This window comes from Pongo abelii, chromosome 13, assembly GCF_028885655.2.
Source record: "Pongo abelii isolate AG06213 chromosome 13, NHGRI_mPonAbe1-v2.0_pri, whole genome shotgun sequence".
Classification (NCBI taxonomy): domain Eukaryota; kingdom Metazoa; phylum Chordata; class Mammalia; order Primates; family Hominidae; genus Pongo; species Pongo abelii.
The window spans coordinates 24,950,030-25,022,118 of record NC_071998.2 but is presented as its reverse complement, the minus strand read 5'-3'; the positions used below and the strand labels follow the sequence as shown (position 1 = coordinate 25,022,118).

Here is a 72,089-nt window from a genome sequence, read left to right as displayed (position 1 = left end):
AAATGCATTTGTCTTAGACACTTTTTTTGAACCTTCAAAATCTAGCTAACAAGCACTTTACTGATAAGTTGTCTTCTGTTTTTAAAGGGGAAAGTTGTATTTTGCTTTTCCAATTTTCTTTCTTCTTAAAGAATTTATGTGATTTTCTTCCACACCCCAGTTTTCATAATTTGAAAATAATACAACTCCAGGGTACAGGTAATTTCCATGCTCTGTAATCCATTCCAGAGCATTAAACTAGGGAACAATTTCCTTCGTTTAATAAAATTCACATATCCCTGAATAGAAAAAAACAAAAAATAAGAAATCAAGCCTGTTACAAATATAGAATAAGTTTTATAATCAAGACAGGAATAACCAATATTACAGCTATTATTTAACATTGCTCTGAATATTTTAACAAATAGGGGTGGGGAGAAGGCAATAAAAATAAATAAGTAAAACTATCAGAAAGGGGTAAGAATTATCGAATGACAATCCAAGTACAAACTTCAGTAAATCAACTGCCAAACTATCAGAACTAATCAAAACATTCGCTAAGGAGCTGGTTATACAATAAATTACCCAAATCACTAACTTTGCTATATATGAACAATAAATCAAATATGATGAATATTATGAAAAATATATATCCCACCAGTTTAATAGCAACATGATCTGTTTATATATAAATAATAACCATTAACAAGAAATGTGGAGGGTATAGATTGAAAGAAAACTACAAAACTGTGCTGTAAGACATAAAGATTTGAACCAAATAGTTTCCAGGGAAGTGCAAGGGTTGTACAACTGAAGTTCCCCAGGCCCACTGAGACCCCATTCAAGGCCAAAGGCAGTGACGATGTAATGCCAAACGTAGAGAGCTGGGCTTTCTGTAGGATCCCAGTGATCAGCCACTGGACGATGGGAGGACACGATGCTGAAAAGCTCACCAGGTCCATTTGTTGCCATGTTTCCATGGTAATGAGACTTCACATAAAAGAATATAAATGAGTGGAGCTGTGCTATCTTCATAGATTGCAGGTTGCCTGGGGTAAGAGTATTTGCCTCTGTGTAATACTGTAACTGAAGGTAATGTTTGCAGCTATAAAGATGAACCCCATATTCTCAATAGTAGAACAAAATGAAAATTACTTTCTCACTTACCTAAAAGTCTAATCATTTCCTCTTTGTGCACATTAAAATTAAAAAAAAAAAAAAGTCTGATCAGCCTTGGATAGACAGGAAGGTCAGGAACCAGGCTGATGGAGCCCTGCTGTCTTCAATACAGGCTTTTCAGGGTGCCCTGAACTTTGACATTCCACCAACAGATGGGGAAAGAGGAAGAAGGATGTTGTTCATGGACCAGATCTGAATGAGATGCCTTCCCTTCTGCTCACATTCCTCTGAATGCACTCAGTCTCAAGGCAAAACTATCTGCAAGTGGGGAGCCTGGGAAGTGGATCCATGCTGCTTCCACATCCCTCAAGGAAAGAATGGTCAACCGAGTCTACTCAATAGGTGAAGAAGGAACTACCCAATTATCTTTTTCATGTAACTGGAGCTTGCCCTTTACACATTTGATTTTACATATTTTGATGAAACTTTTCCTAAGATGCATAACAATTTCCCTGTTTCAACACAGTGGGCAATTGTAAGTCTTCTCCTAGGGCTGGCGACTGTCGTGAACACCAGCGCTCTCACTGGGACTACTTTCAGGAACTCTTGAGGATTTGCTGATCCTCCGCCTCTATACTAAAAGGTCCTTGGTTACTGTCTTTTTAAAACTCTTTTGAAATGTTTTTTTCTGAATCCTTCCTCGGAGTCAGATGGCGTCTGTCACTTCTTCCTGCTTCCACAGGCATACTTCTAACAGTTCCTTTCGCTTTAATGTCTTGCTTCTACTAAGGGTTTATGCTAAGGTGTACAAATTGCATCTAAAGTTAAAAAAAAAAAAAAAAAACAGGGGGGCCAGTCATGGTGGCTCACACCTGTAATCCCAGCACTTTGGGAGGCTGAGGCAGGAGGATCACTTGAGCCCAGGAGTTCAAGACCAGCCTGGGCAACATGGCAAAACGCTGTCTCTACCAAAAATACAAAGATTAGCCAGGCATGGCAGCATGCTCCTGTGGTCTCAGCTACTCGGGAGGCTGAGGCAGGAGGATTACTTGAGCCCAGGAGGTCGAGGCTGCAGTGAGCCGTAATCTCACCAGTGCACTCCAGCCTGGGAGACAGAATGAGACCTCGTCTCTAAAAAAAAATAAAATAAATTTAAATTTTGAAACAAAATTGCCTCAGACTGAAATCCATTCCTGAGTAAAGAGTATGAGCTTTTATCACCTGGACTTTCTAGCATTGATTTTGGTTATCTAATATCCTTTTTAAAATTTTTTCTTCCAAGTTTTTGTTGTTTCAGCAGTTGCAAATAAACAATTATATTGGCTGGGTGCAGTGGCTCTCACCTGTAATCCTAGCACTTTGGGAGGCCAAGGCAGGCAGATTGCTTGAGCTCAGGAGTTCAAGACCAACCTGGGCAACATGGTGAAACAAAAAAATACAAAAATTAGCCAGGCATGGTGATGTGTGCCTGTAGTCCCAGCTACTCTGCACTCCAGCCTGGGCGACACAGTGAGACCTTGTCTCAAAAAAATAAAATAAAAAAATTACGTTGGCTTATGATATAATCCTAGAAAGCAGAACAAAATTATACCTAAAAGAGAATGGCCTTTCCAATACAGTATTGACTAACAAGGAAAGAGGGCTACAATATATTGTTACGTAGGAAAGAGCCAGCTGCAAAATGACATTATAGTGTAATTCCATTTGTTAAATTTTTTTAAATAGCATACATTTGCAATACATAGAAAAAATCTGAAGGAATCAGGAGTAGTTATCTCTAAGATGTAGGATTACTGAGAACTTTCACATACTATGCCATTTATTTATGTATTGTTTGGCTATTTTATAAAAAGCAAGTATTTTATGTAAGCATAAAAAAAAACAAGAAGAAGCTGGGTGTGGTGGTGTGTGTCTCTCTAGTCCCAGGTACCTGGGAGGCTGAGGTAGAAGGATCACTTGAGCCCAGAAGTTCAAGGTCAGCCTGGACAATACGTGGGACTCTGTCTCCATAAATCAATAAATTAAAATATTTTAAAACACAGTTCACAGTGTCTTCTCAGAGCATGAGCTCCTGGAAGACATGGATGACAGATGAGCACTCCTTTATACACTGCCTGCTGCCACAAATAAGAAGCCTCTCAAAATTAAAACACTGATTTTTATAGACCAAAAAATAAAAGAAAAGAAAAAACTAGAGGATAAACTCAAAGTTGATCTCATAGACAGAGCAAGTTCCAGGAAAGTGTTGCTGGCTTCCACCTTGGAGGACTTCTACCTGGAAATCTGCTCGGTACCATATTAAGCAGTTTCAAGAGCCCATCAAAGCCCTGGCAAGTTCATAGTAACCAGAGGCACATTCTAACCTATACCAGAACTATGGTGAAAATGTACTTCGCTGGGAAAGATTCTGAGTTACTAAGGCTTCTCAGGAACTACTCCATTCTCTAATGAAAACACTGATCATCTAATGTGGGCAACCAACATGTATTTAGTATGTTTTTGCCTCCTGGTGCATACTGAGGAGATCCCACAAGACACCTTCTGCCCAGCATTTTCTTGCTACCATGAATGAATCTATAAAATATTCACATGAATACAAATATGAACTCCAGAATACCCCAGTTTAAATGAAAATGCATTCACTGGTAAAAGTAACGTATTCATTAAATAGTGCCACAAAAGTGCTGCTTAACAGATTATTCCGAAACTGAAGGTCATGCAAAAAGCAGCATTTATTCTCGTGTTCATAAGTCTGCAGGTCTGCTGGGACAGCTCAGCCTCAGGCTGTGGGTGTGCGAGTCAGTTGGGGCAGCTCTGCTCCATATGTCACACTTTCTATTGGGAACAGCAGAAAACCAAGAAACGTTCATGGCAATGCAGAAGCACAAGAGGGCAAGCCCAAACCCACAAGCATATTTTAAGCCTTTGCCAACATCATGTTCGCTGACATCCCATTGGCCAAAGCAAATCACATGGCCAATCCCAACATCAGTAGGACAGGGAAATATAGTCCCTCTCTAGTGAGAGGAACCAAAAAGTCCCATAGCAAAAGGCAGGGACATAGGAGGGTCGAAGAATTGTGAACAAAAATACAATCTGTCAAAGGTAACATTAACTCACTGTTAACCAGTTATACGGTGACATTTCTGTTTTAATATTTAACTGGTCTTAAAAGTAAGACACTAAAGGAAGAGGACAGAAGGAAGGGGGAAAAGTGAGATCTAGAAATGTGTAGCATTTTGGACATTGCCTAGGACAGAGGAAGGGCTAGGGAAGGAGCCACAGTGGCAGTCCCTGGAAAAGAACATCATAAAGCACATCATCTTCACAATTGAAATTTACTGATGAAAATCAGAAATGAAGAAAAAGAAGATAAGACAGCAGGAACACATAGATACATGAAAGATACAAGAAGTGCAAGAGAAAGACAAGTTTTAAGAAAAATCACACACAGAAATGAAGCTGTTCCAGCATAATGTGTTTCTCCATTTGAAATTGGCATTTTTTACAGCAAAAGAAACTACCATCAGAGTGAACAGGCAACCTACAAAATGGGAGAAAATTTTCGCAACCTACTCATCTGACAAAGGGCTAATATCCAGAATCTACAATGAACTCAAATAAATTTACAAGAAAAAAACAAACCCATCAAAAAGTGGGCGAAGGACATGAACAGACACTTCTCAAAAGAAGACATTTATGCAGCCAAAAGACACATGAAAAAATGCTCACCATCACTGGCCATCAGAGAAATGCAAATCAAAACCACAAGGAGATACCATCTCACACCAGTTAGAATGGCAATCATTAAAAAGTCAGGAAACAACAAGTGCTGGAGAGGATGTGGAGAAATAGGAACACTTTTACACTGCTGGTGGGACTGTAAACTAGTTCAACCATTGTGGAAGTCAGTGTGGCGATTCCTCAGGGATCTAGAACTAGAAATACCATTTGACCCAGCCATCCCATTACTGGGTATATACCCAAAGGACTATAAATCATGCTTCTATAAAGACACATGCACATGTATGTTTATTGTGGCACTATTCACAATAGCAAAGACTTGGAACCAACCCAAATGTCCAAAAATGATAGACTGGATTAAGAAAATGTGGCACATATACACCATGGGATACTACGCAGCCATAAAAAATGACGAGTTCATGTCCTTTGTAGGGACATGGATGAAATTGGAAATCATCATTCTCAGTAAACTGTCGCAAGAACAAAAAACCAAACACCACATATGCTCACTCATAGGTGGGAATTGAACAATGAGAACACATGGACACAGGAAGGGGAACATTACACTCTAGGGACTGTTGTGGGGTCGGGGGACGGGGCAGGGATAGCTTTAGGAGATATACCTAATGCTAAATGACGAGTTAATGGGTGCAGCACACCAGCATGGCACATGTATACATATGTAACTAACCTGCACATTTTGCACATGTACCCTAAAACTTAAAGTATAATAATAATAAAAAAAAAAGAGACTGGCATTTTTTGTATGATCATCCCTAGTCTATTACCTGTGGTTTACTGTTTATAATCTGAAAGAGCTGTGAGCCACTAGAACAATTTCTCTGCAAGAATCCTCTCTACAAGAAAAAAGAAAAGTGTGTGTGTATGGGTGGGTGTGTGTGTACACACACAGAATTTTTTTTCAAACCAGGCAGATCAGAACCTCCCTGGAATTTGAACTCCAAATATAGGGAAACAAAATTGAAAATAGTAAGAGCTCACTCATCCTTATGTTTGCCCTAAAGAGGCTGTATTAGTCCATTTTCACACTGCTGTAAAGAACTGCCCAAGATTGGATAATTTAAAAAGGAAAGAGGTTTAATTGATTCATAGTTCAGCATGGTTGTGGAGGCCTCAGGAAACTTACAATCATGGTATGGTGGAAGGCAAAGGGAAAGCAAGGCACCTTCTTCACAAGCCGGCAGGAAGGAGAAGTGCCAAGTGAAGGGGGAAGAGTCCCTTATAAAACCATCAGATCTCATGAGAACTCACTATCATGAGAACAGCATGGGGGAAACTGGCCCTATGATTCAATTACCTCCACCTGGTCTCTCCCTTGACATGTGGGGATTGTGGGGATTATAATTCAAGATGAGATTTGGGTGGGGACACAAAGCCTAACCATATCAGAAGCTGTCCCATGATTACTGATCCCCAGGTCCTCAGAGTTGCTCCAAATTTCTGATCCCTCGAAAGCCCCTCTCTGAATTCCCTCTCTTCCACATTTCCTTTAACTCTATGAACCATCCCTTCATCCTACCAATACATTTTCAACTTAAATAAGCCAAAATTGACTTCTGTGGCTTTCAACCACAGAACTGCATCAGGTACAAGTCCCTTTCCCATTTTGTATTCCCCAAGGAGACAAGAAAGAGAGTACTAAAGATGCCTTAAAGCAAATAACAAGGCATGCCATCACTCAAGAATTTAGTATCTAAATCCACTTCATGAAAATGACTGTTACTATGGCAACTTTTCCATGTGTATTCTTCAGTGACTTTATAATGTATTAACATTTTAATGTAAACTAAACTATATTGGCTTATTTGGCCTTGAATCCTTTTTAAATATAGATTGTTTTATCTCATAAAAGTTATCAGAGCCTCTAGTCCATGATGGCAGAGTGAGCCAGCAAATTTACTTTTCCCTCTAAAATTGCTATGAAAATGACACTATAAAGGAAAGCCCTCCATGCTTACCTCCCACCACCACCATTCTAGACACACACACACACACACACACACACACACACACACACACATATATATACACAAAACCCACTAGAGTCCCAGCTCTTGGCATCAAAATCTGTTCTGATAATCCAACACGGTTAATATGGGCAATATCCCTCCCATTAATTGATAAATTAAAAATAATCAAAGGAAAATCCTAATTTTTTAAAATAGAATCTGACAAGTTGCATAGAACATTCATCTGGAAGAGTAATGTTTTTTGAGTTTTATTTATAATAAAACTAATGTTTTATTAGCTCAAGAGTATTTGAGCTAATAAAATGTTTTTTGTTTGTTTGTTTTGAGATAGAGTCTTGCTGTGTTGCAGGCTGGAGTGCAGTGGTGCAATCTCAGCTCACTGCAACCTCCGACTCCCGGGTTCAAGCAATTCTCCTGCCTCTGCCTCCCAAGTAGCTGGGACTACAGGCCACGTCCAGCTAATTTTTGTATTTTTAGTAGAAGCGGTGTTTCACTATGTTGGCCAGGCTGGTCTTGAACTCCTGACCTTGTGATCTGCCCGCCTCAGCCTCCCAAAGTGCTGGGATTACAGATGTAAGCCACCGCACCCGGCTGAGCTAATAAAATGTTTAAGAAAAAGAACACTGTTCAGATAGGCTGTGACCATAGAGAAAGTCAAGGTAGGTCACAGTAGAACAGTCCAAAGAGCGCTGGGAGGTGGAGCATAGGGAGGGATGCTCCTATTTCTCGTCATTATGAGTCACATCAACTTCCTCATTATCTGCATCCAGGACAAATTCAGCCAGAATTTGGGGCCGCAAATTGTTCACAAGACCATATGGGACTACTAAGCACCATGTAACTCATTCATGTGCCACATAATTCTGAGATTCACCCACTCACTATGTCAAAGAGCGTCATCCTTCCTGAAGAAACCAATCAGGCAGTCAAAGAAGATGAATAAAGGAGGAAATAAAGAAAGAGGTGAATCCATATATCCTGGTGTCAGTGATGTTTTTACATCTTCAGAGAACCTAAAGAGAATTTTTAATTCCAGCAATAGAGAAAAACAGAAGATTTTGCACAATGCAGGTCCAAAAAGAAGTGTAAAAAAAAAAAAAGTTTCAACTACAAGTAGCAATCCTATTAATTCTAGAATTTCCACACAATGCAAGACCTAGAAGGCATGATACTGGGCACCAAAGAAATGGAAAGGTGATGAGTAGGAAAGGTACAGAAGAAGCTATAGTTGAGAAGATAGAGAATGAAGCATGCACCTGCTTGCCTCATCTTCATGGGGGTACTGTATTAGCTTGGCTAGGTTAAATGGAAGTAGGAAAGACAAAAGTAGGGAGGAAGAGGAGAAGAAAAAGAAGGGAGAATAAAGAATTTCTACAAGGTAGGCGTGTTGGCTCATGCCTGTACTCCCAGCTACTCAGAGGCTGAGGCAGGAAGATTGAGCCTAGGAGTTCAAGACAAGTCTGGGCAACATAGTGAGATCCCATACCTAAAGTTAAAAAAAAAATTTCTAGAAAATTATAGTAATAAAAATTGTGATATGAGTTGAGTAATTGCTCAATGGAACCAGAACAGGGAGTTCATAACAGACTCATATGTATTGGAATTTAACTTACCATAAACGTGGCATTTCAAATGAATGAGAAATGAAGCCTAGTTTAATAAATAAGTTGTAGCAATTAGGTAGAAATTGAAAAAAATAAAGATGCATCCCTACCTCACACTATACCATCCCAAAAAAAAAATGCCAGATATGATAAAGACTTAAAGTCAAAAAACAAAAGTATAAAATTACCAGAAAAAAATGTAAGAACATATGGACAGGAAAGGCCTATTTAAGCAAAACATAAACATCCAGAAACAATGAAGAAAAAAAGAAAAGAATGCCTAATTTCGCTACATCGGGGTCCCCAACCCCCAGACTGTGGGTCTGTGGCCTATCAGGAACTGGGTCTCACAGCAAGAGGTGAGGCAATGGAGCATTACTGCCTGATGTCAGATCAGCAGCCACATTAGATTCTCATGAGAGTGTGAACCCTATTGTGAACTGTGCATGCGAGGGATCTAGGTTGTGTGCTCCTCATGAGAACCTAATATCTGATGATCTGAGGTGGAACAGTTTTATCCTGAAACCATCCATACCCCACCAACCACCACCACTAGTCCATGGAAAAATTGTCTTCCACAAAACTGGTTCCTGGTACCAAAAAGGTTGGGGACTACAGAGTTGTATAATTGTTAAACTTTGTATAATGAGAGAAATCTTTAAACGAAGTTAAAAGATTGAAACATCTAAATCTGTAACATATTTGCAACATAAGTAATAAGTCAAAAAGAAAAAGAGAGGCAACTCAATTTTTTTCTTGTGCAAAGGAACATTGGCAGAGACTTTTCAACATCTCCAATTTTCATTTTGTCCTCCTTCCATAATAATAAAAATTTTAATTGGACATGTAGTTGCCCAAAATAAAGTGCATATTTCACAGCCTCCCATAAAGCTTAGTCACATGAGGCCATGTGGAGTCACATGGGCTTTCTGCCCACAGAAATGTAAGGAGAGAGTCATGCGGGAATTTCCAAGAACCTTCTTAACAGATAATCTGTGTGAGCCCTTGACACCCTTCATCTGTTCGTTCATCCTGCCACCCAGAGGGCAGATGCTTCTGTCTTGGACCTTGAGGGCTAGAAGAAGAATGCAGTAGGATACAAGGCTGCAGAGGGGGCAACAGTAGACCAGGGAGACCAGGTATGTCAAACTGAGCGATTTGGACCAGACCCTGTAATCAGAAGTCTCACTCAATCCTATCACACCCAATGTCTCCTTTTTTTTTTTTGAGACCGAGTTTCGTTCTTGTCACCCAGGCTGGAGTGCAGTGGCACAATCTCAGCTCACTGCAACCTCTGCCTCCCAGGTTGGAGAGATTCTCCTGCCTCAGCCTCCCAAGTAGCTGGGATTACAGATGCCTACGACCACACCCAGCTAATTTTTGTATTTTTAGTAGAGACAGGGCTGGACATGGTGGTTGTGGTTCATGCCTGTAATCCCAGCACTTTGGGAGGCCAAGGCGGGTGAATCACCTGAGATCAGGAGTTACAGACCAGCCTGGCCAACATGGTGAAACCCTTTGTCTACCAATGTCCTCTTTCTGTTGAAAGATTCTGTAGCTTGCCCTTTACTACACTGAAGTGAAAATCATGGATCACATAACCTACCTGCACTCCTAATTTTTAATAATACAATATCTTAACTATAATATAAAGGAAAAAAAGCAAAGTAATTAAATAAAATACTACGCTCAGACACATCCATACCTACTAGAAAAGAAACCCTACTAATCTCCAAACTGCTGTCCCCATCCCCATAAACACTTCTGGAAGCAATAAAGAGCCAAGGAAAGCTTTTCAAGCTGAAAATAACTTCATATCTTAGCCCAAGTTCCCTAGAAAACAGAGCTTAAGGGTAGGATTAAGGTGCTAAAATTTTATTGGGAAGTAAAGCCTCAGAGCAATGAAGTAAAGGAAGAATTGAAAACAAATGCAACTGCTTACTGCTTTATGACAAGCCATAAAGAGGCAAAGCCAATTTTAGCTTTACTCAAAAGCTAAAAAGTACACTGCTTGGCCACACAAGATGTCCCTGGACAGGGTATGTGGGAAAACCATGCCCCGGACAAGTCCATGGAAGGGACTCCTTTCTCCTGCTCATCAAAGTTGCCCCAGAGGATTTAACCCTGGCTTCTTTACCCAGAAGTAGGGGAGAAGCCAAGAGTATGGTTGGTCTGCCTCAAGTGTAATTGCAGGGACCTGCATAGAACAATAATCCAAGGGTCTGTGAAATTGATCAAGCTGAGAAAATCTACAGAGGTAGGGAAGATGTGTCTGATATACATGGTTAGATTTGCGTTTTCAAAAAAATAATCCCTAGAAGCTGTAGAGTGTGGATTTGAAGGAGGTAGAAGGTGGCGAGAGCAGGGAGACAAAAAGACCAGATAAGAAGCTGGGCCAGGCATGGTGGCTCATGCCTGTACTCCCAGCACTTTGGGAGGCTACAGTGGGTGGATCACCTGAGGTCAGAAGTTCGAGACCAGCCTGGCCAACATGGTGAAACCCCCGTCTCTACTAAAAATACAAAAATTAGCTGGGCATGGTGACACACGTCTGTAATCCCAGCTACTCGGGAGGCTGAGGCAGGAGAATCACTTGAACTGGGGAGGCAGAGGTTGCAGTGAGCTGAGATCACATCACTGCACTCCAGCCTGGGTGACAGAGTGACTCTGTCTCAAATAATAATGTTAATTAATTAATAATTAATTCAGCAATCACTGCAGAAACTCAACCCTGTCAACTGAGCCAAATTTCTGAAAAGAAAATAAATTGTTATTTATTTTTAAATAAAAAAGAACCTTATTTACTGTTGGGAGAAAAAGCTGACTGTCCGGAGAGAAGCTGAGGCAGGGCTTGCATATCTGCTAGACTTGCTGGCTCCTTGCTTCTAGCACTCCCATTATCTCAAGCTGCCATATGTTTTTCATTCACTTGATACACTGTTTCCTTTCAACCCCCACATCCTCACCACCTGTTTCTTTGTTTGAGCACCATTAAACAGCGTGGGCTCCCAGAGCTCCAGGCCTTCACAGGCTCCACACTCACGATGGCCCCCTGGTCCCACTTTCTCTCTCAAACTGTCTTTTTCTCATTCCTTTGACTCAGCAGGACTTCATCACCCCCACAATCTGGTGTTGGGTCTGATCACCCCAACATTCACAGATAACAAGTAAAAAATAATCATAAGTAAACAGACAACATGCTGCTTAGAAATGGAAGAATCATGCTTAGAAATGGAAGAATTGTTCTTAGAAACTCTGGAAAGGATATCATCAGAGTTTTCTAGCCCAGTCAGTAAAGTCCGGATCAGAAAACTTCTCCTACTCCACAAGCCCTTATCACACTCCCACTCAGTGTGTAAATGATTGCCTGAAGTGTGGACGGTGTGTGCCTGTATATCAAAGATATGAAATAAACATCAGTAGGATCCTTACCATGCACTCAGAGAGCAGGGGTAGTGTCTTTGGCTAGAGGAGTAGCTGTAACTTTGTCTCCGTTTGTTATGTTTGAAGGCATGTAGTTTGCTCTCTGATATACCAGAATCCAATTAACTCAAATGCCTTATAGACCACACAAATACGAGGCAGTACCTGCTGTCCAATGCCTACCACACTGCAGGTACTCAACAAATGTTAACAAAATCCATTTGTTTATTTATGCAACCAACATTTACTGAATGCCAAATATGTACCAAACACTGTTCTAGACATTGGCGATAGAGCAAACACATTTTTAAAATTTCTCTTTTTTGTATTATAAAAGTATTAAAGATTGTGCACAAAATGAAGCAATACAGGGATATATTTAAAAAAAAAAAAAAAAGCTAATCAGCCCCGTCCATACCCCACACCTTCCTAACCTACCTCTCTGAGGTAAACAATTACTTTTGTTTTTGCTTTTTGAGACAGGCTCTGGCTCTATTGCCCAGGCTAAAGTGGAGTGGCATGAACATGGCTCACTGCAGCCTTGATCTCCTAGGTTCAAGTGATCCTCCCACTTCAACCTCCTGAGTAAGCTGGGACTATAGTCACGTGCCATCACACTCACCTAGTTTTTTAATTTTTGTAGAGACTGGGTCTATGTTGCCCAGGCTGGTCTTGAACTCCTGGCCTCAAGAGATCCTCTTGCCTCTGCCTCTCAAAGTGCTGGGATTACAAGCATAAACCACCATGCCTGGCCCAATGTATTTTTTTCTAATATTTATAATTGACAAAAATTGTACATGTTTACTGTGTACAATATATTGTTTTGAAATATGAATACACTGTGGGGTAGCTAAATTGAGCTTATTAACGTATTATTTCACATACCTATCTTTTTTTGAGGTAAGAACACTTAAAATCTAATCTTTTAGCAATTTTCAAGAACGCAATGCATTGTTATTAACTGTATTCACCATACCGTACAATAGATCTCCTGAATTTATTCCTAACTGAAATTTTGTATCCTTTGACCAACATCTCCCCAACGCCCAATTCTCAGCCCGATAACCACTATTCCACTCTCTGCTTCTATGAGTTCAGCTTCTTTAGAATTCACGTACAAACGAGATTATGCAGTATTTGTCTCTCTGTATCTGACTTATTTCACTTAATATAATGTCCTCTGGGTTCATCCAGGGTGTCACAAATGGCAGGATTTCCTTCTTTCTTGAAGCTGGATAGTATTCATATATAGCATTTACATTTTATTAGGTATTATAAGTAATCTAGAGATGATATAAAGTATATGGGAGGGGGCTGGGCATGATGTCTCACACCTGTAATCACTGCATTTTGGGAGGCCAAAACGGGAGGATCACTTGGGACTAGGAGTTCAAGACCAGCCTGGCCAACATGGTGAAGCCCCGTCTTTGTATAACAAATAAAAGTATATGGGAGGATGTGTGTAGGTTATATGCAAATACTGTATCATTTTATATCAGGGACTTGAGCATCAGCAGATTTGGGTATCCGCAGGGTGTTCTGGAACTAATCCCCCACAGATCCCAAAAGATAACTATGCTTGGTCACTTGTCTGTCTTTTTTTGATAAATGTCTATTCAAATCCTTTGACCATTTTTTAATTGCATTATTTGTTTTCTTACTATTGAGTTGTTTCAGTTCCTTATTATTTTAGATATTAATCCCTTATCAGATGTATGGTTTGCAAATATTTTCTCCCATTCTGTAGGTTGTCTCTTAACTCTGTAGGTTATTTCCTTGGCTGTGCAGAAGCTTTTTAGTTTGATACAATCCCATTTGTCTATTATTACTTTTGTTGCCTGTGCTTTTGGGTTTATATTTAAAAATTCAGGCCTGGGTACAGTGGCTCATGCCTCTAATCCTAACACTTCAGGAGGCCAAGGCAGGAGGATCTCTTGAGGCCAGGAGTTTGAGACCATCCTGGGCAATATAGCAAGGCCTCGTCTTTAAAAAAAATTAGCTGGGTATAGTGGTGCGCGCCTGTATTCCTTATTACTTGGGAAACTAAGGCAGGAGGATCCCTTGAGCCCAGAGGTATGAGGCTGCAGTACAGCGATGCTCCTGCCACTGCACTCCAGCCTGGGCAACAGAGCAAGACCCTGTCTCTGAAAACAAATAAATAAATTTTTAAAAATATTTAAATAGATTTTATGATTCCAAGTCATCAAAGAACATGAGATGTCTTTCCATTTGTTCAGATAACATTTATAATTTTAATTGAGCTTTTATACTTTAAATAGGTCTTATATCTTATTAATTTTACTGTCAAGGTGAAATTATTTTGATTTCTGAAATTTGCTTTAAAGTACTCCAGTAGGTAAGGTGGAGAGGCAGGATGAAACAAGAAGGGCAGAATATTGACAATTGTTGAAGCTGGGTTATGGATACTATTCTCTGGGTTTTTGTGGATGGTTTGGTATTTTGAAATTATACTCCTCCCTGCTCTGTCGCCTGCCACCGCTCCCCGAGCCCGAGTGGTTCACCGCACAGTGAAGACAGATTGCAGACGCCAGGAACTCGAGCCTCCAATCCCAGATGCTATGTCCAGCAAAGGCGCCGTGGTTCTGTCCTACAGTGGCAGCCTGGACACCTCCTGCATCCTCATGTGGCTGAAAGAACAAGGCTATGACATCATTGCCTACCTGGCCAACACTGGCCAGAAGGAAGACTTCGAGGACGCCAGGAAGAAGGCACTGAAGCTTGGGACCAAAAAGGTGTTCATTGAGGATGCCAGCAGGGAGTTTGTGGAGGAGTTCATCTGGCCGGCCATCCAATCCAGCGCACTGTATGAGAACCGCTACCTCCTGGGCACCTCTCTCGCCAGGCCCGGCATTGCCGGCAAACAAGTGGAAATCGCCCAGCGGGAGGAGGCCAAGTATGTGTTCCACGGCACCACGGGAAAGGGAAACGATCAGGTCCGGTTTGAGCTCACCTGCTACTTGCTGGCCCCCCAGATAAAGGTCATTGCTCCCTGGAGGATGCTCGAGTTCTACAACCGGTTCAAGGGCTGCAATGACCTGATGAAATAGGCAAAGCAACATCAGGTTCCCATTCCAGTCACTGCCCAGAGCCCGTGAAGAATGGACGAGAACCTCATGCACACCAGCTATGAGGCTGGAATCCTGGAGGCACTTGGTTCTTGGGAGAACCAAGTGCCTCCAGGTCTATACAAAGACCCAGGACCCAGCCAAAGCCCTCAACACCCAACATTCTTGAGATTGAGTTCAAAAAAGGGGTCCCCATGAAGGTGACCAACGTCAAGGATGGCACCCCCCACCAGACCTCCTTGGAGCTCTTCGTGTACCTGAATGAAGTTGCAGGCGAGCACGGCGTGGGCCGTATTGACATCGTGGAGAACTGCTTCATTGGAATGAAGTCCTGAGGTATCTGCGAGGCCCCAGCAGGCACCATCCTTTACCACACTCATTTAGACATCAAGGCCTTCCCCATATACCGAGAAGTGCGCAAAATCAAACAAGGCCTGGGCTTGAAATTTGCTGAGCTGGTGTATACCGGTTTCTGGCATAGCCCTGAGTGTGAATTTGTCTGCCACTGTAACGCCAAGTCCCAGGAATGAGTGGAAGGGAAAGTGCAGGTGTCCATCCTCAAGGGCCAGGTGTACATCCTCGGCAGGAGTCCCCACTGTCTCTCTACAACGAGGAGCTGGTGAGCATGAATGTGCAGGGGGATTATGAGCCAATTGATGCCACGGGTTCATCAACATCAATTCCCTCAGGCTGAAGGAATGTCATCTCCAGAGCAAGGTCACTGCCAAACAGACCCCTGTACAATGAGGAGCTGGGGCCTCCCCAATTTGCAAATCCCCCAAGTACAGGTGCTAATTGTGATAATTTGTCATTGTGACTTGTTCTCTCCAGCTGGCAGCGTAGTGGGGCTGCCAGACCTCAGCTTTGTTCCCTGGTCACCCTGAAGCCTGCAAACGTCGTCATCGAAGGGAAGGGTGTGGGCAGCTGCGGTGGGGGGCTATAAAATGACAATTAAAAGATTTTTAAAAATTACACTCCTAAGTATTTTAAGCTCATATAAAACTGTAGAAAATAAAATAGTTTTCTAATTTCCTTTCAAAGTACTTACTGCTAATATAGAGAGAAGTTGGTGCTTTTTGTATATTTCTTGTATCTGCCCACTTTTCCAAAATGACCTACAATTCAAATAGTTTATTACTAAAGTCCCTCGAGTTTTCTAGGCAAATAATGAAGTCACATAGACAAACATAAATAGTTTTATTTCTTCTTTTTCAAGATTTATGGCAATTATTTTCTTACCTTACTTTGACAATGTAACATAATAATAGCGCATGGACATCCTTTTCTAATTTCTGATTTCAATGAAATGATTTCAGAGTTTTGCTATTTAGAACAATGTTTGCTATTGGGTTTAGAGATACAGTCCTTATCCTAGATAAGCAGTTTCCTTGTATTGTCACTTAGACTTGTTTTTTAATAGAAAAGTCATCACACCCTATTAGCTTAGAATTTTTATTAGGAATGGCTATTATATTAATGGCTATTAAATTTTATAAAATGTTCCTCCAGTGTATATTGTCAGGATCATATGGTTTTTCCTTTATAGTATTATCATAATTCATTACTAATGGTAATAGATATATTGATAGGGAATCAGGCTGTATACCTGAAATATATAGAATAGGGCATAATTAAAATACTCTATAGCAGTATATTATTATTCTATAACTTGATTTTTATTAATACTGTATTTAGAATTTTTGCATCTGTATTAATAAATGTCAGGATACCTAAATAACCAGTGTTTTTTCTACTCTCTACTCCCACAGAGTCACTCGACATTTCTGACACCAGATGTGTGGGTTTTTCCCCACACACCAAGACAGTTCTGCAGATGATTCTCCAGTGGACACCAGCTAGGTGGCTGCCAATTCAATTTAACTCTGACACTATCCACCTGGAGATTGCATCCCACAGGTGAGGGCTCAGTCGCACAAGGCTGCCCCCACCACTGCAGATGCTGGTTGCAAGCACAGACTGTGGCCTGTGCTTCTGACCAACCAGCTCTAAGTCAGGGTTTCCACAACTCCCTCCTGGGATTCAATTAATTTGCTAGAGCAGCTTACAGAACTCAGGGAAACACTTACTTACATTGACCCATTTATTATAACGCATACAGATGAACAGCCAGCTGGAAGAGATGCATACCACAAGGCATGTGGGAAGGGAAGCAGAGATTCCATGCCCTTCTGGGGTGCCATCCTCCAGGAAACTCCATATGTTCAGCTATCCAGAAGCTCTTCTGAACCCTGTCCTTTTCGTTTTTATGAAGGCTTCATACCTGATTACATTACTACCCATTGGTGATCAACTCAACTTTCAGCCCCTCTTCTCTCCCTAGAGGCTGGAGGATGGGGCTGGAAGTTGGAGCCCTCTAATCATGCCTTGGCCTTTCCAGTGACCAGCCCTCATCCTGAAGATCTCCAGGGGCTCCCAGCCACCAGTCACCTCATTGGCATATAAAAGATATTCTTATTACTCCAGAGATGCCAAAGGAGCTTTTTGCCAGTATCACAATAAGTAATCTCAAGAGAGCAGGGACTTAACCTGTTTTGTTCCCTGCTATATTCCCTGACCCTAGAACAGTACCTGACATTCTTAGTAGGTGCTCAATAAACATTTGCTGAATGCATGTGCAAGTACAATTAGTCTATGATGCCCTTTTCTTTGCATCCTCTGTACCTGATTGAGCTATGAAAGCTGTGCTGACTTTATTAAATGACGTAAGGAGCTTTCCATCCTCTTTTATGGGTTGTTGTTGTTGTTGTTGTTTTGTTTGTTTGTTTGTTTCAGATGGAGTCTCGCTCTGTCACCCAAGCTGGAGTGCAATGGCGTGATCTTGGCTCACTGAAACCTCCGCCTCCCAGGTTCAAGGGATTCTCTTGCCTTAGCCTCCCAAGGAGCTGGGATTACAGGTGCACAGCCACCACGCCCTGCTAATTTTTGTATTTTTAGTAGAGACAGGGTTTCACCATGTTGGCCAGGCTGGTTAGGAAGTCCTGACTGCAAGTGATCCACCCACCTCAGCCTCCCAAAGTGCTGGGATTACAGGTGTGAACCACCGTGCCCGGCCTGTTTTATGGTCTTGAGTCATTTAAATCCTTGCTGTGAAGAGAGCATGGACCAGTAACATCAGCATCACCTGACAGCTTGTGAGAAATACAGAATTTCAGGTTCCACCTCAAACCTATTGAATCATAGTCTGCAGTTTAATAAGATTTCCAGCTGATTCCTATTGATGTTTGATACGTACTGTTTTAAATAACACTGTATTACCTGCTTTTTAAAAAATAGACAGGTCACATTGAGCTGGGAAATCATGTGGCACCAGCTCTTTTTAAGGATAGAGCTATAATCATTTCTCCAACCTCTTATGGTAATGAGTCTGTTCAAGTTTTCAGCTTCTCTTTATGTCACTTTTATTCATTTATATTTTGCTAGGAAATCCTCAAGATTTCGAAATAGTTAGAGTTCAAGTTAACACTCTCTCTCTCTTTTTTTTTTTTTTTTTGAGACAGTTTTGTTGCCCAGGCTGGAGTGCAGTGGTGTGATCACAGCTCACTGCAGCCTCGACCTCCTGGGCTCAAGCAATCCTCTTACCTCAGCCTCCCAAGTAGCTGGGACTACGGGTGTGTGCCAGCTAATTTTTAAATTTTTTATAGAGATGGGGGTTCTCCCTATGTTGCCCAGGCTGGTCTCAAACTCCTGGGCTTAAGCAATCTGCCCACCTCAGCCTCACCAAGTGTTGGGATTACAGATGTGAGCCACTATGCCCAACCAACATTCTCTTTAAATCATTTTTAACCTTTTCTATTTCTGTGGTTACGTTTGGGGAAAAGAAAGAGAGATCAGATTGTTACTGTGTCTATGTAAGAAAAGGAAGACATAAGAAACTCCATTTTGATCTGTAGGAAGAAAAATTGTTTTGCTTTGAGATGCTGTTAACCTGTAACTTTAGCCCCAACCCTGTGCTCACAGAAACATGTGCTGTATTGAATCAAACTTTAACGGATTTAGGGCTGTGCAGGATGTGCCTTGTTAACAATATGTTTACAGGCAGTATGCTTGGTAAAATTCGTCACCATTCTTCATTCTCGATTAACCAGGGACACAATGCATTGCAGAAAGCCGCAGGGACCTCTGCCCAAGAAAGCCTGGGTATTGTCCAAGGTTTCCCCCAACTGAGACGGCCTGAGATATGGCCTTGTGGGAAAGACCTTACCATCCCCCAGCCCGACATCCCTGAAGGGTCTGTGCTGAGGAGGAGTAGTGAAAGAGAGAGGCCTCTTTGCAGTTGAGATAAGAGGAAGGCTTCTGTCTCCTGCTCATCCCTGGGAATGGAATGTCTCGGTTTAAAGCCGACCATTCCCATTCGTTCTATTCTGAGATAGGAGAAAACCACCCTGTGGCTGGAGTCGAGATATGCTGGCAGCAATACTGCTCTGTTACTCTTTGCTGCACTGAGATGTTTGTGTAAAGTGAAACATAAATCTGGCCTACGTGCACATCCAGGCACAGTACCTTTCCATGAACTTATTCATGATACAGATTCCTTTGCTTACATGTTTCCCTACTGACCTTCTCCCCACCTGTTGCCCTGCTACACTCGCCTTGCTAAGACAGTAAAAATAATGATCAATAAATACTGAGGGAACTCAGAGACCAGCGCCAGTCCAGGTCCTCGCATGCTGAGTGTGCCGGTCCCCTGGGCCCACTGTTCTTTCTCTATACTTTGTCTCTGTGTCCTATTTCTTTTCTCAGTCTCTCGTCCCACCCGACGAGAAATAACCACACGTGTGGAGGGGCAGGCCCCCTTCAGTTATGTCTCTTTCTTACTCAAAATATCATATAATTGTGCTTTCTTTTTTCTTTAACCTGGTTAGTGATGAGTTTATTTACTTTATTGCTCTTTTCAAAAAAACCAACTTCTGAATTTATATAACTTGTTTTTTTTTTTTTTTTTTTTTTTGAGACAGAGTCTTGCTCTGCCCAAGCTGGAGTGCAGTGGCGCGATCTCAACTCACTGCAACCTCCGCCTCCTGGGTTCAAGCGATTCTCCTGCCTCGGCCTCTCGAGTAGCTGGGATTACAGGCGCGTGCCACCACGCCCAGCTAATTTTTGTATTTTTAGTAGAGACGAGGTTTCACCATGTTAGTCAGGCTAGTCTGGAATTCCTGACCTCGTGATCCACCTGGGTGAAACCCTGTCTCTACTAAAATACAAAAAAAAAAAAAAAATTAGCCAGCCTGGTGGCATGGCCCTGTAATCCCAGCTACTCGGGAGGCTGAGGCAGGAGAATCGTTTGAACCCAGGAGGCAGAGGTTGCAGTGAGCTGAGATCGCGCCATTGCACTCCAGCCTGGGCAACAAGAACGCAAACTCCATCTCCAAAAAAAAAAGAACTACATAAGACCAGGTAATTTATAAAGAAAAGAGGCTTCACTGGCTCCCAGTTCTGCAGACTGTACAGGAAACATGATGCTGGCACCTGTTCAGCTTCTTGGGAGGCCTCAGGAAACTTTCAGTCATGTCAGAAGGCAAAGGGGACACAGGCACATCTTACATGGCTGGAGCAGGAGCAGGGTAGGAGGTGTTATACACTTTTAAACAAACAGATCTCATGAGAACTCTATCAGCAGAACAGCACTAGAGGAATGGTGCTAAACCATTCGTGAGAAACTTCCCCCATGTCCAACCACCTCCCACCAGGCCCTACCGCCAACACTGGGGATTACAATTCAACATGAGATTTGGGTGGGGACACAGATCCAAGCCATATCATGGCCTGTGGTATACCTCTTCTATTTTTTAATATATCAAGAATTGCTTAGGCCAGGTGTGGTGGCTCAAACCTGTAATCCCAACACTTTAGGAGGCTGGTGGGGTGGGGAAGGATCAGAATCACTTTAGGCTAGGAGTTTGAGACCAGCATGGGTAACATAGTGAGACCTCATCTCGACAAAAAATTTAAAAAATTGAAATTAGCTGGACATGGTGCCATGCACCTATAGTCCTAGCTACTCAGGAGGCTGAAGTGGGAGAATTGCTTGGGCCCAGGAGTTTGAAGTTACAGTGAGCTATGATCGTGACACTGCACTCCAGCTTGGGTGACAGAGGGAGACCCTATCTCCAGGGGAAGAAAAGAAAAAGAATTTCTTTGTGGCCAAATATGGGATCAACTATTTTAAATGTACTATGATCATATGGGGGGAAATATGTACCTTCTCTATTCAAAGAATATAAAGATCTTTCTAGATCCTCTACACGTAAGTGTATGTATGCACGTGGGTGCACACACACACACAAATGTTTACTGAATTGCTCAATTCCTAAATGTCCTTATTTTTTGCCTCCTGGATTCATTACCGGAAAAGGAGTCTTGATCCAGACCCCAAGAGAGGGTTCCTGGGTCTCACGCAGGAAGGAATTCAAGGTGAGTCACAGAGTGCAGTGAAAGAAGCAAGTTATTTAGAAGCTACTCCCTTCCAGAGTACAGCACCCTCAGAAGGCAAGCAGAGGAATGCACCATCTTTGCTTTAAGTTTTTCTTATGTAGGGGGTCTTATGTATATAAAGACTAAGCTAAGCTGAGTCTACATGAGGGTGAGCAGACAGCATGACAAAATGTGTAATATTGATTTAAATAAAACTATCCTTGACATTCTAGTGTGTGAGTACTTCAAACCATAACTACAATTATATTCAAAGCACATACTGTTATGATTATCAGGACATCTGGACTTTCTGTTATTGTAGGAGTGTGTCCTTGCAGGTGTTAACAAGCTGCTACTTTAGCTGTAAACATCTAAGGACCATGGGTCATGACTGGCAAGGAATGTGCCTTGCCAGTTTTAAGATGGAGCTGATTTTAAAATGGTATCATCCTGGCTCCTCTAGGCTCCTGCTTCCCTAACAGAGATGTCCAAGTTTGATATGCACATATTAAAATCTCTCACTATAATTATTTTGTTTATTTCACTAGTCAATAAAAGTTAAGATTAAAGAATCATACAATAGTCAATCAAGACACAAGAGCTAAAGTAATCCCTTTGTTAAGCACCAAATGAATCAGAAAAACATTAAAGGAATTCTGTCAATAAAACTCTCTATAGCTAAACACATTTTGGGTTAAATTAAATTTTTTCTTCAGAAAAAAATTCTTTTTCTGTTGATGTCTAATTAAATCCCTCACACACAAGAACTACATATCAGATTATTTACCTCTTCCCAGCCTGCAAGTCATATTATTTCCCCTTTGCTCATTTTTAATGTTGGCTTTTGCGTGGCTGAAAATGACTGTGCAATTAGATAATGCCATTTAAAAAAAAAAACTAATATTAGGTTTTTCTCCAGAAACAGAGCTATATATAATGAATACAGTGATGATGAACTAAAAAGCAATTCAGAGACACTTTTTATTATAATACAAAGTCCTCTTAAGCTAGCCTACAAATGTGATTGTGAGCAAGTAACTTGACTGCGTTGTTCACCTTTAAAGAGATTTCTTCTCTTTTTGATAAGTCCTCTTTGGGTTTTAAATAAAGGGGTAGATAACATGCAAGACTCAGTTGTGTTGTGTCTATGGAGTTGTCTCACACAGAAAGAAATGAGTCACTGAAAGAGGAAAGATGCCCTTATGACCACCTTTGCTATTAGTCATATTGGCTTACAGCCTTTTAGATTTGGGAGATACAGCACGTGGAAAACAGCAGTAAAGGACGCAGAGGGTGACTACTACAGTAACAACAGCTGTTTTCAATTATTCAGCATGTTTACTTTCCACACTGGCACAGCAAATGAGTGGGAAATGATTTTTACCTGGCCAAGTGTCTGGACGTTGACCTTGAAGTTAACTGCTGCTCCAGACACTTGTGAAATGAACTCCCCTAAACCTGTCACCGGTCAGAGCATTTTTTCCATTTTAAAAACATAAGTTTTTTAATGAATATAGAAACTACCACTGTAATCTCTTATCTTTGGAAGGGGGCTAAATTATTTTTTCTCAAAATTCTTTTGAATTAAAAGCGACTTGTCTTGTCAAGGATGTCTTACTTCGTCCTAAGCCGTATTTAGCATCTACCAAAGTTGATATTTTCTCAAGCCTGCTCATTGTTGTGTAGTTACTTAGGACAGAAAAGAAAGAATGCAGATGAATAAATGTATTAAACCAATTTCACAGGAAAGTTTCCCTTGAAAAACAACTCCTTGCCATAATCATCACATTCATCGACTGACCATTCACCAAATGCTTTACTCTCATGATTTCATGTAGTATTGACATTCACCCTACAAAGTAGATGGTATTACAGTGTCTGTTTTACAAGTGAGAAATCCGAGGAACAGGAAGTCAATTTGCCAAGTGTTGCACAGCTGCTAAGTGGAGATTCTAGAGAATGTGACCTCAAAGCTTCTAGTGGGGCTGTCATCTAACTTATGGTCGCTTTGGTTAACAGGAGACGCTAAGGAAAATCAGTACTGGTTACTGAGGATGGAAGAGGCGCAGATATTTCACCACAAGGCGACCAAAACCCCACTTTTAGGCTGGCCACACAGGAGCCCCGGGGAAACTATGCGTCCCCTTCCTCCCGGCCCCCACACTGCCCTGGCCTGGGCGGAGCAGCGGCCGCAGTGTAACTGCTGTTGCCCAGATCGAAACAAGCCCGGTCCCGGTGACGAGCAGCGCCTGCGGGGCCAGAGCATCTGGGAGCCTTTCATGACCCCAAAGCCCAGGGAGGTCCCCGCACCAGCGGCCCCGCGCCCTAGCTCGGTCCGCCGTCGAGGGTGCCTGGAAGTCCCCTGCGGGCGCCGGGGAGAGAGTCCGGGGCTTAGCCTCCTCTATCCCCAGCCATCTGTCACCGCCTCCTAGGCCCCGGCTGGAGCCCCACGGGCGCCTCCCGCGCCTACCAAGGAGCCAGGGAGACAAGGAGCCCGGAGACCTCTGGGGGCGCCCTCCAGCTGAGGATTCCGCCGCGGCTCCCGCAGCCGCTTCTCCCCATTCGGTGCAGCTCACCTGGCCCAGCCCTCGGCCGGTCTCCCTCGGAGGTCCGAAAAGAGAGAGGGCGGGCCAGAGCTCCCCGCTGGCCGGAGCCGCAGCCCCTTTCCCCCTCCCTCACCCAGGGACCCTCCCCGGACCCTCCCGGGCGCAGCCCTCACCTGCTGCCCGCACCGCCTCCGAGGAAGGCCCTCGGGCTCCACCTGGCCTCATCACCGCTTCCCTTATCCGGGAGGAGGAGGAAACTCAACCCTCTAGGCCAGGCTCTGTGCTCACTTTAGATACTTTATTTCGTTTAATTCTTAGGGTTTTAACCCCTGAGTTTAAGGCGAAGGATCGGAGGTTCAGAAAAGCCATGCAGAGCAGGGAGGATTCAAACAGCCAAACCTGCTGGTCTCTGTGCTCTCGGTAGCGGAAGAGATTTTGATGGCGTAAGTAGTTTTTTAGCTATATTCCCTCTGTTAACATAATTAAAACTGGACCACCACCTTCTGGAAAGAGAAGCAGCTGGACAGCACAAGGGCTTTCATGAAAGGGACTAAAGGAAGATAGCATACCCCTAAGCCCTCGTCTCAGCTTGGTAATTCTCATTTGCCTTTGAACGTTAACAGAAATTCCAGGCTCAGTAACCAGTTTCAGGAAAATGCTGTGCGTGAATACAAGAGGAGGCGCCTTGGCATATGGGAAACATTCTATCCTCTGATGGCCAGATCCTCCACTCCCGTCTTGGCCTGTGACACAAACACCTTGAGTTGTAAATTCCTTGAGCAAAGTGAGGCATTTTGGCATTTGCCAGGGGTGGTGACTGACACACAGGGAGCCTCAGTACTGTTTATTTGGTGTCTCCATACCTAGCAGACCACATTTTCCAGGCCCTAGGTAAGGGGTGGGAGGGATCTCATTTTAAAGAGATCAGTTGATATTTCTCTTGGCAAATCTAGCACAGGACTTACTTTTGTCCCCAAAGACTTCTGTTCTGACTGCTTGCCCACATGCCTGGGCAGCCTAATGCTCTCTACGCCCATCTTCCCTTCAGGAATGAGTTCCCATTTCTTTCTCAACAGTGGACACCACTCCAGTGTTCCTCCCACCACCTTTAACTGAAAAAACAAACTGCCTTTATAGAACACTGTGCAAACAGGTCAGCCTGGCTCCTGGAAATGCAAACTGGAGTTTCAAAAAGATGAAAACATTCCTGGAGAAGTTTTGGTGTTTTGGAGAGTGCCTCTGGGCAGATCAAACACTGTGACAAGTTCTTCAATTGTGAAAATTCGATCATGCTTTCCACAAAGAATTGACTTTTCACACTTAACACTAGAGGTTGCTCATTTTTCCCAAATCTTGAAGTGGATTTGGGATTAAGATACCAAAGCAAATGCACAGTTCTTTGAGCACTGCTCCTATCTCATGGTGTCTGCATACTGGCAGACAGACACAGGCAGGAAGTAGGGGGCCTCTGCTGATGGTTTCCTTGGAGTTAGAAAGGTTTGACACATCCAGCCCAGAGAAAGCAGAGGCTCCTGTAACCCCACCCTGCTGCCAGCTGTCAGTGGAAGAAAAACAGCTGGAGAAGGGGGGAGGTCTCACAGTCCAGTCTCCCTCATTTGCATGGCTTTCTGCTAGCAACTGTATTCTTTTCTCTTAAAATTATTGTAATCACAAATTCTCATTATTAGGGACATGGGACATTGGGAGAGGAGGAAACACTTTATATTAAAAAATTTCCGCTTGGTTCCAAGGTGGCCGAATAGGAACAGCTCCAGTCTGCAGCTCCCAGCGTGATCGACGCAGAAGATGGATGATTTCTGCATTTCCAACTGAGGTACCTGGTTCATCTCAATGGGACTGGTTGGACAGTGGGTGCAGCCCACGGAGGGTGAGCCAAAGCAGGGTGGGGCATCGCCTCACCCAGGAAGCCCAAGGGGTCAGGGGATTTCCCTTTCCTAGCCAAGGGAAGCCATGACAGACTGTGCCCGGAAAAATGGGACACTCCCGCCTAAATACCGCGTTTTCCAATGGTCTTAGCAAATGGCACACCAGGAGATTATATCCCGCGCCTGGCTCGGCGGGTCCCATGCCCACGGAGCCTTGCTCACTGCTAGCGCAGCAGTCTGAGATCGACCTGTGAGGCAGCAGCCTGGCAGGGGCAGGGGCATCTGCCATTGCTGAGGCTTGAGTAGGTAAAGAAAGCAGCTGGGGAAGCTTGAACTGGGTGGAGCCCACTGCAGCTCAGCAAGTCCTGCTGCCTCTGTTGACTCCACCTCTGGGGGCAGGGCATAGCTGAAAAAAAGGCAGCAGAAACTTCCGCAGACTTAAACGTCCCTGTCTGACAGCTCTGGAGAGCTGTGTTCTCCCAACACAGTGTTTGAGCTCTGAGAACAGACAGACTGCCTCCTCAAGTGGGTCCCTGACTCCCGTGTAGCCTAACTAGGAGACATCTCCCAGTAGGGGCTGACTGACACTTCATACAGGCAGGTGCCCCTCTGGGACAAAGCTTCCAGAGGAAGGATAAGGCATCAATATTTGCTGTTCTGCAGCCTCCGCTGGTGATACCCAGGCAAATAGGTTCTGGAGTGGACCTCCAGCAAATTCCAACAGACCTGCAGCTGAGGGACCTGACTGTTAGAAGGAAGACTAACAAACGAAAGGAATAGCATCAACATCAACAAAATGGACATCCACACCAAAACCCCATCTGTAGGTCACCGACATCAAAGACCAAAGGTAGATAAAACCACAAAGATGGGGAGAAACCAGAAAAGAAAAGCTGAAAATTCTAAAAACCAGAGTGCCTATACTCCCCAAAGCATCACAGCTCCTCGCCAGCAACAGAACAAAGCTGGACGGAGAATGACTTTCACGAGTTGACAGAAGTAGGCTTCAGAAGGTCGGTAATAACAAACTTCTCTGAGCTAAAAGAGGATGTTCGAACCCATAGCCAGGAAGCTAAAAACCTTGAAAAAAGATTAGACGAATGGCTAACTAGAATAAACAGTGTAGAGAAGACCTTAAATGACCTGATGGAGCTGAAAACCATGGCACGAGAACTACGTGACGCATGCACAAGCTTCAATAGCTAATTCGATCAAGTGGAAGAAAGGGTATCAGTGATTGAAGATCAAATGAATGAAATGAAGTGAGAAGAGAAGTTTAGAGAAAAAAGAGTAAAAAGAAACAAAGCCTCCAAGAAATATGGGACTATGTGAAAACACCAAATCGACATCTGATTGGTGTACCTGAAAGTGATGGGGAGAATGGAACCAAGTTGGAAAACACTCTTCAGGATATTATCCAGGAGAAATTCCCCAACCTAGCAAGGTAGGCCGACATTCAAATTCAGGAAATACAGAGAACACCACAAAGATACTTCTCCAGAAGAGCAACTCCAAGACATATAATTGTCAGATTCACCAAGGTTGAAATGAAGGAAAAAATGCTAAGGGCAGCCAGAAAGGTCAGGTTACCCACAAAGGGAAGCCTATCAGACTAACAGCAGATCTCTCGGCAGAAACTCTACAAGGCAGAAGAGAGTGGCAGCCAATATTCAACATTCTTAAAGAAAAGGATTTTCAGCCCAGAATGTCATATCCAGCCAAACTAAGCTTCATAAGTGAAAGAGAAATAATATCCTTTACAGACAAGCAAATGCTGAGAGATTTTGTCACCACTAGGCCTGCCTTGCAAGAGCCCCTGAAGGAAGCACTAAACATGGAAAGGAACAACCAGTAACAGCCACTGCAAAAACATGCCAAATTGTAAAGGCCATCGATGCTAGGAAGAAACTGCATCAACTAACGGGCAAAATAACCAGCTAACATCATAATGACAGGATCAAATTCACACATAACAACATTAACCTTAAATGTAAATGGGCTAAATGCCCCAGTTAAAAGACACAGACTGGCAAATTGGATAAAGAGTCAAGATCCATCAGTGTGCTGTATTCAGGAGACCCATCTCACATGCAGAGACACACATAGCCTCAAAATAAAGGCATGGAGGAAGATCTACCAAGCAAATGGAAAGCAAAAAAAAAAAAGCAGGGGTTGTAATCCTAGTCTCTGACAAAACAGACTTTAAACCAACAAAGATCAAGAGACAAAGAAGACCATTACATAATGGTAAAGGGATCAATTCAACAAGAAGAGCTAACTATCCTAAATATATATGCACCCAATACAGGAGCACCCAGATTCATAAAGCAAATCCTTAGAGACCTACAAAGAGACTAAGACTCCTACACAATAATAATGGGATACTTTAACACCCCACTGTCAATATTAGACAGATCAACGAGACAGAAAGTTAACAAGGATATCCAGGAATTGAACTCAGCTCTGCACCAAGCAGACGTAATAGACATCTACAGAACTCTCCACCCTAAATCAACAGAATATACATTTTTCATGGCACCACATCGCACTTATTCCAAAATTGACCACATAGTTGGAAGTAAAGCACTCCTCAGCAAAGGTAAAAGAACAGAAATCACAACAAACTGTCTCTCAGACCACAGTGCAATCAAATTAAAACTCAGGATTAAGAAACTCACTCAAAACTGCACAACTACATGGAAACTGAACAACCTGCTCCTGAATGACTACTGGGCAAATAATGAAATGAAGGCAGAAACAAAGATGTTCTTTGAAACCAATGAGGACAAAGACACAACGTACCAGAATCTCTGGGACACATTTAAAGCAGTGTGTAGAGGGAAATTTATAGCACCAAATGCCCACAAGAGAAAGCAGGAAAGATCTAAAATCAACACCCTAACATCACAATTAAAAGAACTAGAGAAGCAAGAGCAAACACATTCAAAAGCTAGCAGAAGGCAAGAAATAACTAAAATCAGAGCAGAACTGAAGGAGATAGAGACACAAAAAATCAATGAATCCACGAGCTGGTTTTTTGAAAGGATCAACAAAATTGATAGACCACTAGCAAGACTAATAAAGAAGAAAAGAAAGAAGAATCAAACAGACACAATAGAAAATGATAAAGGGGATATCACCACTGATCCCACAAAAATACAAACCACCATCAGAGAATACTATAAACACCTCTACGCAAATAAACTAGAAAATCTACAAGAAATGGATAAATTCCTGGACACGTGCACCCTCCCAAGACTAAACCAGGAAGAAGTGGAATCTCTGAATAGACCAATAACAGGCTCTGAAATTGAGGCAATAATCAATAGCCTACCAACCAAAAAAGTCCAGGATCAGACGGATTCATAACCAAATTCTACCAGAGGTACAAAGAGGAGCTGATACCATTCCTTCTGAAACTATTCCAGTCAATAGAAAAAGAGGGAATCCTCCCTAACTCATTTTATGAGGCCAGCATCATCCTGATACCAAAGCCTGGCAGAGACACAACAAAAAAAGAGAATTTTAGACCAATATCCCTGATGAACATTGATGCAAAAATCCTCAATACTGGCAAACCAAATCCAGCAGCACATCAAAAACCTTATCCACCATGATCAAGTTGGCTTCATCCCTGGGATGCAAGGCTGGTTCAACATATGAAAATCAATAAACATAATCCATCACGTAAACAGAACCAACGACAAAAACCACATGATTAACTCAATAGATGCAGAAAAGTGCTTCGGCAAAATTCAACAGCGCTTCATGCTAAAAACTCTCAATAAACTAGGTATTGATGGAATGTATCTCAAAATAATAAGAGCTATTTATGACAAACCCACAGCCAATATCATACTGAATGGGAAAAAATTGGAAGCATTCCCTTTGAAAACTGGCACAAGACAGCGATGCCCTCTCTCACCACTCCTATTAACACAGTCTGGTAAGTTCTGGCTAGGGCAATCAGGCAAGGGAAAGAAATAAAGGGTAATCAATTAGGAAAAGAGGAAGTCAAATTGTCCCTGTTTGCAGATGACATGATTGTATACTTAGAAAACCCCATCATCTCAGCCCAAAATCTCCTTAAGCTGATAAGCAACTTCAGCAAAGTCTCAGGATACAAAATCAATGTGCAAAAATCACAAGCATTCCTACACACCAATAACAGATAGAGAACCAAATCATGAGTGAACTCCCATTCACAATTGCTACAAAGAGAATAAAATACCTAGGAATCCCACTTACAAGGGATGTGAAGGACCTCTTCAAGGGGAACTACAAACCACTGCTCAATGAAATAAAGGAGGACACAAACAAATGGAAGAACATTCCATGCTCATGGATAGGAAGAATCAATATCATGAAAATGGCCATACTGCCCAAGGTAATTTATAGATTCAATGCCATCCCCATCAAGCTACCAATGACTTTCTTCACAGAATTGGGAAAAACTACTTTAAAGTTCATATGAAGCCAAAAAAGAGCCTGCATTGCCAAGACAATCCTAAACAAAGAGAACAAAGCTGGAGGCATCACGCTACCTGACTTCAAACTATACTACAAGGCTACAGTAACCAAAACAGTATGGTACTGGTACCAAAACAGAGATATAGACCAATGGAACAGAACAGAGGCTTCAGAAATAACACCACACATCTACAACCCTCTGATCTTTGACAAACCTGACAAAAACAAGAAATGGGGAAAGGATTCCCTATTTAATAAATGGTGCTGGGAAAATTGGCTAGACATATGTAGAAAGCTGAAACTGTATCCCTTCCTTACACCTTATACAAAAATTAATTCAAGATGGATTAAAGACTTAAATGTAAGACCTAAAAACCATAAAAACCCTAGAAGAAAACCTAGGCAATATCATTCAGGACATAGGCATGGGCAAGGACTTCATGACTAAAACACCAAAAGCAATGGCAACAAAAGTCAAAATAGACAAATGCGATCTAATTAAACTAAACAGCTTCTGCACAGCAAAAGAAACTACCATCAGAATGAACAGGCAACCTACAGAATGGGAGAAAATTTTTGCAATCTACTCATCTGACAAAGGGCTAATATCCAGAATCTACAAAGAACTTAAACAAATTTTGAAGAAAAAAACAACCCCATCAAAAAGTGGGCAAAGGATATGAATAGACACTTCTCAAAAGAAAACATTTATGCAGCCAACAGACATATGAAAAAATGCTCATCATCACTGGTCATCAGAGAAATGCAAATCAAAACCACAATGAGATACCATCTCACACCAGTTAGAATGGCGATCATTAAAAAGTCAGGAAACAACAGATGCTGGAGAGGATATGGAGAAATAGGAAAGCTTTTACACTGTTGGTGGGAGTGTAAACTAGTTCAACCATTGTGGAAGACAGTGTGGTGATTCCTCAGGGATCTAGAACTAGAAATACCATTTGACCCAGTGATCCTATTACTGGGTATATACCCAAAGGATTATAAATCATGCTACTATAAAGACACATGCACACATATGTTTATTGCAGGACTATTTACAATAGCAAAGACTTGGAACCAACCCAAATGTCCATCAATGATAGACTGGATTAAGAAAATGTGGCACAGATACACCATGGAGTACTATGCTGCCATAAAAAAGGATGAGTTCATGTCCTTTGCAGGGACATGGATGAAGCTGGAAACCATCATTCTCAGCAAACTATCACAAGGACAGAAAACCAAACACCACATGTTCTCACTCATGGGTGGGAACTGAACAATGAGAACACTTGGACACAGGGCAGGGAACATCACACACCGGGGCCTGTTGTGGGGTAGGGGGCTAGGGAAGGGATAGCATCAGGAGAAATACCTAATGTAAATGACGTTAATGGGTGCAGCAAACCAACTTGGCACATGTATACCTATGTAACAAACCTGCACGTTCTGCACATGTACCCCAAAACTTAAAGTATAATAAATGTATATATATATGTGTATGTATGTGTATATATATGTGTGTGTATATATATATGCATGTGTGTGTGTATATACATATATGTGTGTGTGTGTGTATATATATATATATACACACAAAAATTAGCCGGGCATGGTGGCAGGCGCCTGTAATCCCAGCTACTCGGGGGGCTGAGGCAGGAGAATCGCTTGAACCTAGGAGGCGGAGGTTGCCGTTAGCCAAGATTGTGCCATCACGCTCCAGCCTGGGGGACGAGAGCGAGACTTCATCTCAAAAAAAAAAAAAAAAGTTTTCAATTTTTAAATTTCTACTGCTATCAGCTTTTTATTCTGAATATTGTTTATTTTTGCCTTCTTTATAAATCAGCTTATGTCATTATTACTGTTACATACAATATATGCTTTACATAAGAAAATAAATGTCTTTTCTCACTAAAAAAAAAAATATTCCCCATCTGGTAATGCTTAAAAATGCTTCAACTGGACATTCACGGAAATGAATCTAAATAATGATCTTAACCCCTTTCACAAAAATTAACTCATAGACATAATGGATCACAGACATAAATATAAAACATAAAAGTATAAAACTCCTAGAAGATAATATAGGAGAAAATCTAGGTATCTAGGTGACCTTGAGTTTAGCAGTGACTTTACAACACCAAAACACAATTTATAAAAGATAAAATGTAAAAACTGGACTTCATTAAAATTAAAAATCCTTCAATTGAGGACAAAGCTTTTTGTTGTACAAAAAGAACTGAAATGCAAATTCCTGTCTGGAAAAGATAATAGTAATCTGTAAAATCATGCTGAAGTATAAAAGACTAATGGCAGATCCTGTGTTTCTGTGCTTGGGGGTAGAAGGCTTCTCATGTATAAGAAAATAGGAAGAAACAATATTTGTGGGCTAAGGTGGGAGGATCACTTGAACCCAGGAGTTCAAGGCTGCAGTGAGTTATAATCATGCCACTGCACTCCAACCTAGGTGAGGGAGTTAGAACCCATCTCAAAAAAAGAAAAAAGAAAAAAAAAATTGTGAAATATACAAGGAACAAAGCCTTATCCTACGGTCAAACACTTAAGCATCCTGACATGTGACTTCTCTGATGGAAACAAGAAAACCTGATGGTTCAGGTCTTGAAACTAGAGTAAGTATTTTCTTCTTATCAACAGCCAAGGCAGTCTCTGTAAATCTCAGGTCCAACCCAACATTCAATTTATAGCCATAAATATTTTCATTATTTTTGAAAATTTATTTCATCATAAAAACAAAATTCTTTTTTTTTTTGTTTTTGAGACCCAAAAGAGACTCCAGCTTGTCAACCAAGCTGGAGTGCAGTGGCATGACCACGGCTCACTGCAGCCTTGACCTCCCAGACTCAAGCGATCCTCACCTCAGCCTCCTGAGTAGCTGGGACTACAGGTGTGTGCCACCACACCCACCTAATTTTTTAACTTTTTTTTTTAGAGACGGAGTCTCACCATGTTGCCCAGGCTGATCTCGAACTCCTGGGCTCAAGCAATCTGCCAGCTTCAGCCTCCCAAAGTGCTGGGATTACAGGTGTAAGTCACCCTACCCAGCCAAAAGAAAATTCTTAATATTAAAGTATATGAACTTTGACTCAAAAGTTTTTTTAAAAGCAAAAGAAAAGGCAAAAATAAGAGTTATAAAGAAGAACTACTTTTCTAAAAAATAGCATTTTATAAGCAAACATCTAGCAAATGTTATCAAGAAAAAAAGAAGAAATACAAAGTGCAAGAAATGAGAAATTGGAATAGGAATAACAGAAGTCAAAATGTGGCCAAAAAGGCCTGGTGCAGTGGCTCATGCCTATAATCCCAACACTTTGGAAGGCTGATGGGAGGATCCCTTGAGGCCAGGAGTTCAAGATCAGCCTGGGCAACATGGCGAGACCCTGTTTCTACCAAAAACAGAAAAAAAAATTAATCAAGTATATAATCTTTGTTTGTATCTCTCAAAAATATATTAAAAGGGACTCATTTATACCCAGAGAGACCAACCCTTCTTCAAATCCCCTTCTTTTCCCCAAATCTCCCAGAGCACTCCAAAGCTCCCACTTCCCAGATGCCTCAAAGTCTGCCCCAAATATTCACCTATCTTTTTCAGTCCTTCTCCCCCTTCTGTCTTCACTATGTAGATTGGTTTAGCTTCACTAACTTTTTTGTTTTCTTTCCACTTCTCCCATTACTTGATTTCTCTAACACAAAGGATGTTCTGGGAACTGATCCAACAAGCCAAAATTCTAACCATTCTTCTCATTTTCCATCTTTTCTTCCCCTTTTCCTGATACTTTTGTTAAAATCTGGGGACCAGGCCAAATACATAAGTCAATCTATAAATCTTATTCCCCAAACCCATCCCATCATGAATGTTTCAGAGTCAAAGTCAATACTGAAAGAGAAGCCCTAGGGAACCAAGAGGATTCACCCCCAGAATTCAAGGTGGTTCAGTATTTGGAAACCTGATGTAACATTTCATATCAACATCATTTACAAGGGAAATCATGGGATCTCAATGGGTGGTGAAAGGCATTTGTAAGTACAAACAGAAAGTTGCTATGGACAGCAATTTTGAATAACTAAAATGTAGTTGGTGTCTCGCAGACATTGAGGTTAGGGGCAAACAGAGAAAAAGCCACTATTTTTCTAGATCTAGTGTTAGGAATATCAGATCCATCAGATCAAATGAATTACCTTCACGTGTGTCATTCTCAGACTCAAGCAAATTTGGTCTTGAAATCTGGGCTTGCAGGATGCCTGTCTCTGGAGGGCCATAGAACACTCAAATGGAACTGGCATTATTTGTAAAAAAAAAAAAAATTAGCCACTTTTTGTTTTATCAGTTATTAATATAAATAATTGAATGTTGATTACATTCCTTTGTGACCTATCACTTTTTAAAAATAAAATTTGAGGCTTTTTTCACACTCCCAAATATGTATTCACGGTAGCTAATTTAGAAGCATGCACAACAATATAACACAATTTAAATTACCCACATTCTTACCACCAAGAGAGGACCGCTAATTCGCGTTCTAGTATATTCTCTCCCAGCATGAATTTGGGAATGCAAGCACTCTTGATGTTTAATTAGGACATAAGTTGGTTACTGATATTATAACAGTCACTTCTATGTTTCAAATCCCTCAATGGAACATGAGAGGCTACTAGAATAAAGAGTTCTGATAGATTCTCCAGGCAAGAGATTAAACTTTGCCACAAAGCACCGGAGAGATTAGATGCCCAGTGGTAGCAGAGTGACTTTCTGTGTGTAGTTTGGAAAAAAGGACTGACAGTTGGTTCAAAATAATTAGAATCTAGGGGATACACACACATACACACACACACACACACACACACACACACACACCAGCTGAGAAGATCTGCCCTAGAAAATCCATGGATTATTGATTTTGGGGGTGCTTCCCTTGAAATTACATGCAAAACATATGGGAAAGGGGCTATCATCTTCACCAAATTTTGGATCTATGACTCCCTCAAAACGTCAGGACCCCAGTATATAAAGTCCTTTTCAATTTTAACATTCTGGTACTATTTGGCATTGGAGCTTTTATTCTGCCTGCTTAAAAGACAGAAGAAGGCTTGGAAGAGCTGGAAGACAGATGAAGCTAGGTTCTTCTATCAAAAGGAGGTTTGCGGGGAAGCTGGCCCATGGAAAATGCAGACACAGCCCTTTACCTTCTCTGTATATTAACCGTCCTGCTTTGACAGTGCTTCCTCTAATATCTGACCACCAGCGACTTAGCAACTGTCGACGTAAAAATGATGCCATTTTGGAAGAATATGCCCAAAAGAAGTGTCTGCTTCCAGTGCTACTCCCAGGTATTCTTGTGATGAGAACAACAGTCACTAACTTGGGGTCAAATTAAGAAAATTTGCCAGCATATTTTCAATGCCTACCGTGCATTGACATGCCCCAAGACCCATTTCATGAGTGCCAGAATCAGGCTTCAACCTTGGCTCTAGCCAACTGATTATTTTTTTAATAGTTAGAATGTTTTTTGGGGTTTGTTTGTCGAGACAGAGTTTTGATCTGTCACTCAGGCTGGAGTGCAATGGCATGATCTCAGCTCACAGCAATCTCTGCCTCCTGGGTTGAAGCGATTCTCGTGCCTCAGCCTGCCAAGTAGCTGGGATTACAGGCGCATGCCACCACACCTGGCTAATTTTTGTATTTTTGGTGGAGACAGGGTTTTGCCATGTTGGCTAGGGGCTAGGCTGTTCTCAAACTCCTGACCTCAAATGATCCGCCAGCCTCAGCCTCCCAAAGTGCTGGGATTATAGGCGTGAGCCATCGCGCCCAGCTTCCAGCCAACTTTAGAGTCTATTTCACCTGTCAGCCAAACAGCCTCCCAATCAATTGTGTATGTTTTGTATTTTGACCCACACACTGGTTTTCCCTTAAACTTCTATCTTAATTAGGAGATACGTTAAACACACATCAGTCTTATTTTAAAAGCCCCTTATATATTTTATTTTGAAGTATTGATTCTGAAACGTAAGATACTTTATAAAAGGGCTTCAAAAACAGCTTTGTCTTGTAAAAGACAATTAAAAATTTATTGTTTTCAAATGCTGCCATCTGGTGGCCAAACATGGCAAGCCCCAAAAATAGACCATTCACAGAAAAGATACGGAAAACCCCAATTTCCCTAATCACTTGCTTTGTTAGCAAAGATTTGGAAGATTCTGTGGAAAAATATTAACATGCTTATGTTCCACTAATTCCAACCTGTAAGATATACTTTTTTCCCATAAACAATGGCAGTAAGATGTTTATCAGAATGTTTCCAAAGTGATATGAAGGAAAAATGAAGAAGGCAAGAAAAAATGTCTAAATAAACAAAATTAAAGATCAACACCTGTGAAAAGAAGGGATTTTTAAAAAACTAAAAATAAAATAAAAATTGTTTCTAAGGGCAAAGATGCAGACTTACTGGACAACACGCTTGCCAATCAAATTCAGATGTAACAGAAAAAGTTCTCTTTTCTACATCCATTCCAAGTGTATTGACACAGGTGTCATTCACTCAACGAAATTTTATTGCAAGGCTGTTTTGTTCCATATTCTTTTAGTTTCGTTGGGTACGTGATGGAGAACCAAGAAAACTACCTTTCCTGGAGAACCTCATGAGAAACAGGGACCCCACACTGTAAGATTGTACAGTTGCACCCTATGTGGCCCTCAGTCTCAAGTGAGTGTGAGCTAAAAGCTTCTGCTTGCAGGGGGTGCCTTTTCTCATTCACATAAAGGGGACATAGAGGCTTTGAGCTACTGCGGGGATGTGGAGGATTCAGATACCTACTGGGGCCTCCCTCCCACATCCGGGGTCTCTTTCCTAATGCCTGGCCAGCTGGAGGGAACACATTTTAGTATTCGACCTATTGAGCCTCTTGCTTTGTCATGAACATCTTCCACTTTATGGGTTCTCGAAAGCAACAGTTTCCAGGTCCTAGTCTCTAAGCAATGTATTTGTAACCTAGAGAATGCTTGTGATTCAGCTGTTCAACTGGCTCTTCAGACATCCCCAGATGCCCCCTCCTCTACCCTGGGCCCAGCTTCCTACCTCCAGAATGCAGCTGGGGAAAGAGACACAAAGGCTGGTGGTCTGGTGACCCAGGACATGGAGGTGCCTCTGGACCCTGGCAACTCCAACTAGCATTCTAGGAGGACCTCCTACAGTTTCTGGAGAAGATTCTACAAAAGGTCTTTGGCCAGTAACTAATTCTTCAACGTGAATAAATGATAGTTTTTTTCCTCCAATAAATGTCAAACAGTACAAGTTGGGGGTGGGGGCAGTGGGTTGTGTCAGCTTTCAAGTTGTGGCTGCCAGAACTACATTGCTTCTTCTTGGTTGGTACAATATTTTTTAAAAAAAAGAAAAAGCCTGGCGCAGTGGCTCACGCCTGTAATCCCAGCACTTTGGGAGGCCGAGGTGGGAAGATCACTTGAGCTCAGGAGTTTGAGACCAGCTTGGCCAACATGGTGAAACCTCATCTGTATTAAAAATACAAAAATTAGCCAGGCATGGTGGTGGGTGCCAGTCCTCCACAGTCACCTGAGACCCCTCCTGTATATCCCAGACGCATGGTGATGACCCTTTTCTCTTGAGATTCTTAAACTGGGGTCCACAGACCCTATGGAAGCACTTCAGTGGCTCCATAAATTCCCTGATAACATATACAAAATGTGTAAATATTCATTATGCTGAAGAGGTTTCACGGCTTTCATCACATTTTTAAAAATTAGTCTATGGTAGAATCTTCAGAGCCTTGCGAAAGTCTCCCTCCAAGTTGGAGTTGTTGGAAGCAGAGGGAAGCATTTAGGCCAACACTGACAGACGAGTCCTGAATCTCGATATCCAGCCATGTCCAGTCTGTGTGACTATCAGATTCCAGGCTCTAGAAAACATCCCTGAATCTAAAGACATCCTTAACGACTATCTCAGGAACGATCTAGTCCCTACAAGGACCATTTGTACCTGGGTATCTCAGAGACAGGTCCAGAGAAGGAAAATACTTACACTCTGAGCCTAAGGCTGGCACTGTTCATTACAGGTCCCAGACCAAGCCACTGGACTGATCTCTGTGCATGAAGAGGGAATGGGAGCAACTGAGGGGAAGTCATCTCCAGACATGGCTCCTAAGAGCCTGGGGCCAAAGGAGCTCTGCCACACTCCTGAAGAAAGGAAGGGCTGATCCCTGTAACAAGGGACTCCCCTTCGGCTAATGCCAGAGGTCTCCCCAGACTCTGAAATAACCCTGAGACAGCAGAGGGAAGGCAGACCTATGACAGGCCCAGGCAGCTAACCAGAAAATGCTATTTGTGTCCTGGCAGGGCACAGCCAAATCCATAAGCTTCAGAAATGCAAGGTGCTTTGAAACCAAAGGTTCATTTATATTGTGGTTCTCAAACATCAATAAAATCAAGTTCACCCTGAATGGTTTAAAATGAAGATTCTTATGCCCTCAGGATTGTGATTCAGTAATTATTTGGTAAAGCCCAAGTGCTTACATTTTTTTAAAGGGAAACCAGTAATTCTGATCTAAGGAGTCCATGGAGTACATATTTAGAAAGTTTCCAGGGGCAGTAAGGCTTCAGATGCAGAGAGACGCATGGATCAGGTGAATTCCTCCTTCCCAGCCTCCACTGAGATAAAAGCAGAGGCTTCCAGTTACCATTTATTGAGCCCTTCTCTATGCAAGATACTATGCTAAACCCTTTACATAGATTATTTAATCCTTATAACTCAACTCTGTTATGCCCATTTACATATGTGAATTCCAAAGTTCAGAGAAAATAAGTAACTTGCCCAAGATCCCTCAGCTGTGAGTAGCAGAGCCAGGACTGGGACCCAGGTCTGAATCCAGAGCCTGTTCTTAACTAATATGCCCATGATTTTTTTTTTTTTTTTTTTTTTTTTTTTTTGAGATGGGGTCTCACTCTGTCACCCAGGCTGGAGTGCAATGGCACAATCTCGGCTCACTGCAAGCTCCGCCTCCTGGGTTCACACCATTCTCCTGCCTCAGCCTCCCAAGCAGCTGGGACTACAGGTGCCCGCCACCACGCCCGGCTAATTTTTTTTTGTATTTTTAGTAGAGACGGCGTTTTACTGTGTTAGCCAGGATGGTCTCGATCTCCTGAATTTGTGATCTGCCCGCCTCGGCCTCCCAAAGTGCTGAGATTACAGGCGTGAGCCACCGTGCCCAGACAATTTTCAAGAGTTTCTGTGCCTGATACCTGATGACAGCAAATAAAAGGCTATGAAGCCACATGCCCTCTGCAGCTGGGTTGGGGAAGAACCTCCAGGAGCCACAGTGTATGTAGACAACCACCTCAGGAGGGGAAGCAGACAATCAAGCAGGCCCAAAGGTCCAGCATCAAGCCAGACAGAAGAACTATGGATGGATGAACTAATGACATAAGGATTACAATCCTGGAGTGCAGAAGGAGCAGAGAAAAGAGATGAAAGATGTTGGGTAGTGAGAGATGGACAAAAAGGGCTAAAGGAACTGGCTGATCTCAGGGAAATCAATGAAATGCCACGGAAAGCTTTTGATCAGCACAGGTCCAAGGCCCCTGGGTTCTATGGCTGCTGCTGTTAGTCTTGCATTTATACTGTTCAACTGATGGGGAAAATAATGAGTTGATGTATCAGAATCAATACCAACTTTGGATAGTGCCCAGGACCCATTATAGAATATTAGATCCTCATCCATTAAAGGGGCATAACAATAGCACGTAACCTCATAGAGTTATGTACAGTGAGAATTCAATGAAATCATTTGAGTACAGTGTTTAGCATAATGCAGGACACACAGGAGTCAGACAAATGTGAGCTGCTATGATCATTAATTATATAATTATTACCATACCTATGTTCACTAAGTAACCACTGTGGCATCTTGTTTGTTTGTGAAAGACATTGAGGTCAAATGTCTCTATGGACTGTGGCTTCTTCTCTCCAGAAGAAGCTTTTGTTAAGGGTGTTTCCTTTTTTCTCACAACTTGAGTGAAAAGTCACATCCCCAAAGATATCCACAGTTTGATCAAAAACAACTTTTTAGTTTTCACTTCACCTTTAGTTCTAATATTATCTCAAAAAACAACTGAATACAACTGTTTTATCCTAATTTATTCTCAGGGAAAAAGAAAGCAGTGGCTCTACGCAACTTTTTCATTCACCAACCACCTTTCCATGCATCAGAACCTATGCTGTGATTGTCAGCTGAACTTCAATAGTTTCCACCTACTTAAGAGAGATGCCTCAAACAAATTAACTTTATTTTCAGACAACAGGTCCAAGAAGACTTCACAGCTCAATCATGACGAACATGTGGCTGTTTCCTCACAGCCCAGGAACCCTTGGTATTAGAAGAAAACTCCAACCCCCCACACCATCATCCAGCCTCTTTTCTCACAGTGAAGAACTGATGAGACAGAATTCCTGAGAAGGGAACATTTAGGTAATCTGGGATAGAAGGACATGGAAGGACTGGACAAACTAAGCCTCCCCATGAAGGAAGGGAAAAGAATATCACAAAACAGACTAACAGAAAACAAGACCCATCAGTATCTTCAGGATAAACAAGAGGCCACTCTAGATGCTCTGATTAAAGGATGTCCATGCCTACAGAGGCGGAGGATAAATCTAAGAAACAGAAATGTATAACCAGCCCACTGCTTCCACACTCTGCATTAGGTCAGTGTGAACATGGCTTTGCTCCCAATGGTCAGACCTGACATGGGTCCTTCTGAAGATGGTGGGTCAGGTATATCCCAGCCACCCTCACCAGAGAATACATCTATGACAAACCCAAATTCCTAATCCTGAACTACTTTGAGCCACTACATTGTGGCCACTCAATAATAGAATAAATTTGTGAAAAAGCTGCATGTTTTAATTTAGGAAATGAGTAGAAGTTCCCAAGCAACCCAGAATAGGTGCCAGCAGTTTGCTCCAGTGGGCCACACCACAGCAGCAGCTCAGGCTCTGCAGAATCACTGTGTCCAGTGCTTCCTGAGATGTTCTTTCAGCTGAGGAATGGAAGGCAGCAGCTGCTGGCACTCATGACAATGAAGGGGCAGCTTCAAGAGCTCAGGCATCCCATCTCGGACAGTCACTCTACCAGCCTCTTGTACCATCTCGATCACAGCTGCAGGCAAGGAAGAAAAGTCAAATCCCAGCTACTCTGGAAAACCAATATGAGATACCAAAAAAAAAAAAAAAAATCAAAAACATGACTCCAATCAGTATGCCAGGCCAGGTATTCTAAAGCTCCGTAAGCTTAGTTTAGACTTCCCTCAGGCAAAATGAGCTTAACCAGATTATAAATATGAGCAACCCACCTTTGAAATAATACACTCCTTCAGGACATACTCTAGGCAATTCATGTTACTCTGTCAAGAGCTCATCACAGTGCTTTACCTCTGGTTGGCCCTTGGTAAATGCCAGCTGCCATTGTGAACACACCAGCAATGCTTAAGCTCTTACACACCACGAAATGCTTTCCTGGTATGTAAGAAAGCATCACACACCAGAAAATGCTTTCTTCTACATATACACAGCCTTCCCCCTGCTAATTCACCACTCCTGACAGGAGGCAGCCCCGAAGCTCCCACCCAACTGATGGCAGAAGAGACAAAGAATTGTCCACAGCTTTCTTAACCATGAACTCCACTAATTCTCACGGCAGCCTTTAAGTCCCCTTTTGTCACACTAAAACACTGACCCTGACATAATAGCTTTCTAGGTCCCCCAAGAAGAAAACTCACAGCAAAGTGGCAATAATACTACAATCCAAATAATCCAGTTTCTTTTCACAGGGCTCGCTTTATAGGGAACACTAAGTTGTACATAGGTTTTTGAGGTCAGATTGTTATTCAGGGAAGCAACCAAATCAAATATAAGAACAGCTCAGAAAATGAAACAAATGTGAAAACCAAGGAACACTGTTTACCTTGTGATTCTAGGAAGTATTCTGTATTGAAAGAATTCCAATGTTTTTTGTTTTTAAGGCAAGGAGAATCAAAATCCTGGCTGATCACATGAAGATGTACATGGCTAGTTGAAAGAGAAAAAAAAAACTGAGCATTAAACCCTTTAACAACTATGGCTTAATCAAAATGACAAAGAGTATGAGTATATTGTATTCATACTCTTTGAATATTCATACTATTGAATTGATAGTGTGTCCATTTAATTCAATTGATTCATTCATTTACTTAAGAATATTTAATGCTCAATAAGTATGTACTATGGCCAAACACTGTTCCAGGCAATGAGACTTTAGCAAGAAACAAAATGGGAAAAGCCTCTGCCCTTATAGAAATTGTATGCTAATGAGGAAAGACAAATAATAAATAAGCAAACAAATAAACAAACAAACAAAAAACTTAAAGAATTAACATTGCCAAGAAAAAATAAACAAGGAAAATGGGATAGAGTGCCCAGGGGTAGAAGCTCCCCTCCTTAGTTAACAGTGTTCTGGGAAAGCATCTCTCAGGAAGTGATTTGAACTGAGACAGCACCCAGGCAAGCAAGGTCTGTGGGAAGAGTGTCTCAGAAAGTGAGGAGGCCAAGAGCGGGGGCCCTGAGATGAGGAAAAGCTCAGTGCTACCAAGAAACAGGAAGAAGGTAATATGGCCCAAATGTATGGCCTGAATTGTTGGAGCCAGGCAGCAGAGACGAGGCAGGAGCCAGGTCATAAAGGCTCTTAAAGGCGACAAAGGGTTTGCATTCTATTCTGAATCTACTGGGAAGCCATTGAAGGATTTTCAGCCAGAGTGCTACTATCTGATTTATACTTTTTTTTTTTGTTAACAACAAAAAACTTGAATTATAAAATGGACCACAATTTAAAAGTGGGCCTATTTTAATTTTATTATTCTTAAATTCATTCTTTTGAAAATGCGACCAGGTGCGGCGGCTCACGCCTGTAATCCCAGCACTTTGGGAGGCCGAGGCAGGTGGATCACTTGAGGTCAGGAGTTCAAGAACAGCCTGCCCAACATGGTGAAACTAACTACTAAAAATACAAAAAACTAACTGGGCGTGGTGGCAGGTGCCTGTAATCCCAGCTACTCGGGAGGCTGAGGCAGGAGAATCACTTGAACCTAGGAGATGGAGGTTGCAGTGAGCTGAGATCATGCTACTGCACTCCAACCTGGGTGACGAAGTTAGACTCCATCTCTAAAAAAAAAAGAAAAAGAAAAAGAAAATGCACTTTATTTTTGAAATGATAAAAGATTTAACTATCAACTGACAAAGTAGAGGTGGGCTGACACTAGTGGGTCAATTCTTCATGTAGATATTCAAATGCTGTTTTCTGTATTACATCAAAATGATTTGCAATAGGAAATTGGAAAAGGGAAGCAAAGCAGAGTGCAAAGCATATACTGAGGTCTTTCCATGGGTATCTGATAGAATGCAGATTCAGCACAATAAAATGTAGACTGCAGCAGTGGCCTGTAAGTGTACTCCAAGTGTACTGTAAGAACCTATGTAAAAACCATTTTTTTCTTATTCCTAACAGAAAAACAAATTTTGTTTTGTTTAAACAATAAAATGTAATGGAAAGATCTGTACTGTAAAACTACTTGCTATAAACTATCACAAGGACAGAAAACCAAACACTGCATGTTCTCACTCATAGGTGGGAACTAAACAATGAGATCACTTGGACACAGGGTGAGGAACATCACATACCGGGGCCTGTCAGGGGGGTCGGGGGCTCGGGGAGGGACAGCATTAGGAGAAATACCTAATGTAAATGATGAGTTGATGGGCACAGGAAACCAACATGGCACATGTATACCTATGTATCAAACCTGCATGTTGTGCACATGTACCCTAGAACTTGAGTATAATAAAAAATAAAAATAAAAACTACTTGCTATAGCCCATGTGTTCAGTTTGTTCAACAACCTCATTCACACATGATGAATTACATGAATAGAAAGTCACCAAATAAGACTCAAGACAAAAAAATTATCTATCAACCTCCATATTAAAAGACCACAGCTTTAATGATTTATACAATCCTTAAGCTTAATATCTGGTCAGTATAGGTTTCCAAATCAAAATCAAGTCATAAGCTGTTACAATAACTGCATTATACTAACATTTTCTTTCCAGTATTTCCTCCTATGAGGGAAAAAAATCATCAGAAGCTTTCACTCTTGAAAAGCCTCCTAAACTAAAACAGTGTTCTTCTCCAAAACGAAAATACTCTACAAACAGTAAATAAACAAAGCTAAGCTAATTTCAACAGTCATATTTCCAAAAGTAAAATCTATTAAGTACAATACACCTGCACAAGAAATTACAAGAAATGATTACAGTTATAGATGCAAAATAATATCTAATTATCCCAGGCTTGTGAACATAATAATTAAAATCAAATTCATATGCTAGTCCAAATATTATGTACAATTTAGATAAGCTGGTCAAGTATTATTTGAATACACACCATATTTGTTAAACCTAAAATTATATTACCTTTTCTTGTCCTTTAATATTTGTAGATACATGCCAATATGAAAAAAAAAATGTAATTCCCATTTATGTATTAACAGAGAATTTCTACTGCACATGTTTTAAACTGTTAAAAAATAAAAAAGTCAAGGTACATTTTCACTTAGGAAAGAGATAAAAATAAATTACCAGAATTTTAATTGATAAAAGTTTCGTATCAATTTATAAAAATGACCCAAGCACGTGGCTCATACCTGTAATCCCAGCTACTCAGGAGGCTGATGCAGGTGGATCACTTGAGGTCAGGAGTTCAACATTGGCCTGGGCAACATAGTGAGACCCTCATCTCTAAAAAATTGTTTTAATCAGCCAGGCATGGTGGCACACCCATAGCTCCAGCTACTCAGGAGGCTGAGGCAAAAGGACACCTGGAGCCTAGGAGTTCAAGGCCGCAGTGAGCTATGATCTTGACACTGTACTCCAGACTGCAAGAGAGGGTGAGACTCCCATCTCTTAAAACAAAAATGAAAACAAAAAATGAATAAAAAAACTCATTTATAAAAATGGGGGGAAAAAAAGCTAGGTGCAGTGGCTCACGCCTGTAATCCCAGTACTTTGGGGGGCCATGGCAGGTGGATTATTTGAGGCCAGGAGTTCAAGACCAGCCTGACCAATACGACAAAACCCCATCTCTACTAAAAATACAAAAATTAGCTGGGCATGGTGGCGCATGCCTGTAATCCCAGCTCCTCGGACAGCTGAGGCATGAGACTAGCTTGAACCCGGGAGGCGGGGGTTTCAGGGAGCTGAGATTGCACCACTGCACTCCAGGCTGGGCAACAGAGTGAGACTCTGTCTCAAAAAAGAAAAAGAAAAAATGGAAAAAAAAAAAACTGAAACAGATACCATATAATTATCATATGGTCTCTGATATAAGAAGGTATTTAAAGAAGGGGCATTAGGTCAAAAACAAGGACTAACCCAAGTGTGTTGCTTTAAAAATCTAATTTTTAGGAAAACTAGTTGCTTGGCCAGTTTTAAATCTAATTACAAAATCCATCTTTTTTTGTTTTTTGAAAAGCATAACAAATTTATTTATTCCAAGTTTTATGTGACACAGGAGCCTTCCAAATGAAGATGCAAAGATACAGGGAAAACTATCCATTTTTACACTTGGGTTTGTTGAAGAATGGAAAGCCATGTAGAACCATTATTGCTTCAAAAGGGTATACGACTTAATGAGAATAGACTGAGTGGGGAAACCCAGCAAGGCCTGTCTGTCCAGATTCTTCTTAACCTCTTTGTGCAGCATTCCTTCTTCCCAGGTATGGGAATGGCAGTCTTATGACCTACCATCAAACAAGGTACATCAGAGAATTTCTTTATAGCCAGGTCTACCTAGAAAAGAAGGTTAGAGTAATATTTTGGGTTTTTTGGTTGGCTTTGAGGAAGAAAGGTTCTAGTTTCTATAACCCGCCTTGAGAAAGAGGAATTATAGTTTCTACGGCTTGCTTAGGGGGAGAATGAGGGGCAAGAGACAGGGGGCAGGAGAAGGTCAAGGAGAAATTTTGCTTCTGAGGCCTTTATTTGGGGTTATCATTTTCTAAGCCCCAACAACCCTATCTGTGAAATGGAAGTGAAGATACCTACTTTACAGGGTTGCTAAGATGATGAAATGAAAGAAATAAAGCTCAAGTGCAATTTCTGATAAATAATAGACAGCAGATTTTAAATGAGGTATCACCTGTCCCATAAACATTTATGGTATGTATCCTCCCACCTTCAATATCCATGGTGGGGGACAGGAGAGCAGGACAGGAGAAGGCTACAATTCTCCCTTAACTACAAGCCAGATCAGCACTGTTTCTGCTGACTCCACTTTCGTGACCCACTTTCTTACACCAGTGGTTCGCAAAGCCTAAAGCTCTGTTGTTGACATTCACTTTTTCATCCATTTACTATGATTGGGCTTCTGTCCCATCACACTACTAAAAGCATATTTTTTTGGATATAACTTATGTTTTGCTAACTACCAAGGTGGTTCTCTTTTCTTTCTATCATTAATATATGTAATATAGGTAACTTTTTAAAACTTTTAGGTTCGGGGTCCATGTGCAGGTTTGTTATATAGGTAAATTGTATGTCACAGGAGTTTGCTATACAGATTATTTCGCCACCCAGGTAATAAGCATAGTACCCCATAGGTAGTTTTTCAATCCTCCCCCACCACCCTCCCACCACTGTCAAATAGGCCCTAGTGTCTGTCATTCCCTGCGTTGTGTCCATGTGTGCTCTGTATTTAGCTCCCATTTATAAGTGAGAACATGTGGTATTTGGTTTTCTGCTGCTGTGTTAGTTCACTTAGGATAACGGCCTACAGCTCCATCCATGTTGCTGCAAAGGACATGTTCTCGTTCTTTTCTATGGCCGTGTAGTATTGCATGGTGTATATGTACCATATTTTCTTCATCCAGTCTACTACCGACGGGCATCAATCATGGTTGATTCCATGTCTTTGCTACTGTGAATAGTGCTGCAATGAACATACAAAATCTAATTTCTTAATAGTCCAGATATTTTGGTAGTTATTCCAACTCAACAGAACTTCCACTGACGTCCACATTCATTACAGACAATGAATGTTATCAGTCCATCAGCACTACATTTGCACATGTGAACAAGCCACTCTGGGTTCCACCTGCCTTGGCCACCTAATGCTCTCTGATGGCTTCTTTGGTCAAGTTTTTCCATATCTCTCTGAGCCCATCACTAGCCATTTGCTGTGCCATCATTCTAGCAAATAAGACAGGAGGAATATTCTCACGGTACATTTTCCCTTAAATTTGGATTCTTTGCTCTTTAAGATTTGATATCCTACTTCATACTCTACTTTTGCACTTCGTATCTATATTCCTTAACTTCTTGATATACAGCCTCCTCAATTTGAGATCCTAATTCTTCCTCACCAGCTCCAACAGCAGTGTAGCCATCTCCTGTTTGGAGAGCTGCAGCAAGCACCTCGCAACACTTTAACCAAAGAGAGTCAGAAGTGCTTCGTTCCTGAATAAAAGATGAAACACGAGTATCTAGAACATTTGTCTCACCCTCTCTGCTGCTTGCATTGCCACCGGAGCTACTTTCTTCTCTCGCTTCAGGGTTATTCTGCAATGTAACTGCAGGTTCTTTTTTCTTTTCTTCAGGGTCTTTCTCGATTGATAGTAACTTTTTCCGAGATTTCATGACAGACTGTTAAAGATGTAACTTCTTCATCTTTATGCTGCTTGCCATTAGCATTAACTGATATTCTGATTCTTCTGGGGGCTGTAATAATTCCATGGTCGTGGGAATATTTTTAAGCTCCTTTGGCAAATCCAATGCTCCAGCTGTATTCTTCTGCACCATCTTGTCCATCTACTTGGCCATGGGAACCACCTTGTCCTCTGTGGCTCTGGCAGGTCTTCCCCACACCCAGCCAGCTGGAGGTGAGAAGTGTGTAAAACTGAAGTGGAAAGGATGGCAAGAAACAAGCCTCAGTGGTCCTGACAGGCTGGGCCAGGCCCTTCCTCACAAACCAAGCCCATGGGGCAACCTGATTTACACGTTTAAAAGATCACTCTGACTGTTGTGTGAAGAAAGGACGGGTAGGGAGGGACATGGAGAAACCAGTTAAGGAGGCTGCTACAGCAGTCTAGGCCAGAAAATCACAGCCTGCACTAGAGCTGAGCTGTAGCAGCTGAGATGGCAACAAGCAATCCTACTTTGAATGCATTTTGGAATAGAACAAACAGAACTTATTAATGGGCTGCATGTTGCTTTGGGAGAGTGTTACTTACTGAGATAAAGAAGGTTAGGTGAAAAAGCAGGTTTGGGGAAGAAAATCAGGAATTCTCTTTTGGACTTGTTAAACCAAGTAGAATGCCTTTTTGTATAACAGCTTTCACTCTTAAAATCAGTAATATTTCACGTTCTCCCAATAAATAATCAAAATCAATCAACATGTGTGCAGAATCCAAAATGAAATATAAGCACTAATAAATAAGCATAGCTGTATTACAAATGAATGAGGAAACCACACCAAACGGGTTGAGGAAGAGAATATAGTAACTAACCTAGCTTTGGAGAACAGTGTTTTGACTAGATATGATAAGGCTAAAAACAAAAAGAACTATAGGCAAGTACTGTACTCTAGTTAGTAAATGTCTTTCTCACGGGGTATGGGTTAGGAATCCTGTAACTATTTTATGGGTACACTAGGACTGAACAAGTAAATGAATTTATTGTAACTAATGAGAGCCAGGTTTCTCACTGTTGGAGAAAGCAGTTACAAAAAATGAAAAGGGAAACAAGAATGAAACTTACAGAGTTGGAATGGTGTCAAAGATATCAGTATGAACTCATGGTTTTCTACAGACAAATAAAGGTAGATAAACACAGAATTATAGGGGCGTGTGTGTGTGTGTGTTAGGATTCATACATGCATTTCTGGCTCTATGGCTGAGAGGACCTAGAAGCAAGGACACCCTGGAATCAACCACTTCTCTCACAGAAACCTAGTGCCCAAGAAGACCTAGGGCTCTTTGGAGAAGTGGTTCATTCCAGATAAGCCTGGAACATCTTGTGGGGCCAGAAAATAAATTGCCCAAAAGATGTTGAAGGCATATCAAAGTGACACAAGAGCTGACCTAAAGGGGCTTTCAATAACCAAAGCTGAACAATTTGAGCAACGAAATAATTATAGTATTGAATTATAACCTATAGAATAAACATCCATGAGTCCATACCATTAAATGATTGAATAAAGAACTAATGAGAAAGATGGAACAGAGCTTTCACACAGAATAATTTCAACTAATAAGTTAGGTGAAGGAAGTCTAAAGTCACCATAGAGTAAATCCCAATACAATAACTATTACAGGCAAGATGCACCAATAGATGCTAAAATCATTGGGTGCAAGTTTGAGGAGAAATAGTAGCATAGTCTCAAAATATCTAACCCAAAATATTCATGAATTAAAAAAAAACAAACAAACAGTAATTTTGAAGGTGGAAACCTGGCAGACACCACCTTAACAAAATGATCAAGGTCAACATCACCAGTAATAAACCATCTCAACATCATGCCCCCCTGTATGACATATTGAGAAGGACACAATCAGAAATATCACTTCAGTGATTAAAAAAATGCGAAACATCAACCTAATCATGAAAAACAAAATTAGACAAACCCAAATTAAAAGACATCCTAAAGACAATTAGCCAGTATTCATCAAAAGTGTCAAGGTCATGAAAGCCAGGAAAGCAGGAATTGTCACAGATTGAGGGAGACTAAGAAGAGAGAACAAATAAATGAAATGTGAGATTGGATTCTGGAGTAGAAAAAGAATAATACAGGAAAAATGGGTGAAATTCAAATAAGGTCTACAGTTTAGTAAGTTATCTAAAATAAGGTCTATAGTTATCTACAGTTAGTATTATGAAAGGTCTTTGTTCTTTTTCATACTGAATTTTTGATATTTTCTTAATTGAAAACATTACTTTTACAATAGGAAAAATAATTTTACTTGTTTATCACCTTTTCCTTTCTAACATGTTCATTTATTCAAAATTACGTCATACAGAGTAATATAAAAGGGTATATAATAGCAACTTTGCTTATTGGCTCATTTTGCCTCCCATATATACGTACCACAGCTCTTGCTGTGAGTATTCTCCTTAACACGACGACATCCACTGTATGAAAAAGGTATGGGCATCATGATCACTATGTGAAAAGGGCTCAGTGGCCAAGGGCTCTGTTAGTCAGGGGCTCTGCATTAGGGAAACAGGATTATGGGTGACTTTCCCTCCTAAATTTTCAAATCAGCCTTTAACAATAAAAATATATTTATATTTTTAAAGTGAGGTACAACGTACATCCACCCTATGACCTAACAATTCCATCTCCAAATATTTATTCTTTTTTTTTTCTTCTTCTTTTTTGAGACAGAGTCTCACTCTGTTGCCCAGGCTGGAGTACGATGACGTGATCATAGCTTACTGTAGCCTCAACCTCCTGGGCTCAAGTGATCCTTCCAACTCAACCTCCCAAGTAGCAGGTGTGCACCACCACCCTCGGCTAATTTTTTGTATTTTTTGTAGAGACAGGTTTTGCCATGTTGCCCAGACTGGGATCCCTAAATATTTACTCAAGGGGAAAAAAATAAATAAAGTACATATGTCTATGATATACACAATAACACACATGAATCTCAAAATTATGCTGACCCAAAAAAGCCAGACCAAAAAAGAGTATGCAATGTATGATTCCATTTATACATGGTAGCTCTAGAAGAGACAAAAACTATCTATGCTGAAGGAAATAAAAGCAATGCTTGAGGGAGGATTAACTGGAAAGGGGCACAAGGGAACTTTCTGGGATGAAAGGATAGACATCTTCTGTATCTTAATCAGAATGACAGTGGCAAGATTATACACGCTTATGAAAACTGATCAAACTATGCATCTTATTATGCACTTTATTGTATGTAAGTTATGCTTCAACTTAAAAGAATCAGTACTGACTAGGGAAAAATCTGGCACAAAGATTTCATTTGGTTCAAGTGGCCAATAACCTAAGTCATAATTATTCTCCTAAATAAAATGTAAGTGTTGGTAGTTAAAAAAAAATAAGCAGAGAAAATCCTGTCACATGCTACAACATGGATAAGCCTTGAAGACATTATGTAAAGTAAAATAAGTAAGTAAATAAGTAAAATAAGCCAGTCACAAAAGGACAAATATGTCCTTGTATGATTCCTCTAATATGAGGTACCTAGAGTAGTCAAATTCACAGGGAAGGAAAGTACAATGGTGGTTGCCAGGAGTGGGAGGGGGAAATGGAGAGTTATTATTTAAGATACAGAGTTTCAGTTTGGGAAGAAAAAACAGTTCTGGAGATGGATGGTAGTAATGGTTGCATAGTAATATGAATATAGTAATGCCAATGAATTGTACACTTAAAGATGACTAAACTGTAAATTTTGTTATGTATATTCTATCACAGTTTTTTAAAAACAAAATAAAAACTCTAAAATCTAGACTTATCATCTTATTGCTTAAATCAAAGGAATCATGGAGATCCACCTTGCTTGTATTCTTTGAAATAAATCAGTCATTCCTTTCTGAATCCTTCTGGGCATAAGCCACAGGAAAACAAATTCTATACTTTTCTCTCATTTTATTTTCAAATCCTGGATCTACTAAGCTGTCATTACAGAAGTCTATGATGTTTGTTTCCTTCAGAGTAATGGTCCTTAATCATTCTGGGGTTACAGATGCTTTTGAAGAATCTGATAAAAGCCACTGACCACAATTCTTTATCTGAGAATAATGAAGCTGCTTCATCTAGTTCATATATTAGGATCTAAAAGGTTTATATTTTCAGAGGAACAAAGAACCAAATGTGACTGAATTATAGGCAGAAGTGGGAACTCAAAGCCTGCATGCAAATCAGGCAGAGAGGTGGAAGCTTCAGCCCACCTGCTTTGGAAAAACTCCATCCCACTTCCCTGGGTCTCAGTGCAATATGAGCCCTCAGCAAGCCCAGGCTGAATCTATCTGCCCACCTGGACGGAACCAGGAGCCAGCAGCACTACCCTCCTGGCTTACCTCATACTCGGAATGGCGTGGTAGCCCAATCGGAAGCGGAGTTTGCTGGACCCAGCAAAATCTACAATCACCTTTTCCCCCACAGTGTGCATATGCTTGAGGAGTTCAAGGTGTTCCCTGGTCACAGCCTTCAGACTGGAAATGGAGGTCCACGGTAAGACCAGCCAATGGTAACGGGCCTTTGGGTATTTATCCTTTATCACCACCACCTGCTCATCTTTGTAAACCTAGCAGAGGGACACAAGAGAAGGAAACAGACATCTACTAAGAATCTTCTGTGTGCCTGGTTGTTATATTCACTAAGTCACTTAATTCCCACAGTCTTGTGCAAACGGTTTTAATAGCCCGGTTTTGAGAGAGGAGAGCACTGAGATTCAGATAGGTTGAGTGTCTTGCACAAGTCATAGTTCCTAAGAGGGAAATCTAGGATTCCAACTCAGATCTGGTTGACTCCAGAGTCTGTTTTCAACCACCACACTACACAGAATACACAGAAGATGCACAGTACAAAACAGTTCCCAAGAATGTAATGTAAAATCTCTGTAGACATAAATTCAAAAGCATCCTTCTCCACTCCAACATGGCAGACTGTGTGACACGTACACGTGGGTTCCAGTGAGTCCTATTAGACCTGCCCCTTGTCAACAAGGAATGTAATTGAAGTGGGACTCAAAGGCTCCTCAAGGATGATGCCGGTTTTTTTTTTTTTTTTTTTTTTTGAGATGGAGTTTCGCTCTTGTTGCCCAGGCTGGAGTGCAATGGTGTGATCTCAGCTCACCGCAACCTCCACCTCCCGGATGCAAGTGATTCTCCTGCCTCAGCCTCTTGAGTAGCAGGGATTACAGGCATGCACCACCACACCCAGCTAATTTTTTGTATTTTTAGTAGAGACGGGGTTTCTCCATGTTGGTCAGGCTGATCTCGAACTCCTGACCTCAGGTGATCCTCCCGTCTCGGCCTCCCAAAGTGCTGGGATTACAGGGATGTCTGACTGTTAATGCCGGGGCAGCACAGTACTACTGTCACAGTGTATTATCTCTGATGCTCCCCTGAAAGGAACCATACTAAGGTTAATGCAACTTCCCTTAAAGTACCCAGAAGTTTAAAAGGCACAAGGCAGAGGGGATATTCATTTGAAGAACTTAGCTTTCTCTCCAAACAATTCCAGCTGCTACTTTATTGCCAATGTGAAAAGCCTCTTATTCTCACAGAACAGCCCAATAAAATGAATCTCATTCAGAAAGACTGATATCCTTTGATTTCATTTGTAATTAAGACCTCTGTGGAGTGGTCATTTACAACATGAAATGTACTGAAATTCCAAAATTGTATTCTGACCTGCATTTTGGGGTCCTGCATAGAAATCTTCAAGCCTTGACTCCAGTGGCCCAGGGATTCCTAAAAAAAAAAAAAAGGAGCAATGTAAATTACAAATGCCAATAATTAAATTTGGCAACAGTTAATACTGTGTGATAGCACAACTAAACTTGGAAATAAGCTTAATTTTTGAGAATTAAACAAGATTCACTTGACTCTACTTCACTCCATTGCCTTCCTATATTCTCTTTTTTTTTTTTTGAGACAAAGTCTCACTCTGTCTCACCCAAGCTGGAGTGCAGTGGCGTGATCACTGCAACCTCCGAAGTGATTCTCCTGCCTCAGCCTCCCAAGTAGCTGGGACTACAGGTGCCCACGACCACGCCCAGCTAACTTTTGTATTTTTTAGTAGAGATGGAGTTTCACCAGGTTGGCCAGGCTGGTCTTGAACTCCTCACCTCAGGTGATCCACTGGCCTCCACCTCCCCAAGTGCTGGGATTACAGGCGTGAGCCACCACACCCAACCCTGTATTCTTTTTTTTTTTTGAGATGGGGTTTCGCTCTTGTTGCCCAGGCTGGAGTACAATGGCGCAATCTCAGCTCACTGCAACCTCTGCCTCCCGGGTTCAAGGGATTCTCCTGCCCAGCCTCTGGAGTTGCTGGGATTATAGGCATGCACCACCACGCCCAGCTAATTTTGTATTTTTAGTAGAGACGAGGTTTTGCCACGTTGGTCAGGCTGGTCTCGAACTCCTGACCTCAGGTGATCTGCCCATCTCGGCCTCCCAAAGCACTGGGATTACAGGCATGAGCCAGCACACCCAGCCATTTTTTATTGTTGTTGTTGTTTTTTGAGATGGAGTCTCGCTCTGTCGCCCAGGCTGGAGTGCAGTGGTGCCATCTCAGCTCACTGCAACCTCCGCCTTCCAGGTTCAAGCAATCCTCCCGCCTCAGCCTCCCAAGTAGCTGGGATTACAAGCGTGTGTGTACCACCAGGCCCAGCTAATTTTTGTATTTTTAGTAGAGATGGAGTTTCACAATGTTGGCCAGGCAGGTCTCAAACTCCTGACCCTCAAGTGATCTGCCCACCTCGGCCTCCCAAAGCACTGAGATTACAGGCGTGAACCACTGCACCCAGCCAGCCTTCCTATATTCACAGCTGGCTGTTCTAAATGAAGGCGAGAAATGCCAGAGTATGAGTCATACCTTCTTTGCCCTCTCTCACTCCAGCTACAGCCTGACCAATTCTTCACTTTGACATCAGCATATGAATTACATGATCTATGAAAACCTTCTATAGATGCATAAATAACTGATCCACTTTAGTTGTTCAGTGTTAAGTACACACTGCCATTATTGTTCTACCTTCAGGTGGCTTACCTTGGGAATTTAAGAAAAAAGCACATAAAGGAACATTCATCCAAATGATTTTCACGCCACAAACAAGTGACTCTTTCATCATGGTTAATAACCCCTCACGCATTTCTGAACTTTACAGTGTACAAAACAATTAAGCAGTCATTATATTTCATTTCTTCTCCACATCATCTACCAATCACACTACCCTCACCTTTTTGATAGGTGCATCTTTTCCCTTCTTTAGGGGCACAGAGCATTGGCTAGGGTTGCTCCCAGGTTCCAGCCCTGTCCCAGGCTCAGCTTCCTGAGCAGCATCCCTTTCTATAGAATCACTGTTGCCTGATCTCTTCCTCTTCCTGTGTGTTTCCAGGCCAGGGTTCTTTGCCTCTTCCTCAAACTCTACAATATATGGATAAAGTTCATTCACCATGTGGAGAACCTGGCCAGGCTGCAGCTTCACCTCTTGGTCCTTCCCAATTACGACTGAGTCAATGCTGGTGGGATTGACTCCTACCTATGGAATAAACAATCAGAAAATAATTATAATAATAGCAACAGCACCTACAGTAAGATAGCCACTGCTATGTTAACCACTTACTATATGCCAAGCACCTTGCCTTATGTTCACCTATATTACTCCATCACTTCCATACATGACAGAGAAGCCTTCACTGGCTGGCACAGACACTCTAAAGTCAACAGCATAAGAAAATCATCGAGTATAAAATTCCAAGTTATAAATACACCTACCTGCTTTACCTTGACATATCCCTTGTTACACTCTGCTTTCAACTGTACTGAAAGAGATTGGAAAAAGTTAAACAGAAATGCAACAAAGAACCAGGCACTTGCTCCTATTTTCCCTAAAGAAAACAAGCTTCACTACAGGAGGCAGCTGAACAGATGTTTCCTTAAAGTCCTATTAGCAATCACCTGTTATTGCAGGTGGCTGGAGCTCCAAATCCTACCAATTTCTAAAGGTTTAAATCCTTCCATAAAATGTCCAACAGCGTACATACTCCCTTAGCTATTGCCAAGATCCCTATGAGGCAGCTTCAATTAATCCCCACAAGTTTCCCTATTCCAGAACCCCTGGCCTGCTCATGATCACAGACTCTGCCACCGGAAGAGAAGACCCATTTCTCCCAGCCTGGGCAGCATGGCAAAACCCCATCTCTACAAAAACAATACAGAAGTTAGCCAGGTGTGGTGGCACATGCCTGTAGTCCCAGCTACTTGGGAGACTGAGGTGGGAGAATCACTTGAGCCCCAGGAGGTGGAGGTTGCAGTGAGTCAAGATCGCACCACTACACTCCAGCCTGGGCAACAGAGTGAGACCCTGTCTCAGGAGGAAAAAAAAAAAAAAAGACCCATTTCTCACACAAACTCTTGACCAAGGATTAAATCAGGCTTCCACGATTATTTTGGAAAAACAACAACTATTAGATGCCTTTAAAAGATAAAACAGTAAAAGACACATTCCTGGAAAACAGAAACTCAGGTGGCTTTGGGTGGAAGGAGTGGAAAGAATGTTCTAGAAAGATGACTGCAGAGACAGAACAATCTGAGCATGTGTGAGAAGTGGTAACACTAAGCATTCCTGTTCTGATAAATGAACAAGGTATCTGGAGTTGAGACAGGGAGGAAAGAAGAACCACCACAGCTGCTCCCCAGAGAGGACAGGGTGCACATACATGCCCCTTCAGTTGCTGTTGTGAGGAAGGGAACAGAGAGAGAAGCAGCCACTGCTTCTGCATCTTGGGCCTACCCAGCTCAAGCATGGCTTTGTATCCCTCCACTTAGATTAACTCATATAGGAAAGATCATAATCAGTGCTGCAGATGCCAACTCTCTAAGTTCAGAACCCTTGGGAAAACTTGCTGTGGGGGGGGGTCACACTCCAGCCAGCAGTGTGCATGTTTACAGGAAAAAACAAGGTACATGGTAAGGATTTTTTTCTGAGGGCAAGGACTTTCATGTTATTAAACCCTAAGACAAGTGCTAGATGCCACTGTCCCATAATTCTCTGCGTGAAGCAATATGTAAAGGATGGCACTACCCCATTGCTTCTCAGAAAGACATGGTTTCACCTGTAGACTCCAGAGTTTACATCTTGCTGCCCATTGAGCAATGTCCCTTGGGAAAGGAGGGCAGGACTCAATTCCACCATCCCATGGTAACAGGATGAACTTGACTGCTCCCAACCCTCACCCACCCTGCCTTGAACATTATCACATTGGGAGGGCAGAATCAGGAATAAATAGGGCCCTGGTGTTGGCTAAAAGAGCTCAGTTCCTGAGCTGTATTTTTGGCAGACAATAGATTTTCCATCAAGATCACCCAGAAAATATGCATCTTTGGTTATCACTATCCCACATAACCATAGTAATCTCCACATTTCTATGACCAGTTACCTTGCTGTCGAGAACATTTCTTATCAGTGATCTTGGTCTCTGGGCCACGCCCAATCACAACTGCTTCCAAATGTGGAAGTCTGATTCGCTGGTGCCGGCTGTCCTGTCTCACCAACCAGCACACCCGCATCATCACTCTAAGGGACAAAACAAGAGAATCACTAGAAAAACAGATCCACTAGCACGAGTCCTCCAGGGCCACACCCGGTGCCACCACGCATGTGATTTACCAGCTGTTCATCTTGAGGCAAGTGATTCACCACCCTAGTCTCAATTTCCTCACCTATAAACCATGATAATGATGGGACTCAGGAGGCTGTTGTGAAAATTAAATGAGATAATGTGAGTAAGTATTTACCTCCCTGCCTGAATCATGCTAAGCAATCAAATATTTATTACACATTTATTTATTTATTTATTTTATTTATTTTGAGACAGAGTCGCACTGGCATGCAGTGCACTGGCATGCAGCGCACAGGCTGGCATGCAGTGGCGCAATCTCGGCTCACGGCAACCTCCACCTTCCGGGTTCAAGCAATTCTCCTGCCTCAGCCTCCTGAGTAGCTGGGATTACAGGCACCCGCCACCATACCTGGCTAATTTTTGTATTTTTAGTGGAGACAGGGTTTCACCATGTTGGCCAGGCTGGTCTCAAACTTCTAACCTCAGGTGATCCACCCACCTCTGCTTCCCAAAGTGCTGGGATTACAAGCATGAGCCATCACACCTGGCCTGTTACACATGTATTGATATGTGCTGGACATTAGGCTACATACTGAAAGTCAAAGGATGAATAAAACAGGGACATTGTCCCTGTCCTTGAGGAGGCTGGAGTGCAGTAGGACAGACAGAATCATATACCAATATTTACAATATAATGTGATAAACACTACAAGAAGAGAGTAACCAAATATGGCATTAGCCCAGTAAAAGGACTGACTGACTCTTGTGGAGAATATTTTAAAAGGCTTCACGAGGAAGGGATATTAATGTGCAGTTTTAAAGGATGAGAAGGAGTTTGCCTGCCAGAGAACTAAGGACATAAAAAAGATGTTCTCTAGTGCTTAGGTGTCTTTATGTGTCATAGGTTTTCCTTCCCTGTCATGACATACTGATGTTAGAACAATATATTTTACTCCCATCTGCCAGGAGACAGTCATAATAAATATGCAAATCTACAATTTCTTTCCTTTTTTTTTTTTTCTGAGACAGAGCTTCACTCTTGTTGCCCAGGCTGGAGTACAATGGCACAATCTTGGCTCACCGCAACCTCTGCCTCCTGGGTTCAAGCGATTCTCCTGCCTCAGCCTCCCGAGTAGCTGGGATAACGGACATGTGTCACCACAGTCAGCTAATTTTATATTTTTAGTAGAGATGGGGTTTCTCCATGTTGGTCAGTCTGGTCTCGACCTCCCAGCCTCAGGTGATCCACCTGCCTCGGCCTCCCAAAGTGCTGGGATTACAGGCGTGAGCCACTGCGCCCGGCCGCAAACCTACAATTTCTAAAGTGTGAATGTGGCAATTTTGTGCAATACACAACTTGCAAAACAATGGAAGTGCTGATATTCTTTTGAAAAACAACCCTTATGGCCATGTGGACTATCATTAAAACAGAAAGAGACAAGAAATTCAGAAGAGAGATGAGGCCTCAACAACGGCCGAAGCAAAGGGGATGGAGAGCAAGAAGAGCCAGGAGAAATCTGGAAGATATACTTAATTACTGATGACATTTGGGGAAGGACAAAGGAATAAAAGGACACACTGGCCAGGTGCGGTGTCTCAGGCCTGTAACCCCAGCACTTTGGGAGCCCAAGGCAGGCGGATCACGAGGTCAGGAGTTTGTGACCATCCTAGCCAACGTGGTAAAACCCTATCTCTACTAAAAATACAAAAATTATCCAGGCATGGTGGCAGGTGCCAGGTGTGGTGGCAGGTGCCTCCCACCTACTTGGGAGGCTGAGGCAGGAAAATTGCTTGAACCCAGGAGGCGGAGGTTGCAGTGAGCAGAGATCGCACCATTGTATTCCAGCCTAGGCAATAGAGCAAGGCTCCATCTCAAGAAAAAAAAAAAAAAGTGAGACACTCACCAAAGACTTCAAATTTGGAAGATGCCCATTAACAAAAATGAAAAATACATAAGGAGACATAATTTGGGGATAAAAAGGAAGGTGAAGAAAGAAGGACCAATTTCATATTGAAATGTAATTAGTTTAAGTTGCCTGTGGAAGATCCAAGACTCAAGCTGTGATATGTGGGTATGAAGCTCAAGAGAGGGGAATGGACTAAAAGCATATATTTGAGAGGCATCAACATGTCACAGAGGCTGAGGCAAAGAGAGAGGATGAGATCACCCAATGAGGTGAAACAGGGAATCATGGGCAGAGAGAGGATGCCTCTCTAGACTCCAGACTGTTATCAGTGCTCAAGCCTCTAACACGCCTCTCCTGGAAACCTGCCTACAGTCAAGGCAGCACGTATGCCCTCTGCACAAGTTTCATGTCCATAAGCAAAGAAAAAAGAAACCCGATTTTTAAAAATCAGTTTCATTACCATCTGCAAAGACAAGACACTGCAAGGCAAAGTGAGCAAATGACAGCTGAGGAGATGCAAATTCAAATGAATAAGATTAGTGCGAGTATATGAGCACTAAGGAGGTAAAAAGTCCTGTATTAGCCAGTACAGGCTTCCAGAAACCTCCTGGCTAGAAGCCAAGGGGACTGATAAAGAAGAAATGGAGTGGGAGGAGCCATTCCATTTTAAAAAGCACAAGTGACAACACAGATTTCGGCAATGGCAAGCCATAGGTCGGGGTAAAAGCAGACTTAGTTGGCTGAACCAGAGGAGCTGCCTCAGAGAGTCACAAAAAAAGACAGACGTGTTGAAAGAATACTAGGCTGAAAAGTTTACATTTGACATAATCAAGAGGAGACAACTGCCAGGTTTTGAGCTTCACAGTAAGATAAAACAACAGCATCCAAAGAACACTTAACAGCTGTGTGTAGGCAGTCTAGCATGGAGAAATCCAGAGTCAGAGATTAGTGAGGAGGCTGTTATTATAAAGTGGGCCAGAGAGGTCAAAAGGGCAGTTCAGCAAGTCTCTGTGAAGGAGCTGATGCAGGTGCATGAACAGTCAGCTATAAATCTAAAATCCTAAACCTGGAGCCTCAAATGATGACGGTGCTACGGGCAGGTCCCACTTTTAAATGCTATGCGTTCCAAGGGGCATCTGTTTGCACTTGCTGGAGCAAGTGAATGAGCAGGTAACAGACTGAGAAGTGGATTATGTCTTCACTAGGCATTGGGAAATATGTGGTGACTGACTACTCACAATGACAATAAGAGAAGCCAGAAGAGAACAGATTTCGAGAGTAGGGCAAGAGAGGAATCCAGTGAGCAGCAGAGCATGGCTGGCAGATGCAGGACAATAAGAACTACCCTTTCTGCCCTCCATCAATACAGATACTTTATTCCCCCAAAGTTCTCAAGTTATGGTGTTCCTTTTTACCACTTCCTGAGAAGCTGAAGTAGTGACTGCACAACGGTTATGTAACCAACCTCAAATAGTAACTTCACCCGTTTCAGCCTCCAATTCCAACTTTTAGGAATGGAGTGTTTTACAATATGGCAAGTGCAGAAGGATGAGTGTTCCTGAATCTTCAACCCAGTCCCTCCAGTAAAACTCCATAAACTGAAAACTATGACAGCAGAGGTCATGTCCATTTTCGCTTATCAATATATCTCTAGCACCTAATCTAACACTTGGCATACAGCGGGCATACAATAAATATTTACAAGTGAATTATCAAATGCTATTTACTCTCTGCATGAGAGTAATAATTATCCCAGTTTTCTTTCCTGCCTTCTCTCCCTTCCTCCTATGGCTCTTCTTACAACGGGATGCTGAGTGTTCCATCACTCAGTGTACGACGGGATGCTGAGTGTTCCATCACTCAGTGTACGACGGGATGCTGAGTGTTCCATCACTCAGTGTACGACGGGATGCTGAGTGTTCCATCACTCAGTGTACGACGGGATGCTGAGTGTTCCATCACTCAGTGTACGACGGGATGCTGAGTGTTCCATCACTCAGTGTACGACGGGATGCTGAGTGTTCCATCACTCAGTGTACGACGGGATGCTGAGTGTTCCATCACTCAGTGTACGACGGGATGCTGAGTGTTCCATCACTCAGTGTACGACGGGATGCTGAGTGTTCCATCACTCAGTGTACGACGGGATGCTGAGTGTTCCATCACTCAGTGTACGATGGAATGCTCTGTTCCTCTCTTTGGGCAATCCCATCCATTTTCACATCTAGGTGGATAAATCCCAATTCTCTATTTTCACCTCTATATCTTTTTTTTTTTTTTTTGAGACAGAGTTTTGCTGTTGCCCAGGCTGGAATGCAGTGGTGCAATCTCAGCTCACTGCAAACTCCACCTCATGGGTTCAAGCAATTCTCCTGCCTCAGCCTCCTAAGCAGCTGGGATTACAGGCGTGCATTACCACGCCTGACTACTTTTTGTATTTTTAATAGAGATGGGGTTTCACCATGTTGGCCAGGCTGGTCTCGAACTCCTGATGTCAGGCAATCCACCCGCCTCGGCCTCCCAAAGTGCTGGGATTACAGGCGTGAGCCACCACGCCCGGCCCAGCTCTATATCTTTCATTCTAGAGTTGAGGGGATTCGTCAGAAAGAAATTCTGATTATTCCTTAAAGAACTCAAGTGATCTGATAGACCACACAAGGCCAGAAATCAGGTAACCTCAAATAGTGCTGTCCAACAGAATTTTCTGCAACGATGGAAATGTTCTAAACCTGAGCTGTCCAATAAATTACCCACCACGTGACAATCGAGCATCTAAAATGTAGCTAGTACAACAGAGGAACTACATTTTTTACTTAATAGTTAAATAACTTCACGTGGCTGGGGGCTACCATAATATCCACCACAGTCCTGGAAACTTGCCCTGCCCTGATCCATCTCAAGTCCCTCAGGCCTGAAGTTAAGCTCATCATACTGTAAGTCCACAGTGCTTACGTATTTCACCTCCCGTTCCTCTTCACAGAACTAGTCACAGTTGCCCATCTCTCTCTCTCCTCTCTTCCCCAAGAAACACATACATACTGGCATACCTGCTTTGTGCTCTGCTCTATTACATTTGAAAGATATTGCATTTTTTACAAATTGACAGTTTGTGGCAAATCTGTGTCAAGCAAGACTTTCAGTGCCATTTTTCCAACAGCATGTGCTCACTTCATGTCTCTGTGTCACATTTTAGTAATTCTCACAACATTTCAAACTTTTTCATTATTATTATATCTGTTACAATGATCTGTGATCAGTGATCTTTGATCTTTGATGCTACTGGAAGAAAATGCCATCTAGGACTTTCACAGGTAGAGAGAAGTCAATGCCTGACTTCAAAGCTTCAAGGACAGGCTGTCTTGTTAGGGACTAATGCAGCGGGAGACTTTAAACTGAAGCCAATGCTCATTTACCATTTCAGAAATCCTAAGGCCCTTAAGAATTATACTCAGTCCACTCTGCCTGTGCTCTATAAATGGAACAACAAAGCCTGGACGACAGCACATCTGTTTACAGCATGACTGACTGAATATTTTAAGATCTCTGTTAAGAACTGCTGCTCATAAAAAAAAGATTCCTTTCAAAATATTGCTGCTCATTGACAATGCACCGAAGATCCCTGATGGAGATATATTATACAGGGAGACAAATACTGTCTTCGTGCCTGATAAAACAACATCCATTCTGCAGCCCATGGATCAAGGAGTAATTCTGACTTTCAAGTGTGATTAATTAAGAAATACATTTCATAAGGGTATAGCTGCTATCAACTGTGATTCTTCTGACGGACCTGGAAAAAGTAAATTGAAAACCTTCCAAAAAGGATTCAACCATTCTAGATGCCCTTAAGAACATCTGTAATTTATCGGAGTTGGTCAAAATATTAACATAAACAGGAGTTTGGAAGAAGTTGATTCCAACCCTTATGGATGACTTTGAGGGGTTCAAGACTTCAATGAAGGAAGTCACTCCCAATATAGCAGAAATAAAGAGAACTAAAATTATAAGTAGAACCCGAAGATGTGACTGAAATGCTGCAATCTCATGATTATACTTTAATGGATGAGGAGTTGCTTCTTATAGATGTGCAAAGAAAACGGTTTCTTGAGATGAAATCTATTCCTGATGAAGATGTTATGAACATTACTGAAACGCCAACAAAGGGCTGGGTGTTATGGCTCACACCTGTAATCCCAGCACTCTGGGAGGCCTAGGTGGGCAGATCACTTGAGGTCAGAAGTTCAAGACCAGCCTGGCCAACATGATAAAACCCTGTCTCTACTAAAAATACAAAAATTAGCCAGGTGTGGTGGCATGTGCCTGTAATCCCAGCTACTCGGGAGACTGAGGCACGAGAATCACTTGAACCCAGGAGATGGAGGTTGCTATGAGCCGAGATCATGCCACTGCACTCCAGCCTGTCTCTCCAAAAAAAACAAAAAAAGAGGTTGGGTGCAGTGGCTCACACCTGTAATCCCAGCACTTTGGGAGGCTGAAGCAGGCAGATCACAAGGTCAAGAGTTTGAGACCAGCCTGGCCAACAGAGTGAAACCCCATCTCTACTAAAAACACAAAAATTAGTCAGGTGTGGTGGCACGTACCTGTAGTCCCAGTACTTAGGAGGCTGAGGCAGGAGAATCACTTGAATCCAGGAGGCGGAGGCTGCAGTGAGCCAAGACCACTCCATTGCACTCCAGCCTGGGTGACAGAGTGAGACTCCGTCTCAAAAAAAAAAAAAAAAAGTCAACAGAGGACATAAACTTAGCTGATAAAGCAGTGGTAGGGTTTGAGAGGACTGATTCCGATTTTTGAAAAAAGTTACACTGTGGGTAAAATGCTATAAAAATCCATAAACTGGGCTCAAAAAAATAAATGGGACAAAAACAAAAAGGAAAAAAAATGCCATCAAACAGCATCACTTACTACAGAAAAACTTTTGTGAAAATCCATCGATGCAGCAAACTTTATTGTCTTATTTTAAGAAATTGCCACAGACAGGCTGGGTGCGGTGGCTCAAGCCTGTAATCCCAGAACTTTGGGAGGCCAAGGCGGGTGGATCACGAGGTCAGGAGATAGAGACCATCCTGGCTAACACGGTGAAACCCTGTCTCTACTAAAAATACAAAAAAATTAGCCGGGCGTGGTGGCGGGCACCTGTAGTCCCGGCTACTCGGGAGGCTGAGGCAGGAGAACGGTGTGAACCCGGGAGGCGGAACTTGCAGTGAGCCGAGATCGCACCACTGCACTCCAGCCTGGGCGACAGAGCGAGACTCCGTCTCAGAAAAAAAAAAAGAAATTGCCACAGACATCCAAACCTTCAGCAACCACGACCCTGATCAGTCGGCGGCCACCAATGTCAAGGCAAGACCCCCCCCTACATCAGCAAAAAGATCACAACTCATTGAAGGCTCAGGTGACTGTTAGCAATTTTTAGCAAAGTATTTTTAATTAAGGTATGTACATTGCTTGTTCAGCCATAATGCTATTGCACACTTAACAGACTACAGTATAGTATAAACATAACTTTTATATGCACTAAGAAACCAAAACATTCATATGTTCACTTTATTGCAGTTGTCTAGAACCAAACCCATGTCTCTGAGGTATGCCTGTATGTATACCCTTCAAGTATAATATACTGAACAGCATCTCCCAAATAAATCACTCTTTTTTTTTCTCTGAGACAGGGTCTCAATCTGTTGCCCAGACTGGGTGCAGGGCGTCATCACAGCTCACTGCAGCCTCAACTTCCTTGGGCTAAAGTGGTCCTCCAGCCTCAGCCTCTGGAGTAGCTGGGACTACAGACACACACCACCATACCTTGCTAATTTATTTTATTTTGAGATGGGGGTCTCACTATGTTGCCTACACTGGTCTGAAACTCCTGGCCTCAAGCAATCCTCCTGTCCTGACCTCCCAAAGTGCAGGGATTACAGGTAGGAGCCAGGCCTGGCCTAAGTCATTCTTAATATGGTCTCCTGGTATTCCTTTCTCCTAAAACCCAAATCCTATTTAACTTTCAAGCCTCACCGTCTCCCTAAGGCCTTCATTGAGCTGTCTTCTCTTCTCTACATCTTATTATTGTATGTGGTCAAACTACCTTCACAGTTCTCTGACTGTTTAATGTGGATGTAATTCTACTTTCCAAACAAGATTACAATCTCCCTGCTAACAGACTGCATCACTGCCTACGCATTCACAAAACAATGAGGAGGGGTCTCGGGAGATCACTGTCCTGGGCTAGGCCTGGTCTTTACTCCAGGATCCCCTGGTTTTCAGCACACCTTTATCAAGTGCATACTATGTGCTAGGCACTATGCTAAATGTCTTACTTACATGGTCTCATTTTAATACTCACAACTCCATTCTAAGAAGAGAAAATTCAGGATGAGAAGATAAGTAACATGTTCAAGTCACATAGCCAATATGTGCCAGAGCTACGATTTGAATTCCAAAGAATGGGTTCTTAACCACTGCATCATATAACTTTTGGCTTCACTCATTTGATCATTCAGTCAAAATTACTACACTCCTGTGTACCTTGTGCCATTCTAGTACTGGGAATAAAGAGATAATATATGAGCCCAGCCTTCAAAAAACTCAGCCTTAGCCAGGCATGGTGGCACATACCTGTAGTCCCTACTACTTGGGAGACTGAGGTGGAAGGATTGCTTGACCCTAGGGGTTCAAGTCCAGCTTGGGCAACACAGCAAGACCTCATCTAAAAAAAATAAATCTTGTGAAGGAGAGAAACACAGAAACAATTATATTAATAGTAGATGTGGTAAACATGATGACTGCTCTGTGCAAAGGGTGGAAGCACAATGCTAGAGTACCCAACCGAGATTGGGAGGAAGGAGGTGTCAGGAAAAAATTTCCTGGAGGAGGTGGACCTAAACTTTATAAATGAGTCCCATTTATAAACTGGGTTAATTAGGTGAAAAGGAGCAGACTAATTAGGTGAGGAGCAGGAGATGGAGAAAGGAAACAGGGAGAAGATTCCAAGCAAAGAGAACAACAAGGGCAAATACACAAAGAAGAAATAGCACAGTACCCATGAAGATGCCATTCAGTGTTGCTGGAACCTAAAGCATGAGGCAGAGAAGAGGCTGGAGATACAGGCAGGTTTCAGATCAGGCAGAGCCCTGGCTGAGAAGCTCAAACTTTAGAACTTTCAATAGATTTTGCAAGCCAGTAGACAATGAATGTTTGCTGAATGAATTAGAGAAAAGAATGGATGAATGCATGGACAGATCTTTAAAGATTAAGCAGGAATTTGATACAGACTTGTTTCCAAAGACCATCTGGGGGTGGAGGGGAGTAGTGTGGAGAAAAGGTATGGGGGAAGAGGCCTAGAAACAGGGAAATCAGTTAGAAGGTCATGATATTGCAGGTAAAGGGACAACAGTAGAGATGGAGAAGACTGCACAGATTTGAGAGATGTTTAGGGAGAAAACTATCAGGACTTAGTGATGAATGTGTTAAGAGTTAAGTCCAGGAAAGACACTGAGTTCAGTTTCAGTCATCTGAATTTGAAGTGTCTGTGGGACTTGCAGGCAGAGCTGTCCAGCAGGATAGTCAGAGGTGAGGGTAAAGCTCAGAGAGGTCTAAGCTGACAATTTCAATTTGGGAGCATGTAGGAGGTAGTTAAAACCAAGCCAGCTGATGGGTTCACTCAGGCAATGTGTACAGAATGAAAAGAACAGTTTTCATTCTGAATGCTGATAATATTATGTATCTGTATCCTAATCTGGATGGTGGTCACATAGGTATAATCATTTTATAAAAACTGGTCAAGCTTCACATCCACATGTATGTTTATTGCAGCACTATTAACAATAGCAAAGAGTTGGAACCAACCCAAATGCCCATCAATGATAGACTGGATAAAGAAAATGTGGTACATATATACCATGGAATATCATGCAGCCATAAAAAAGAATGAGTTCATGTCCTTTGCAGGGACATGGATGAAGCTGGAAACCATCATTCTCAGCAAACTAACACAGGAACAGAAAACCAAACACCACATGTTCTCACTCGTAAGTGGGAGTTGAACAATGAGAACACATGAGCAGAGGGAGGGGAACATCACACACTGGGGCCTGTCAGGGGGTGAGGGGCTAGGGGAGGGATAGCATTAGGAGAAATACCTAATGTAGATGACAGGTTGATGGGTGCAGCAAACCACTAATGGCACTTAGTATACACCTATGTAACAAACACGCACGTTCTGCACATGTATCCCAGAACTTAAAGTATAAAAAAAAAAAATGGTCAGGCTAAAAAAAAAAAAAGAACAGTTTTTCATTGTTCATATGCCAAAGTCACAAACAACAGAAACACCCAACATTTTAGGGAAGGAGGAAAATGACTACCCATAGCAGAAATGACTGGTAAGAAAGGCACATGGAGAACAGCTAGAATGTAAATTCCTTAAGAGAAAACAATTTATCTGTCTTGTTCATCTCTGTATCCCAATCAATACTTGTTGAATAAATCATCTGAGAGCACTGACATGTAAAGCAAAGAAGAAGGGAGTAAGAGGGATGACCAAGTTCCAAAAGCAGCAAAGAGATCCAGTAATAATTGAAAAATTTCTATCTGGTTTGATAATAGTCACTGGTGACCTTGGGGTGAAATTTCAGGGGAATGATGGGTCTGAGAGCTAGATACAGAAGGAAACAAAAGGTGAGGAAATGGAGGCAGAGTTCAGAATACTCACTAAAACAGTTTGGATATAAAGAGAAAGAAAGTTATTGGATGATAGCTAAAGTTAAAATGGATCACCAAGGACTTTTTCTTTCTTCGGCAAGGGGAAGTGTCAGAGATCTGAGAAACCTGGCCTTGTTTATACACGACTGGGAGACAGAAATGACAAATGGAAACAAGGTCTCATAAATGACAGCTTTAAATATCAGAAGCAAACATAAAGAAATTGCTTTGATTAGAGAAACAATTCATCCTCTGAGACAAAAGGAAAAGGGTATAAATCTTGATAACTTTAAAAGGGAAAGCAGAGGCAGAAATGTGAGGGAAAGCACATCTCATGACCCTAATTTTCTCCATAAAATAAAAGGTAACAAATAGGCCGGGTGCGGTGGCTCACGCCTGTAATTCCAGCACTTTGGGAGGCCGAGGCGGGCGGATTACGAGGTCAGGAGATCGAGACCATCCTGGCTAACACGGTGAAACCCCGTCTCTACTAAAAAATACAAAAAATTAGCCGGGCGTGGTGGTGGGCGCCTGTAGTCCCGAGCCAGGAGAATGGCGTGAACCCGGGAGGCGGAGCTTGCAGTGAGCCGAGATCGCGCCACTGCACTCCAGCCTGGGCGACAGAGAGAGACTCCGTCTCAAAAAAATATAAAAATAAAAATAAAAGGTAACAAAGAGTAGGTGTCTGGGAGCTTAACGGACAGTCGAAGAAAAACAATATAGAACAGTGACGAAGATCAAGGTCTCTGGATTGCCTGAATTCAAATATTGGTTCTACCACCTACTCGCTGTGTGACTTGAGGCAAGTTATTTAACCTCTCCAAGCCTTCATTCCCTCAAGTGTCAAGCGGTATGAACAATTGCTCTACACCATGGGGTTGTCACAAGACCTAAAGGACAAAGTATGTAAAGCTCAGTGTCTGATAAAAAGCATTCAACGCTATTATCACTCTTGTTAATAGCGAAGGTAGGGCAAGCAGGAGCTGTGAACATATAAAAAGATCATCTGAAAGCAATAACTGTGGCTGGGCACGGTGGCTCACGCCTGTAATCCCAACACTTTGGGAGGCCGAGGGGGGCGAATCACCTGAGGTCAGGAGTTTGAGACCATCCTGGCCAACATGGTGAAACCCCGTCTCTACTAAAAATACAAAAAATTAGCCAGGCGTCGTGGCACACACCTGTAATCCCAGCTACTTGGGAGGCTGAGGCAGGAGATCGCTTGAACCCGGGAGACGGAGGTTGCAGTGAGCCGAGCTCACGCCGTTGCTCTCCAGCCTGGGTAACAGAGTGAGACTCTGTCTCAAAAAAAAAAAAAAGAAAAGAAAAAGAAAAAAAGAAAGTAATAACTGTGTAACTAAGAAGAACGAGCACAAATCTGTATTGTCTCGCATATGAACAATCCCAAAAAGTTCCAAACCTAGACCACAGCAATTCCAAATAGAAATTTCATCCCTGCTTTGTTAAGCCACTATCACTGGTATGTATGGGGAAAGGCTTGCTTTTTTTTTTTTTTGAGACGGAGTTTCGCTCTTGGCATGCCCAGGCTGGAGTGCAATGGCGCGATCGCGGCTCACCACAAACTCCGCCTCCCGGGTTCAAGAACGTCTCCTGCCTCACCCTCCCGAGTAGCTGGGATTACAAGCATGCGCCACCACACCTGGCTAGTTTTGTATTTTTAGTAGAGACGGGGTTTCTCCATGTCGGTCAGGCTGGTCTCGAACTCCCAACCTCAGGTGATACGCCCGCCTCGGCCTCCCAAAGTGCTGGGATTACAGGCATGAGCTACCCCGCCCGGCCAAGGGCTGCTGCTTCTGGCATTCCCTACAAGGCCTGTTGAGGATGCTGCTAAGGTCCCTCAAGTGCCTTTCACGAAGCATTTCTGGCGGAAACGCTGTCCTTCCCGACAAGCTGGGCCGCCTCCTTGGTTGGACAGGGCCCACTCTCTAATATTTTTTCTGCTTGTGTTGCGACCAAGGTATATACAGGTGTCGGGAGCACAAGTGAACAAACGCAAAGTGGGTCGAACACCAACGGAAGCGCCCGCTGAAACAGCCCAAGGGAGTAGCAGGGGAGGACAGAGAAAGCAGCAGTGAGAGAAGCGAATGAAAGCAGCGTCATTCAAGGCACATCACTCAAGGGTAAGAGCAGCCTCGGCCGAACGCTCACCCGCGGCATTGAGCCCAGCCAGCAGAGGAGACAGGCTGACGACCGCCTTACCTCCAGACGTCGGTGACGGACAAATTTACATTACTCATCTGTGCCTCACCGCTTCCGGCGCTGCGGGATGACGTCAGAGGCCGGCTGTAACGCGGCCAGTAACGTCACCAGCACCTCTCTAACGGATTGGCTGAAAGAATCTTGCCCAGTTCCCAGATCAAAAAGCGTCCGCCCCAATTGGGTTCTCTCTGGGCCGTGGTCCAAGTGAGGATCCTGGCAGTTATGGCTGTGGGGACCAGCTCTCTCAGCATCTCTCTACCTGAGGGCCACTCGCCTGTCACTGCCTCACAGTCTCTGAATTGGGTGACATTTCAGACCCAATCCCTCTGTGGACGTTTCTAGGTGGCTGTGCAGCTTCTCGATACTCCATAAGGAGATGTTCACAACCTTTAAGGCTATCTCTCCTGCTGCAGACAACCTGCTGTAGCACTGCCACTTGCTTTTTAAACTACAGTCCGCTTTCTCCTTTGTGCAGGGAGGAAAGAATGGAGGGGTAAGAGGCAGGGAAACCTGTTAAGATTTTTGTAGTGCTGTCTACACTAAATGAACTGAGGGTCAATCCGGGAGAAAAAAAGCAGGATGCAGGGATAAGATGCGTGTACTGATTTTTTACAGCACTTCCAGAACGTTCCCTAAGAATCATATTGCAATTATTCAAAGGCATTTTGGCAGAAGGAACAATCCCTATCTCGGGGGTAAAAGTATAGTTTATAATTTTTCTCAAGTACAACACACTGGCAAAGATTCTTTGGTTGAATTAGGTTTCTGAATTTTCTGCTAGGCCCATCTGTGCACTTCCCTGTAAAATCCAGTTTTAGCACAGACCCTGGCTAAGTCAGTTTAGCAAGAACCACCACCACCACCCCGCCTTATGTGGTTATTCTCAATATCTGATCAGGTTCCTTATTCTCCACTATCCCCCAGATGATGTCTGATTACCTTGGCCTGTCTCCAGCAAGAATCCTGTTAGGTCTATTTAGCCAGAAACTCCTTTACCCCGATGTTTCCTCTTAGTAATTTTCCATCCACTGACCCCTACACAGCTCCTTGGCCATAAACGCCCCCTTGCCCATGCTGCTGTTTGGAGTTGAGCCCAATCTCTCTTCCACTGCAAAACCATGTTGCAGTGAGCTCTATATACCTATCATGAAGTTCCTGAATAAAGTCTTCCTTACCTTGCTTCAGCAAGTATCATTGAATAATCTTTTCTTTAACAAAATTGGGCCTTAAGGAGTCACATTCTTCATCAAGGTGGAGTATTGTTTCCTTCCATGGAAAAGCAGAGACTTAATGGTATGCTGGAGCTATCAGAGCCTTCAAGACAGAAGGTGGGAGGATCTTACAAGAAACACAGAGGACAGGCTTGCTTTTGTTAGCAGAGAAGATGCTAACAATATATAATATAACAAGGTTTATATTAGGGTCATATGAGGAAGTGGGAAAACACAAGCAGCATCTCAGCAGCCACACAGGCCTTACAGCTGAGGAATGTTGTTCACAACTGCTCGAGATAAAAAGAGGCAACTCTGGTGACCTGACCAG

At 42.3% G+C, this 72,089-nt stretch overlaps 1 protein-coding gene and 2 pseudogenes across 16 annotated transcripts; 1 reads left to right on the top strand and 2 right to left on the bottom strand.

Annotated features, from left to right (window-relative positions):
* The first annotated feature begins 14,439 nt into the window (after positions 1 to 14,439).
* On the top strand, positions 14,440 to 15,693 carry LOC100440465 (argininosuccinate synthase-like; annotated as a pseudogene).
* A 24,729-nt stretch (positions 15,694 to 40,422) lies between these two features.
* On the bottom strand, positions 40,423 to 70,637 carry APTX (aprataxin). 16 transcript variants are annotated; one of them, XM_063713984.1, is made up of 10 exons: positions 70,548 to 70,563; positions 66,243 to 66,333; positions 64,214 to 64,334; positions 57,523 to 57,659; positions 55,859 to 55,905; positions 55,320 to 55,622; positions 53,770 to 53,829; positions 52,432 to 52,658; positions 42,269 to 42,372; positions 40,423 to 41,464 (listed from the first exon to the last, which is right to left on the bottom strand). In XM_063713984.1, the coding sequence occupies exons 2-10, from the start codon at positions 66,331 to 66,333 to the stop codon at positions 41,310 to 41,312; spliced, it is 1,245 nt and encodes a 414-aa protein (XP_063570054.1). In that variant the 5' UTR covers positions 70,548 to 70,563; the 3' UTR covers positions 40,423 to 41,309. The 16 variants fall into 16 exon arrangements, 14 of the variants coding, with proteins under 14 accessions (XP_063570054.1, XP_054375740.2, XP_002819757.1 ...); XM_054519765.2 differs by lacking the exon at positions 55,859 to 55,905 and having other exon boundaries at positions 55,320 to 55,507; XM_002819711.5 differs by lacking the exons at positions 64,214 to 64,334; positions 66,243 to 66,333 and having other exon boundaries at positions 40,423 to 41,500; positions 70,548 to 70,636.
* Positions 46,191 to 48,127, bottom strand: LOC129047772 (transcription elongation factor A protein 1-like; annotated as a pseudogene).
* Positions 70,638 to 72,089: the final 1,452 nt, after the last annotated feature.

What these genes read in the sequence shown, in the direction of transcription:
- APTX (XM_063713984.1), bottom strand. Translation starts at nt 66,333, where the DNA reads ATGAGGTCTTGCTGTGTTGCCCAAGCTGGACTTGAACCCCTAGGGTCA. An exon ending in CCTAAGTACTGGGACTACAG is followed by an intron (nt 57,660 to 64,213) that starts GTACGTGCCACC and finishes TTTGTCCCTTAG; the next exon opens with AGTGATGATGCGGGTGTGCT. An exon ending in AAGATGCACCTATCAAAAAG is followed by an intron (nt 53,830 to 55,319) that starts GTGAGGGTAGTG and finishes TTTTTTTTTTAG; the next exon opens with GAATCCCTGGGCCACTGGAG.